General features: G+C 30.0%; 2 protein-coding genes and 6 long non-coding RNA genes across 15 annotated transcripts; 4 read left to right on the top strand and 4 right to left on the bottom strand.

Moving 5' to 3' along the window:
• The first annotated feature begins 4,982 nt into the window (after positions 1-4,982).
• On the top strand, positions 4,983-6,277 carry LOC103840593. The gene is made up of 3 exons (XR_627679.3): positions 4,983-5,679; positions 5,792-5,863; positions 6,033-6,277. It is a non-coding gene; the product is annotated as an uncharacterized LOC103840593 (long non-coding RNA).
• Positions 6,278-6,348: 71 nt separating this feature from the next.
• LOC117127985 lies at positions 6,349-14,656 on the bottom strand. The gene is made up of 5 exons (XR_004451035.1): positions 9,248-14,656; positions 9,000-9,154; positions 8,805-8,907; positions 8,071-8,650; positions 6,349-7,719 (listed from the first exon to the last, which is right to left on the bottom strand). It is a non-coding gene; the product is annotated as an uncharacterized LOC117127985 (long non-coding RNA).
• An 863-nt stretch (positions 14,657-15,519) lies between these two features.
• LOC103840591 (probable cysteine protease RDL4) lies at positions 15,520-18,035 on the bottom strand. The gene is made up of 4 exons (XM_009117089.3): positions 16,732-18,035; positions 16,312-16,547; positions 16,079-16,219; positions 15,520-15,985 (listed from the first exon to the last, which is right to left on the bottom strand). Exons 1-4 carry the CDS (start codon positions 17,249-17,251, stop codon positions 15,743-15,745), a joined length of 1,140 nt encoding a protein of 379 aa, XP_009115337.1. The 5' UTR covers positions 17,252-18,035; the 3' UTR covers positions 15,520-15,742.
• A 25,033-nt stretch (positions 18,036-43,068) lies between these two features.
• LOC117127988 lies at positions 43,069-46,176 on the top strand. Its single transcript, XR_004451044.1, has 2 exons — positions 43,069-44,841; positions 44,928-46,176. It is a non-coding gene; the product is annotated as an uncharacterized LOC117127988 (long non-coding RNA).
• A 1,328-nt stretch (positions 46,177-47,504) lies between these two features.
• Positions 47,505-49,681, bottom strand: LOC117127984. Of its 2 annotated transcripts, XR_004451033.1 has the most exons (5): positions 49,316-49,678; positions 48,712-49,243; positions 48,494-48,606; positions 47,855-48,402; positions 47,505-47,768 (listed from the first exon to the last, which is right to left on the bottom strand). It is a non-coding gene; the product is annotated as an uncharacterized LOC117127984 (long non-coding RNA). The 2 variants fall into 2 exon arrangements; XR_004451032.1 differs by having other exon boundaries at positions 47,505-48,402; positions 49,316-49,681.
• On the top strand, positions 49,644-61,964 carry LOC117127989. Its single transcript, XR_004451045.1, has 3 exons — positions 49,644-49,860; positions 56,016-56,019; positions 59,636-61,964. It is a non-coding gene; the product is annotated as an uncharacterized LOC117127989 (long non-coding RNA).
• LOC117127986 lies at positions 56,459-60,301 on the bottom strand. 7 transcript variants are annotated; one of them, XR_004451036.1, is made up of 7 exons: positions 60,213-60,301; positions 59,301-60,132; positions 58,745-59,090; positions 58,450-58,647; positions 57,736-58,257; positions 57,583-57,644; positions 56,459-57,447 (listed from the first exon to the last, which is right to left on the bottom strand). It is a non-coding gene; the product is annotated as an uncharacterized LOC117127986 (long non-coding RNA). The 7 variants fall into 7 exon arrangements; XR_004451042.1 differs by lacking the exon at positions 60,213-60,301 and having other exon boundaries at positions 57,736-57,812; positions 58,130-58,257; positions 59,301-59,637; XR_004451039.1 differs by lacking the exon at positions 60,213-60,301 and having other exon boundaries at positions 57,736-57,812; positions 58,147-58,257; positions 59,301-59,637.
• A 2,009-nt stretch (positions 61,965-63,973) lies between the features above and the next one.
• LOC103840588 (mediator of RNA polymerase II transcription subunit 25) lies at positions 63,974-69,541 on the top strand. Its single transcript, XM_009117088.3, has 15 exons — positions 63,974-64,456; positions 64,991-65,021; positions 65,259-65,322; positions 65,405-65,535; positions 65,647-65,850; positions 65,943-66,008; positions 66,108-66,327; positions 66,452-66,519; positions 66,764-67,537; positions 67,612-67,665; positions 67,805-67,833; positions 67,969-68,037; positions 68,113-68,197; positions 68,488-68,574; positions 68,764-69,541. Exons 1-15 carry the CDS (start codon positions 64,074-64,076, stop codon positions 69,208-69,210), a joined length of 2,712 nt encoding a protein of 903 aa, XP_009115336.2. The 5' UTR covers positions 63,974-64,073; the 3' UTR covers positions 69,211-69,541.
• Positions 69,542-72,089: the final 2,548 nt, after the last annotated feature.

Here is a 72,089-nt window from a genome sequence, read left to right as displayed (position 1 = left end):
GTAAAGTGAGGTAAGTTAGTCTTCGTTCTTGATTTTCTTTCAGCTCCAGAATTTTATTGAGTTCGTGTTACTATGACATTTTAGTTTTTTCTCTGACTATGGAGGTTTTAGGTTTAGATTATGTATTTTGGTCTAGTTTTTTCTATAATTTTAATAGTAAATAAATATATAGTTTGTAAATGAAATATCAGAAAATAGTAAAAATAATAAAATAATGAAAATAATTTTAGTTGTGAATATATTAAATATTTAAAATATATTTATATTATTTTAATTATTTTTTTATTCATCTTGAATTTTAATGTAATAAAATAGAATATTAGATTTTATGTGATGATGACTAGTGCAAGAAGAATTAAATAGTACACAATTAGAATATGACGGGTTACATTGCAATAACCTAAAATAAAAAAGACCTAAATGTAAAAAAAAAAGAACACATGTCATCAAACTCCATTCCATATGTCAAATGAAGAAAAAAAGTTTACTTTATACATGGGCAAAGTGATTGTTAAATTATTACTACCAAAATTATACCAAAATATAATTGTTCAATGTATATCATTATAATTTAAATAGAAGAGAATAAAAACAATTTGACTCTAAAGTGAAAAATATTTTAAATTTATGGTAATGAATTTGAACGACAATTTGAAGATGAACTAAAACCTAAAATTTTTTAAAGAAAAACAATACAGAACTTATCATAAATATATTTAGAAGACCAAATATTATAAAAAGTTATATATTTTATAATGAATCTAAATATGTAAAAAATACTATATGAGAACATGTGTTTTAATATGGTCCCCATATATTTTATAATGAATCTAAATATGTAAATTTATGACCTGAGATAAGCATAAAGGCAGGCCCGTGCCTCTTATAAGGCAGCTAAAGCATTAGCTTTAGGCCACAATTTTTTTTTAAAAAAAATTAGGCCACATCTTCTATTTTATGTACAGTACTTTTCATTTTATTTAGCTTGATATAAAACCACGAATACTTGTTAACAAATCTTCTTCTTTATTTCTTCCTTCATATTTTTTTTTAAAATTTAATCTTCTTCTTTATTTCTTTACTTAGTATGGAAAAATCTTAAATCTTGTTAACAAGTTGATTAATAATTAGTTATAAAGTGCTTTTGAATTGAATTTTAGAATAACAATGGTTGTTGGCGGGTGGTATTTATGAAATTATTTATGTTCGGAGATCGAACTTCTAAAAATGGCACTACAAGCAGAAGTTAAAAGAGTTGCTGAAATATTGAACTCTATAAAAGTAATGGGAGATTTTATTATAACTCATGGATTGTTTATCAAATATGTTAGCAATTCTTTTTCAAAAAAAAATATATGTTAGCAATTCCAGTTTAGGTTGCTTCTGCAGAATTTGTTTTTAAAGTTGAAGTTGATAAAAATATTTACGATTTACTATATGTCACAAAAGAGACTGAATGGGAACTAGAAGATGTGTTTTTAACAAATAAAATTTTATTAGGGTTACATTTTAAAAAAATGCTTCAGGCCACCAAAATGTTTGGGACGGCACTGCATATAGGTTCGTTCCACATTAACATTTGTAGGACTTTTGATTCAGTGAACCCCAATTAAAGGTTTTCAAACCTGAAATGAAATATTAATATCAAAAATATACTCAAATATTCATAGAAAAAGAACTACATAAATATAAGAATGTCATTTGCATCAAAATCATGAAAATAATATTATTTGATGAATCATGTTCATTATTTTTGATGTCTTGCACTCTCGACGATAACGTTAATACATGTTTAGCAAAGCCTTTTAGATAACCATAGACTGGGATAAATCATTCAGTTACAGAAAAATAACCATAGATATTAAATGCAAAGTCTTTTTCTTTTACCAAAACAATGCAAAGTCTTTTAAGATCATTTCAAAGAAAAATAATTTAAAATTGAATACCTTCTATGCTTGTATCTCTTGAACATTGACCAGATGACACATTCGAGGGATGCTTGAGAATTATTGGCAGAACATTTATTAAAGGAAAAGAGTAAGACATTTGATCGATCTAATTATTAGACCTTGAGATGCCGACATCTATTTGTTATCATTTTTATACAGAGATTTACTATCCCCTATATATTAATTGAGAATCTTTTAAATAGTTATAACCTGAATTTTGTACTAATTAAAAATAGACCCCATCCTATGTGGCAGTTTTTTAAGCCTTCTAAAAGCTGACATGACAGAAGTAGAAAACATTTAGGAATAGCATAGTCTAAAAATAAATTCCCTAGCAAAATACAATTTCGGATGGAGCAAAGACAGTCGCATAGACTCATGATATTGTTCGGATCATATCATATCAGCGGATGATATTATAAAACCATTTTGCATATTATAATTGTCTAATAAAAATATTTTTAAAGATCAGTTAGTGGCCTGAGTAAAGACAGTCGCATAGCGCTGCCTCTAACTTTAGCAAACAAATTTTGAAGATCAGTTAGTGGAATTATAAAACTATTTTGCATATTATTTACACATGAATAAAAATACTAATGCAGCTATACGTACAAGTTTTAAACATGAAAATGAAAAACATCAGTTCCTGTAACAATGGTTGTGGCCTGTTTAAAATCACGTATGGTGTCAAACGTGTCAAATGTCTAATGCAGCTTGATTAACCTACACTTTATATAATCACAGTAGCTGAACATGTTAATTAGTATGCATTGTTGATACACAATTGTCTTGCCTTACAAACCGATTGTTAAACTCAAGAACAGTACTCATTTGTCATTTTGTGGTCGTTTAGTTAAATTAAAAAACCAAATTATGGAACACGGTTTCGCAATGTCTATGTTGGTTCACTGTGGCATCCATTTTCATTGAACCGAAGCATAATCAATAAAAAATCTGTTGGACAATGCAAATTAATGGTGGTGGGTAAGTATGGACATTGAATAACAGGAAAATTGTTAACTTTAATGTAGATTTCCTTAATAAAAATAACAATTAAGAATCACTGTTCGTTTTTGAGGGATGAAATATTTATCGAATTTATTGGCCTTGATAAGCAAAATTGTGTATCTGTTAAAAGAGTTAATTTTGTATTTAATACACGAAAACTTAACAACCAAAGCTTCAATCTAAATTAAATTATTGTAAGATAAGGAAAATACAATTTGCATAAGATAAGATAAGGAAAATACACGAAAACTTTGGCACCAAGGCTTCTGTATTAGTTAATGTCATTTTGTCGCACACGTTAACCTAAAAAAATTCCTTTCTATTTAACTGAAAATCATTTAAAAAATTGTAACATTCAGCTTATACTAATTAAAAAGAGACCTGACTTAGATGTCACTTAATTAAGATGACGATTTAGTTTACATGGCAGCTTAAGAATCAATTGAAAAAATATTGGTCCAAATTTAATTATTAAGAAACATTATATTAATTCAAAATATATGAAGCATGTATTCTTTACTTAAATAAAAGTTACGGAATTACCTAATATGATTAACATATATATGACAATTAATGACTATGAATAATAAAGATTTAATAGCAACTTTTGTATCTTTCTTCATTTTTATATAATTTTATATTATTAAAAAATCAGATTAACCTTATAATAAAAAATAGACTTTTTCATATATGTTATATTTTGAATATTTTAAAATGACTTTAAATTACAAAAATGAGGAAACCTTATATGTTATATTTTAATTTTTTTTTAAACGACTTTAAATTACAAAAAAAAATCTTATATGTTATATTTTTCTTATATGTTGGATTCTTTTCTTATATGTTATATTTTAAATTTTTAAAACGATTTTAAATTAAAAAAATGTAATTTTTCCTTACGCATACGACTAAAAGCATTAAAATGACGTGTATCAATTCGATGGTTGATCTGCAACCTTTCAAAACAATATCCCCTATATATTAATTTAGAATCATTTAAAACATTGTAACATTTAGTTTGTACTAATTAAAAATAGACAATGCTTAGGTGTCACTTAATTAAAATGACAATTTAGCTTACATTGCAGCTTAAGAATCAATTGAAAAAATGTTGGTTCAAATTCAATTACCACGGAACATTTTATTAACCCAAAATATAAGAAGTGTGTATTTTTTCCTTAAATAAAAGCTAAGAAATTACCTAATATGATTAACTTATATATGACAATTGTGATTATGAATAATAAAGATTTGATAACAATTTTTGCATCACTCTTCATTTTTGTTTAATTTTATATTATTAAAAAAATTAAACAATCACATTAACCATATAATAAAAAAATATTTTTTTTCTTATATGATATATTTTAAATTGACTTTAAATTACAAAAATGAGAAAACTTTATATATTATATTTTAAATTTTTTAAAGCGGCTTTAAATTATGAAAATAAGGAAATCTTATATGTTATATTTTTCTTATATGTTATATTTTTAATTTTTTTAAATAACTTTAAATTACAAAAATGTAAGTTTTCCTTAAGCATACGACTAAAAGCATTAAAATGGCATGTATCAATTCGATGGTTGATCTGAAACCTTTCAAAACAATATGGAAGATAAATGTCTAAATAATTCAACTGTGGAAACAATACTGTTCACTTTTTTCAAAAATGTGTTCGGTGAGAAAAACTAAGGTTTTTGTGTCATAATTTGTTTAATTTCCAATCCGATCAATCTATGATATATTAATTATAATTTAATTCCACAATTTTTAATAAAAATTGATCCAGCCCATCGGAAAGGAATTATATAATAACAACAAAAAATATTGTATATGTATAAATAAAATGATCAAATATATGTTTGAGAAAAAAAAGATCAAATATATAAAAAAATTATCGATAATATATTCAAATAAACTCATCCTGCGCAAGGCGCATGTCTTATCCTAGTTACTTATATAGAAGAAGCAAAAGAAGTTAGACCATAATTAACGCTGTTTCTTAACAGGGTTTTTAAAGAAAATGAGTGATTTAATTAAATCAAAAGTAAATAAAAGGGCAATTACCGATCCTTAAATTAGGATTTTCGGAAACGTTTTTAAGTGGAGTTTTTGAACACGTGTCAGCAAACAAAGGGATTCAATTTGTTTTCTCTGTGAGTTCTCCTTCATTCGGCGATCTGAAACTGAAACCGACGATGTCTTCTGTCAGTCTTCTCCGTCAGAGACGATCGACGTCTCTCTCGGTCGTCACGGCGCCTCCTCCGTCTTCTCTCGTCATCTCCGTCCGAAGAGCGATCGAAATCCAATCTAGATTTGACTCTTCTATTACTCCTGAGTTCTTCATTGTTTTTTTTTCTTTCTTTATTTAATTATCATTTTAGTCTCTGCTGAAATTCAACTGATCTTGCTTGTTATTGATCCGTTCATTAGAGGTTTCTATAGGTCCATCAGTGTTATAGCAAAATCTGTCTTGCATATAAAGGCTGGAAACAAAATACCTCTTTTTGGGAATATTTGGTCATATATTCATAGAGCCAAGCATCCTCAAATTATAAACCTTTGATGTTGTTATCAGAATAATTGATCAGCCTGGTTGCAGAGAGGATTTGTTGACTGCTTCCAGCGAGTGCGTTTATCCCTCAAAGGGCATATCATCTTTAGATGTTCCAGTATCTCCTTGCAGGGATGATGAAGGCATCAGAGAAACAAAGTGCAGGTTTTATTTACAACTGATGCCATTTTAGAGTTCCATCTACTTATAAGTGTCGATGTTATCTCTTTGTTTGTCTACGCCCTCATCCTATCTCATCGTTGGTGCTTGATTTCAGGTGTTGTGTTCAATGAGATGAAAGGTGGTCTATTCACAGCCTGATAATATTTTAGGACGAATTGCTTAGCGGGTCAGTTTTGTGTGTTTGTTTACTTTAACTGACAGTTTCTCGAGAACTCTATTTTAAGCTTATGTCTACGTTTGGCTTCATATTAAGAATGGTTCTCAAGCTTCTGTCATCGTGTGTTCTATGTTCCATGTTAAGCTCTGTTTCATGTTTTGTTTCTGTTTGTGAGCAGGTTGTGAAAGAGTGGAGCATTGGGAGCATCCTTGTAACGGACATGAAGCCTTTTGTTTCTAGTCTGGTTGTGAAAGAGTGGAGCATTGGGAGCATCATGAAGCCTTTTTTTTCTAGTCTGGTTGTGTTTGTTCTTATGTGTCACTTGTTTTGTTGTGTCACGGTCATTGTAACGAAACGTAATTCAGAAAGTTGTATAAAGTAGAAGCTTGTTCTTTATTCAGAAAACAATCAAAACTTCCTTCTCTTGTTCTTCATAAACTTCCTTCGCTTGTTCCAAATATTCATCTCATTTCATCTTCTTCTATCTTGCAAACATTTCATCTTCTATTTAATCAAAAATGTTTAAGTTTAATATAAAAATGTTTAATAGTTTTTTTTTTTAAATCCTTACTTAAGAACTTTGCAATGTACCACTTAAATGTTTGAGTTTCTTAACCTTGTTTCTTAATTCACTTTTTGTGCTTAAAAGCATTAAGAAAGTAATAAGAACCCCCTAGTATGGGTTTTTGCAATAATCATGCTCTTAAAGATAATGGGAGATAATTAACGTGTAGTGGAAAACAGTTTTGTTGAAACAATACGAAATAATTCTTTTTTTGATTAATTATTTTCTTTTCAACCGAAAAAACACAATTAATTTTTTAAAAAAATATAAATCGACACATGTCATTCATACAATAGCCAAATCACTTCTGTTTTATATAATATATATATATATATAATAAAAAAGATATATAAATTTTTGAGATACTATGAGTCAGTAAAATAGATAAAAAGATAAATCTATTCTATAAAAACAGTAACATGACCTGTTGATAAATGTTATTTCTAAGCAACTTGTATATATGTAACTACTAGGATCGGCCCGCCCTACGGGCGGGAAATTATAATAAACACTATTTTATATGAATTTATATTAATATTATAAATTAAAAAAATATTATAGAGAAAATGATATTATAAACAAATAAATAATGAATAGAATTTTGAATAATCATTTTTGGTTTGAATTAAAATGACTGTAATCTTCTTTATTCTTTATTTCAGAGAAACATAATTAGAAAAAATAATTTAGAAAATGTAATAATATATATCTTGTTATTATTTTATTTCACTTTGACATAATAAAAGAGAATTAAAGTTTAAATAAATATTAATATATTTAATTCAAGAAGTTTAAAGTTTTTAAAAAATTACAATAATTAATTTTTCATGATAATAAATTAGTCTAACTGCAAGCTAAATCGGTTAAAATGATAAAATAATTAAATGTCAATTTAAAAATACTACATAAATAATAATATCATAAATAATAATTATTTATCTAATTTAAAAGGAAATGATGTTTTAGAATATATTTGTTTCAAATCATAAGTATATCTGGAATGAAATATTAATTATTTTTTAGTGTTTTACTGGTTATGTTTGCAACTTATTATAACTTTTGTTGAAATTTGTTTAATAACAAAATTATTTGTTATAAATTTTTCTCATGCTATTTTAAAATATTGTTTTAAAATAATATTTTATAAATTAATAAAATCATATACTTCTATACCAAATTTCTATTTTAGTTACATACCACTTTCTATTTTTAGGTTAGAATAGAGTCGAAACCTTGAATTTTTTTTCAATTTTGACTTGTCTAACTCTATGTCTAGATACGAAAATGTGCCTTGGATGAGCTGCACAAAAGATAGTGAGTTGCATAATCAGTTAGTTTTTTTTAGTGAAGTTTGTATGTCCTTAAACGTTAGAAAACAAAGAAAGACAGAATCAATTGATTCGGCTTTGGGTCTTTGTTTTGTTATCCTAACATTTGCCTTGCTATAACTATTGAAAACATTTTCATGTAAGAGAGCTTATAAAAAACTTAGGTTCCAAAAGTTAAAGCTAATGCAAATCACCATTGTTATCTCCTCTAGACTATATAATGGCAAAACTTTTCAATGGTAGGTAGAATCGCTAAGTATCAGTAGAAAGAACCGTAGGGCATAAAAGAATTTAACAGTTCAAAAACAAAAGAAACCTCTCACTTCATCAGCTGGTTTGAATCTTTTAATAGTTCTCACCATAAATTTCTTGTAAGCCTCATTCAATTTTTCATAGGCTTTTTGCATTTCTGCACAAAGTTTAACACCTTTGAGTTAGACCATGTGAATCTACAATAAGGACCAAGAATCATTATCTAGATATTCTGAGGTTGATGGTCTCATAGGCGTTTTCACTGTAGACTTAAACATCATGTGCAAAGGATAAGCTATATCCAAACTCAACCATCCTTCCTCGGTAGGTCATCTCAGATACGATCATTTTGTACATTATATTTTATATGGGTGTGATCAAATATACTTTTTATTTGTTTTGACTTTTGAGTTGTTTTTACTCAGAAAATAAAAACGGTAAAACCTTGGAGAGGAGCTTGCACCATCGCCTAACTCGCCATTGATGCACACCAAGAGCTCTATTACTAACTTATTCCACAAAGATCCGATACAAAGACTAATAATAATCACAACTTTGTTCTAAATTCTTGATTCTTCCACTTACTGATGCTCTGTTTCAATCACTTCTCTCTCTATTTCGTCATCCTTTCTTTCCTCCAAGCTACTTCTCCTGGTTTTTCATTTGATCCGTTAATCAAAATTTCAATTTATATAAGCACATCGAAGATAGATCTAAGATAAGATATTGAGGTGAGAGTGAGAAAACAATAATGTCGTACGGAGATGTGGAGAGAGGAGGGAATAAGAACAGAGGAGATAACAACCTATTTTTATGATGAAAGCTCTGGCAGAAATCACTGGACTTCCTATCTGATTACGGCAACCGTTGATTGCGAATCTAGTCGTATTTATTGCTGCTAGGTTCGTCTACGACGAAGAAAAAAAAATCGATGTGTATCAAGATATATGATGTAAATGGTTTTATTTATGAAATTTTGGGGGAGAGTGAATGGTTTTACAACTTTCTCCAAGTCCCGACAATGAATTCAGCTTCATCAACATCTACTCTACGGGCGGCCTCATCATAAATCGATCATCACCACCTTTGTATCTCCGCCTCTCTATAATCCACTTTGCCACCACATCACCCGCCGCCATTTACTCTCCTTGTCGTCTGCATACACAGAAGTATTAGGAGGTAGATTGATTTCTGGAAATCTTATGATAGAAAATATTGGAGTGATGAATTTTCAGGTGTAGAACATACCTTTTATAGTAGGAGATCCTGAGCAAGGGAGTAATGGTCTTAATGCCTGCGTTAAAGTCGGCGATTGGATTTCTCAATGATTACGTAACTCTAGTAGATATTTACTTGCGGTGGATGTACAAACAAAAAACTGAGGCAGAGAGTATCGGGCGGAGAGTCCGATGAGAGAGCTTCTGTGTTTTTATGGGTTTTAATAAAAGCCCAAACAAATTTGAGTAGATCTGAAACCACAAAAGAAACCCACACGTATTGCATAATTTCGTTAATGAAACGATGCGGTTTTCCCTCTTGACACGTGTCGATATGGTATGAAACGAATTTCCTAGCTGGCATCCTATGTGGCATCACCAGGAGGGATACAAAGCCTATTTTATATATAAAGATTTTGAATCGTAAGAGTATATCTATAACTACTTTTGCCTTAGTGGACTACCAAAAATAAAGGCCACAAATTTTACCAAAAAAGATAAAGGCCACAAGTATAATCCCAACTCCCTTTCAATAACCGTTTGATATTATCAACGAATCATTTTTTCTTTTGTGATCTTCTCACATGAATTTTTAATCACCCGTGCTTTTACCTTCAACCATATATTAAATTAAACGTGTCCACTATTGTGTTCACCATTGTGTTTATGGTAATGGGTTCAAATGGATTTTAATAGAAATAAATATCCATATAAACTCATTTAATCGGTTTTAAATAGGTTGTCGATTAAAAAAATATTCATTAAATGTGATTTTACTTAAAATTAGTGAAAACCATATTAACCAAATGTATACATATATTTAACAGAATATATTATAAAGATTTCGGTGCGGATTAGTTTTGATATTGGTTTTTGGATATAACACTTTAACAAACGTTCAAGTATATAAGCAAAGTCTAATAGAGTATGAGAGTTTGATTTTCAGGTCGACTCCGAGTCAGAAGTTTTTGGGTACGAATATTCTTGACTAATTATGTTAAATAACTACTAAGAAAATATAATATGTTGCAAGCTTTAGGAATAAAGTTAAAAGTAATTCCTGAAATGCATAAAGCACAAATGCATAGTTATGCAACTTGACATACTTAATATAGTTACTAAAAATTATATTAAATTAATATTAAACACAAATATTATTACAAAAAATAACACAAATGTAAAATTAATTTTTTCAAAAAGATTTAGAACAAAAAATCTAGTTCCTCTGTAAACTCACTGAAAACGTAAAGAAATGACGAATCAAGACATATAAAGTGAGTTTAATGGAAAAATGTGTCAATCTCGAAGTATGTGATTCAGAAAATACAGAAACAATGACATTAAAGATTAGGAAGATGAAATAGTACTGTCGAATTACCCTTTTAGGAAAACTAGTATAACCACCCCCGTGCTACGCACAAATAGCTTTTGATATGATAAAAGTGAAACAAAAATAAATTAGAAAAAAGCATTAAACTGTATTGAAAATATTTATACACTAGTGTTACCCTCGTGCTACGCACAAATCAAAATAACTGTTTTTAAAATTATTTGATGATAAAACTGCAATTTCAGAATTATAAATCAAAAGATGATTATACTAATTAAATATTCTATAAATATGGATAACAATTGCATAAAATAGTTGCATTCAAATAAAGACTTTGTAAACGGAAAATAGTTCAAAATAGAATATGTAGAAAGTATTTTATGTTTAAAATTTGAGATATATACAACACATAAAATATAGTTTAGAGTGTTATATTTGATTCATTAATTTGTTTTTTGTTGTAAATTTCCATTAAGTTAAGCATATTTATTTTAAATACAACAAATAAATTTATGATAGATTATGACAAAATATAATTGAAAATATAATACTTATTGTTTTTGATATTTTGAGACCTAACATAAAGAGTGAGGTGCAATAGAAAAATCAATTATGAAAATGAATATCCATATTTAAATGCTACAATAAACGCATTTAAGATTTTTCTTCATAATTTTCTCAAACACGTTATATTTTTAATATTTTTAATGGCTTTATTGTTTTCATTTGTCTATTTTTTATTGTAAAATAGCAAAAATTTACTTGGATCTTTGAAGAGAAAAATGTATTTGGGAATGCAAATTATATTTAAAGTATTTTTAAATAAACTGGGATAATACTTTTAAAATACTGATTTTTGGTTATTTTAACATATTTCTGCAAGCTCACGGGTGACGGGTGAACTCATAATTTCAACGTGTTCTCATTTTCTCCATCTGTAGTGTTCTCCATCTGTAGTGAATACTAAATAGTTAACATAATTTTCTTTTTTTTGACTAAATGACTGAAACTATGGACCAAGAGAAACTTTTCAGAAGAGACTATGTTACCTTTCCAGAACAAATTTGCCTTCTTTATACTTCTGATCTTTCTCATGCGCTGATTCCTAACAAACAAAGAAAGAAACAATGTGAAAAAATGAGAAACCTCTCTCAAGAAAACTGGAAGTGAGACTAAAGAGAGATATAAAGAAAGTTACATATTTCCAGCCAAGTTATCTCCGCAACAGCAGCAGAAATATTAGCAACGGTGTGCATACCCTAAAGTATCATCCTTTCCTCTAAAGTTCACTCTGAAAAATCAAAACTTAGCATTGGAATCAGCTCTACAATATATACAACTCTACTGCATTAGAGAAATATAGTTAACATAATTTTTCTAAAGAGAAGTCACAAAACAAATATTAAAACCAATTTATAAGTAAAAAGAAGGTAAATACTTACCTTTGTTGCTGATAAAAAATTATTTCCCATTTAGCTTTGTCTCCTTTTAGAATCTGTGAAACAGAAGTATACACAAGTGTCATTTCTACTCTGATTTATCTTACTGTTTGGGCTCATATATTATCTGACGAATACGGTGGAGTTTGAGCTTTTGAAGAAACTGTGAAAAATGGACAAAAGGAAGAGCAGAAGTTCTTTACTCTTTTGACCGTTTTAACAAGTTTTGGAAATGATATTTAAAGCTGGAAATATACAGAAGAAAACAGTTGATAATGAAACGTGGGTGAAAGTTTCAGAAAATTTAGAAAATTTAGGAATTAGATGGTTGAAATTGCAGAAAAATAGGGGATGGAGAATATTTTTTTAATCGGTTTGTTTTTCTTATTTGTTTTTAGTTTTTTTTTGTAAAATTAATACCATGTGTCAAAATGTTATTGCTCATGTGACTTGTGATTTAGTATATAAATGATATGTTTGATATCCAAACCCAGTAAAAAGATGAATGCTCAATAAAAAAAAAAACACATTTTAGATTACTTTTTTGAATTTGCATTTTTAGATTCTTCTCTATCACCTTCATTTTCCTCTGCATCCAAAACTAACCTAGAGCTTAAAAGATAAGACAATATAGTTGAATATGTTGTTATACGAAAACATATTTGTACAATAGTCAAACCGTAACAAACAGATTTGTTACTGCTCAGTTTATACATAGTAGATTCAGATATACTTACAGTTTTCTAAGTTGCTGACAAAGCATGGGTTTCTTTCTTCTTAAGAATGAAGTTTTGAAACATGAATATTCTTAAATACCACCTTCATCCTGAATCATGCACAAAAATTTAAAAAATCAGAGTGTTAAACTGTAAAGTAGAGAATAATAAATGTGAAAAAAGTGAGACATAAACTTGTGTAGAGTTCTTTGCTACATTCAAAAGTTAAAACACAAAGAGAAAGATGAAGAAGAAACGATGGAGAAAAATAGAGATAGAGATTAAAAGTATTTGCTTAAAAGTGATATAAGAGTTGAAACTGAAAACTAGTATGAGAAAATTTAGGAATAAGAACGTGTTGAACTTTAGGGATAATTATTTATTTTATTTGAATCGAACGTGCTGGTGATCTGAGAAATTCTAGGAATTTAGTTTATTTACAGTTTTAGAAATATTGGGAGTCGAAACATGTATTTTTTTATTGGCACAATTTTTTTTAACAAAAATTTGCCACATGTCAATTTCTGATTTGCTAGGCAACTTGCACTTTAGTATATAAGGGATGTCAAAGTTTGTATTTAAAAGAGGAATACTGTTATTATTATTGGACTAGACATGTGTCCCTTTAACCGGTATGCAAACAGGAATTGATAATGAAATGTTATTAAACCAAAGTGACGTTGATGAAAAGTAAAGATAGGTGATTAAGGGAAAATGCTGTAACATACAGGAACCAAAGAACGTATAAAATGTAGAACATGAAAACTTATATAGATGTAAGTTTTCTTTATGTTTGGTTAGAGGAACAAGAAATAAGACGTAAATAATTCAAAGTATACACACTTTTTTGAAGAAGCCATTTAAGCTTAGCCTCGAGAGATAATGGAGCTATGAAAATGTCAACGATAGCAAAAGACTCAAAAACCAACTGGTATACTAAAACGATTTACAAGTTATTTACCATAGAGGTGAGGTGATATGTATATAGGCTTCTTCTTTCGTTAATTTGAAAAAGAACGTAGCTCAACATATCTGAGGAGAAATCCATAAACAAATATCTAATCCACTGAAGATAGTATTTTAAATTTCAGTTTCTCAAATAATAAATAGAGTATTTTTTTGTAGCTGAAACCATAAACATAGTTGTGAATTTTATTTTGACAAGGGATACCACGAAGGTTAGTTATGGTTTTAGTATTATTGATTCCTCTTTATGGACGTAGACTGAGTAGTTGATTTTTGCTCAAGATCATACATGTTTTCCAGAGAGACAAGTATAGTCCTAGAAGGTTTAGAAATAATTAAGATTTAGTTTATAATATTTATTCACGAGAAAAAGAAGCAAACGGTAGATTATTTTTGTATGAATTTGATAGTAAACCTGAGGGAAATATAGATGGGGATGCAAGCAGTGACAACTGACAACCATGACAATGGTTGATGAGTGATGACTAGTATAAAGAGATCACCAGACGACCTTTTGAAACAAATTGGACCTCAACATCACACTGCTGAATGGAAGATCTTTAATTTCCACCTACCTAAATGGAAAGCTAAAATATTACTATTTAAAAAAAGGCTGTTTATACAATTATAACTTGTAGGGCTGGGACTCTTAACCAGGTCAATTTATGCTGATGGGTAATGTGTTGATTATCTATGACACATTTGCTTTATTGTCCGTTTACAAATGGGTGAATATTTGGTGGATGGGTGGGTCCAAATCTCTAACCATTACAAAACACGGGCGATCCGATTCAATCACTTGTCCCCTCGATGTCAATGTGTCAACACATTACCCATCAGCATAAATTGACCTGGTTAACATTATATTTTTAATTATATAATTAAAAAAAATTATTTGATTAATATGTAATTATGTAATTTATGTTTTTAACTTTTTACTAAAATACTTTTTCAGATAACAATACAATATATATATATATATATTATCTTTTTTTTTTAATTATATTTTTTTATTTTTGATAATTCAATATTTTATTTTTAGTTATATAATTACGAATTTTATTTGATTAATATTTAGTTATATAATTCATGTTTTTAACTTTTTACTAAAAGACTTTTTCAGATAACAATACAATATATACATAAATTATCTCTTTTTAAATTATATTTTTAGATTTTGGATAATTCTTACTATTATTAATTTTAATCAATTATCTAATCAAATAAATGAAAATATCATTTTTTTTAATTTAGTTATACATTTTATTCATTAAGGGTATAAACGTTATTAACCACTCTAACTTTTAATGTGAGAGCTCGATTCCAAATATTTACTTCACAAATAATAGTATAGATTAACTAAATATTTAATATAACATATAAATTAATATTATTAAAATTAAATTCGTTTAAATTATATATAAGATTCAATAAGGGTATTTTTTAAAATTAATAAATTAGTAACTCAACTAAAACTATTAATAAATCAATGACTAAGCTAAACCTAATAAAACATGACAAATAAGCAAAATTGACTAAAATCATGAAAAACCTGACAAATAAGCAAAATCAAAATAGTTATATATTTAATTACATATTTATAGTTATATTATTTAAATTAATAAATTATGGACTCAACTAAAAACTAATAATAAATTAATGACTCAGCTTAAACATAATTAAAACATGACAAATAAGTAAAATTACTTAAAATCATGGAAATCATGACAAATAAGCTAAATCACTTCATAAATAATAGTATAGATAAGCTAAATCACTTCATAAATAATAGTATAGATAGACTATACAATACTGTAAAGGAGGAATATCTTTACTTATAATGCATACCTGGTTGATAAAATAGTACTAATTAAAAGGAAACAAATTTTAAAAACATAAAATATTCATTATCACACGCAAAACGAAATATTCATAAACATGATACAAACTCCAAACATTGACCCCATACAAGTCCAGGATATATTACAAAGGCAAATCCATCGACTCGATTATTTCGAATAAGTTGTTCGCTCACTCGATCCATTGCACGCATAGCATATATTTAGTTTATTTTATTAGGTCATGGACCTTACGTCGGTAGAAATGGAGTTCTTGAGAGGGTAAGAAGCTCGCATTGCGATGCCACATAAGCCTCTTGGGTTGACAATGTTGCGGGCCATCTTCATGTAGCCAGCCTCTCCCCAAGTGTTTCCCCACGAGTTTCTCACGATCCAGTAGTCACGACCGTCTTCGTTTCCATACCCGACCACAACAACTCCATGGTTTAGGTTTGTTCCACACGTTCCATCAAAAACTCCCTTTGAGGTAAAAGAAAGAAAAAATCATTGCATATATATAAGAAACAACTCTAAAACATTTTTAAACGAAACTTGAAGAATTCTTATATTTACCGATTTGTAAAGCTGAAATTCCCGGCTGCTGGAATCAATAATGGCGGTTATAGGCTGGTGAGCAACCGCTTTCCTTAGAGCATGCTCATCGTTTGCAGGCAAATTCTCATACCCATCAATCATAAAATTCTTGTTGTTTTCCTATGCAAGTAGTTTTGACATTAAAATATTTGAAAATTGATGCTTTATTTTTGTTAGACATTATTTCTACATTTAGGACTCTTTGTACCGACCTTGAGGTGGGCATCGCAGACTCCATCAACAGCCTTGTAAGGATAATCCTTGGTGGTACCAAGACCACCATTTTTAACTATGAACTCATAGGCAGTCTCGACTTTGCCTCCTTCGCAACCATTATTGTCTTTGTTACAGTTGATCAAATCTTGCTCAGACAAAGTGACTAACACTCCTGTCACGATCTTGTTTAAGCCTTCCACTGCCCCCACAGTCGAGAAAGCCCAACAACTCCCTTCACAAAAAAAAAAACAAAGCATGCATAGCGTTTGTGATTTTTTTTACTAAAGGTCAACACTTATAGTTGTTATATAGTATCAATTATCAATTTCAACCAAAACTAACGCACGCTTTCAAATCAGGCTTGACCTTATAATTGATAAGACTAACGTTTTGGATATTAAATTCGCAGCACTTACTGCAATGGCCTTGATCTTTAATTTCAGACATAGCACCTTCATTCCTCCAGTCAACGGACTTAGGAAGTACATCACCAGCACTAGTCTTGTATCGGTCGCTACTAGTCATAAACACGTGGTTTCTAGGTGGTTTTGGAGCAGCCCCGTGACAAAGTTCAGTGTACTCATGGAGAGATATATCAGCAAACCGGGTCAAACCAAGTCGATAACTGAGATTTTCTGCGTTCCGGTTAGTGATAAAACGGAGGTTGTCCTTAAAGATTGTTAAACGCCGTTCCTTCTCGGCAACGGAGTTGTACACTTTCCCTTGCTTGGCCATCCATGAGTTGAAGATCAGCATGGCCTCAGCGTCGAAAACGCTGTCGCTGTGGCTGGGACCAGTGGCCACACGGTGGCCAGAACTGCCAACAACATGGTGGTTATAGTCGTATGAAACGACGGACATGTCCATGGCCGTGGCACAAGATGCGATGAGCATTGCTAGTAAGAAGATCCGCATGGCTGATTTAGCACTACCCATCAAAACTAATGAAACTTTAATTTATGTTTGTTTCAACAAGTTTAAAAAAGCTCATAGAAAAAGAGAACAAGATTTTGTGCTGATTAATTTTGCCTACTATATGAGAGTATTTATAGTATTCAGAGCTCAGATAGGTAACACTTGTGTTAAGAATCTCACATCAGAAGAGGTGATATGACATAAGTAGTATATAAAAGATATCTAACAATTTAATCATTTTAGAAATATTATATTGGACCTAACATCTTTTTTGTAAGATTTTAAATTAAATAAACTATTCTTTTATAAAGTTACTATGTGTTTTCTTGCACATGTGCAGAAATAAAGTTTTAAAATTTAAATCATATTTAAAATAAACTTTTGTTAATTTTTGACTTTATTATCTCCTTACAATGTTTAATTTTAAATTGTAAGTTAATTATATGTAAAATTAAAATAAAATAAATCATTTTTCTTTCAATTTTTATTTAATAACATATATGTATATATTAAAAATGATAATCTTAGAAATATTTTTATCTATTTCTTTGGTTAAAAAATATTAAATCAAATTCTATAAAAATTAGATAAAATTTTGTTAGTCATATGATTATCAAAAGTTCAAAACGTAAAACTAAATAATATATCTAAAATTTGTAGATATTAAAAAGATGCTACTGGTAGCGAGATTAGAAAAGGGAAAATTATATGTTTACCACTTTCATGCTACCACTTTTCATTTTTACTACCACTAAAAAGACATTTTCAAAAATATCTTCTTCATTAAGTGGCAAAAGACTATTATATCTTTGTTATTTATATATATAATAAATCATTATTTAAATAAAAAATAAAAAAAATTAAAAAAATAAATTTTTTTTTTATGTTTTCGAATTATACTTTTTCAAATTTGTGGGAACCGAAATTCACATTGTCGATTTCCGTTTAAATGAGGAAACTAGGAAAACCCTAATTTCCCAGATGACCCGGATATCTGTTAATTACCACACGTCAAGCAATCAGAACACGAGAATAACAACGATAAAAGTAAGAAATCGAAAAGAGAGAGCAAAGTAGATCTTTATTCCGAATCTGCGTATGAGCGTTACAACAAGGTATAAGCCTGGGCTCGAGAGCTGTCGGCGAGATTCCTAGTTCTAGCAACCCTAAGACGGCTAAACCTAATTGAGTCGCAGCTCGAAATAACAAAAACGGAAAATTGCCTAAATTGCTCTAAGTGCTAAGTTTGCTCTGAAAAAGTTCTCACTCTTGCTCCTCGCCTAGGACTCCTTATATACTAGCTCCAAGGTCGGTTTACGCTTTTACTCTTCTGCCCTTAAGCCGTCATAGCATAAAAATGGAGATATTCCATTTTTCCCGATCTTCACAATTATCTTCAAAACTTCCGTATTTATCCGCGAAAACTTGACATTTATCCTTCCTCGTGGGCCAAGCGTGAACCATGCTGTGGTTCACGGGCTTTTGGTTAGGAAAAATCGTAGGATGGGCCTCGAGTCGTGTTTTAGATCCCGTTGGGCCGTCTTCCGACTCGACACGTTTACTACGAGTTTTCCACGGTTTCTAATCCGCGAAGTTTGATCGATGAATTAGAATAGCGGGAAACATGGACTGAGCTTGCTACGGTCTTCGGGAGATAGCATTCGAAGGTTTGACGAGAATGCAAGGACTGGTGTCGTATCGATGTTCGGAAAGGTTCAATCGCTACACAGCGACCGAACTTTGGCTCGAGCCCGGTCGCTACGTAGCGACCGAGCGAGACGAGTGCTCGGTCGCTACGTAGCGACCAAACTTTGGCTCGAGCTCGGTCGCTACGTAGCGACCGAGCGGGACGATCGCTCGGTCACTACGTAGCGACCGAGCTTGGCCGAGCTCGGTCGCTACGTAGCGACCGAGCGGGACGATCGCTCGGTCGCTACGTAGCGACCGAGCTTTGGCTCGAGCTCGGTCGCTACGTAGCGACCTGTTTCGAGCTTTCGTCGGACATCTCGATTCTTTCTTCCGTAAAGCTTTTTCGTAAGAAAGAGTCTATTTTCGAAAAGTACTCTTCGGAGAAATTCTTACTTTCTTCCTCGGATGTTTTGGATGTTAAATTTGTCGTAACCGTTTTTGACCCCAACAAAATTCGAACTTTTTTATAATTTTTTTTTTGAATTTTTTTTGAATTATTTTTCAAATTTCTTTTTGAAAATCGAAAATTATGTTTGAAACTAATTTTAAAATTTTTTTTATATTTTTTAAGTATTTATTTGTATATTTATTAGAATCCTAAATTTCGCATTCCAAAAACCCTACTTCACCCCTCAACTCTAAACCCTAAGTCCAGATTAGTTAACCCTAAGGTTATAAGTATTTTTTATCATTCATTAAAAGTGAGGGTAAAAGTGATTAATATAAACATGAAAAGTGGTACTATGAATGTGCTATTTGTGACAATTTCCTTTTATCGTATTAAACTAATTATCAATCATACAACCAATACATTGTATAGCATTTAAATACAATTAAATTTTTAAAAACTTGAAAACTCGATTATTCTTATAGTTAGGTAATTAATAGATCTATGTATAACTTTTAAATATTTTAAAAGTAAAATTTTCTTAAACTTTTGGAGTTTAATAAATAATTTTTTTTTGTATTTGCTAAGGTATATTTACAATAAAGTTAGTGATATATCAAAGGGAAATTTGCCAAATATGACTCAATACTTGATTTTAAATACAAAAGTAAACCGAAATATCAATCAAATGCTAAAGTAACCCAAAAACTTTGTGAAAATACAACCACTCCTTATAACCAAACAAGTCTAATGAGGTTCTGTATGGGGGGGGGGGGGGGGGGGGGGGGGGGGGAGTAAATAAATTCTGATGGACTTTGAGAATTTTGAAATTTTATTGGTTTCCAAAAAACTTAATAGAATTTGTGGTTATTGGTTTAAAAATTTCAAAATCCATTTAAATTCTCTATTATTCAAAAAGTTTAGTTATTATTGATTCTCAAATTCTAACTAAATCTAGTGTTATTGGGAAATGAATTCTATTCATTTTTACTCATAAGACTCAACTTTCAAAATATCCTGAGAAATTGCCACTAATAGCACATTCATAGTACCACTTTTCATGTTTACACTAACCACTTTTACCCTCACTTTTAATGAAGGATAAAAGATAATTATATCCTTAGGGTTAACTAATCTAGACTTAGGGTTTAGAGTTAAGGGTGTGAGGTAAGGTTTTTGGAATGTGAAATTTAGGATTCTAATAAATATATAAATAAATACTTAAAAATATATATAAAATTTTTAAAAAATAGTTTCAAACATAATTTTTGTTTTTCAAAAAGAAATTTGAAAAAAAAAAAATAAAAAAAACAAATTTATAAAAAAGTTCGAATTTGAAAAAGTATAATTCGAAAACATAAAAAAAATTTACCTTTTTTATTTTTATTTTATTTTATTTTTTTTTAATTTTTTTAATTTTTTTTATTTTTTTAATTTTTTTAATTTTTTTAATTTTTTTTAATTTTTTTAATTTTTTTAATTTTTTTAATTTTTTAAATTTTAATTTTTTTTATTTAAATAATAATTTATTATATATATAATAACAACGTCATAAAAGTCTTTTGCCACATAACAAAGAAGATATTTTTGAAAATGTTTCTTTAGTGGTGGTAAAAATGAAAAGTGGTATCATAAAAGTGGTAAACATGTAATTTCCTCAAATATCATATGTATATGTGATTTTCAAAATCCATGTGAAAAAAAACAAAATAGTTAATGTTACCAAATATCTATTGCACATTAGATCCAAACTATATGTCGAAAACTATAATTCATAACATTTCATGTACTTTTGTATTTTTAATATATAATTATTTTATATGGTTTTATGATTTATGAATAAATAATCATATTTATAAATATTAAAAAATTATAAATAAAAAATTTTGAAAATAGTTTCAAAAAGCATTTTCGAATTTCAAAATAAAAAATTGAAAAACAATTCTGAAAAAGTTTGAATTTGAAAAATATAATTCAAAATTTATAAAGAAACTTATTATTTTTCATTTTTATTATTTATATGTCTATAAAGTAGAGAAATTGACACAAATACCGCATTCATAGTACCACTTTTCATGTTTACACTAACCACTTTTACCCTCACTTTTAATGAAGGGTAAAATACAATTATACCCTTAGGGTTAACTAATCTAGACTTAGGGTTTCGAGTTGAGGGGTGGAGTAGGGTTTTTGGAATGTGAAATTTATGATTCTAATAAATATATAAATACTTAAAAATATATAAAAATTTTGAAAAAGTAGTTTCAAACATAATTTTCGTTTTTCAAAAAGAAATTTGAAAAAAAAAATTTAAAAAAAATAAAATTATAAAAAGTTCGAATTTGAAAAGTATATTTCGAAAACATAAAAAAAATTTACATTATTTTTATTTTTTTTTTATTTTTTTCATTTATTTATTTTTATTTATTTTTTTTTTTTTATTTTTTTATTTAAATAATAATTTATTATATATATAAATAACAAGGGCATAAGAGTCTTTTACCACTTAATGAAGAATGTATTTTTGAAAATGTGTCATTAGTGGTGGTAAAAATGAAAAGTGGTACCTTGAAAGTGGTAAACATGTAATTTCCCCTTTTATAAGGCTTAAAATAGTTTTTTGCCTTTTTCATGAAATCTATTTTGGTCATTTTCTTCTTTGGGGACTCTTTTTGTATCAAAAATTGAAAAGAGCTATTTAAGTGAATTGCCCAATTTTATATGTATTACAATTATTATTTTTTAGTTTGAAAGAAAAATAAATAACCATATTATATGATTTAGAAAAAATAAATTATACATTTACTTTACAAAAAGAATGATAGAAAAGAGGTACTACAAATTCATGAAAATCTTTACAAATCTAAAAAGTTATGATCAAATTTCATAAGTCAATGTATATAAATTTTCACAATGCACATGTAACTTTTAAAATCTATCAACTCTTAAAATTTATAAACCCTACACAAATTCATCTCCCAATATACCCCCCTAAGTGTTATGGGAGGCGACTTCCTAGAAGTCTTCTTATATAATTGATCTTAAAAATAATTTATAAATTTTATAAAAAATATTTTGTTTGGAGAAAAATGTGAAATCATGTAATTATAAACATTTGTAAATGATATAAATTAAGATATAGTAAATTTGAATTGTTTTCAGCATAGATGAGTGAATGTTGATTGAGTAATGATATTATTTGGTTTAGGGTTTGGAGCATATGTCTTAGTATTGTTTGTATTTTGGGGTTAGATTTTGGAATATTAACCTTTTTTGAAAAATTAAATTTTACATATATGTGTTTAGTTTTTTGTATATTAAATACTTTAAAAGTTGATTTTAAGTTTAATGAAATGTTTGTTTATGTTAGTTATTTGATTTTAGGATTTAGGTTAGTTAAGTCTTTTTAACAAATAATGCACAAGAAGACTTTCCCACTTCTGGACGAATAGTAAATTTAGGGTTTATAAGACTTCTTGAAAATCCTCTCTTAAAAGACTTCCCTAAAAGTTTTTTGAATCAAAAATATTTAACCTATTTAAAAACTTTTGTCTTATTATATAAAGAAAATTTACACATTATCTCTCTTTCTCTCAAATGGCTGCAACAAAAATATAATGTTTCTTCCTTAGAGATGATTGGAATGAGATGTAGCTTTATGTGTTTGCTGTAGAAATAAAACTGTTGATTTTTTTTTTTTGTTGTGGTTGTAAATAATGTGTATGTAGGATTTTAGCTGTAGATTTGAAAAGATTTAGTGACTTACGTATAAATTTTCAAAAGCAAAACAAAATTGCTATAGATTTATTGATTTCCACAGCTAAAAATAAACAAAAAGGAAAGAAAAATCTATTGTTTTAAAAATTTACAAAGAATGATTGGTAAAGATTTATGCTTTAGAAATAATTTGGATTGCAGAAAGATCATACAGCACTTCTAAAGTCTTTTCGGACGAATAGTAAGTTTAGGTTTAAAAAAATTCTTGAGAAGTCTTCTTATAAGTTGAGAATTCTTCTAAACCGAAAATATTTAGCCTAACTGAAATTTTAGTCTCCTTATATAGAAAAAAATATACATTTTCTCTCTTCCTTTCAAATGTCTGGAATAAAAATGTAATGTTTCTCGTTCTAAAACTCTCCAAACTTTCTCCGATCTCTTTAAACTTGAAAACACCAACACTTTGTATCAATCTTTTTTACCTTTTTGTCTCATGTCTTTCTCACTAATTTATCGTGTTTTTGCAGATTTTTAATTACATGGTTCTCATTTTGCACTCTTTAAAAAATTGATCTATAAATTTAGATGTGTATTTTGTGTGTTCTATAAAAATAGATCTATCTCATTTTCCACTCAAATGAGAACTGGTTGGAAAACAAGTCTCAACATCTTCTGCAGTCATTTTGAATCAACAGCCGAAAAAGATTTTTATGGCATCCACACCTCTTGTTCTATGTTCTTATCTTCTTACATAGCACCAATCTGATCCACTTAAAATTCCATTTAATATATATTTTACAAAATTGGTTATTTACATGGTTTCTACATTTCCTGTATTTATAATAAATATTGATGAATAGACAAAAATATCATACTAATATTTTATTGAACAATATTTTCTATTTCTTAATTAAAACGATGTTTCAAACTAATCAAATAGGGAAAACTTATGTAAGTACTATGTATTAAATGCCCAAAGACATATATAATATAAGGGTTTAGGTTATTGTGGTTTAGGATTAGAGTAATAGAGTTTAGTTTTTGATCTAGATAAAATTTGGATTTTTTTTTGTATTTTACACATTTAGGATATACTAATTTGTATAATTTAGCTATTGGGTGATATTATTTTAGAATATTTTGTAACAATTAAATATCGAATTTTCTGAAGTTTATTAAAGCTATAAGTTTTTGGAGAGTTTTAGTTTTAATTAGTTTGAAAATCAAAAGGTTTCTTTTATGATTGTTTTAATTGTTTTGACAATTCACAAGTTGTAGCTTGACTCTCTCCTGCCTGCGAGTTTGCTGCGAATGCTGCGAGTAAACCTTTGTGTTGCCACTTTGGTAAGGAAAGTCCACTTACCGGGCATAGTACCTCATTAGCAAGACCCCCACTAAGCATCCATGGCTGAATGGTTAAAGCGCCCAACTCATAATTGGGAATTCACTTCAATATCAAATTGAAGATCCGGTATTCAAAAGTCTTTGTCCTAGCACGCAGTATCCAGCTTTATTTAACCTTAAACGGGATCGTAAATGGATACGAGTACCATTCTGATCGTTGCCCTTCAGATTCTCAGATAAAAAAAGAGTTCAAGAACACTTTCTGCACTTTTGAACAATATTTTCAGCCTTTTTCTTTAGGATTTGTTCTTGTTTTCGCCAGGTTTCATTCGATTTCTTGTGGATTCAAAAAGATAATAAATACTGAAAATTAGGATTAGGTAGTTTTCAATAGCATTGTACTGTAATTAAAAGTTATTTAAAAGGTACATTTATATTTATTTAAGTTTTGTTAGAATAGATATAGATTATCAAATATTATTTTGGTTACTGTTGAATTTCTGTTTAAATTTGATATTTCAGATAATTTACTTGAAAAAAAAATTAGTTAGTCTTAAAATTGGCATTATCAATCAAAACTAGGGCTGTTCAATATGGTAAAACCAAACCGTACCGAACCGAACCGAACTAGACAATATGGTTTGGTTTTGGTATATACCATATAAACCGAATAGATATAATTTTATAAAGACCGTAGGATTTGGATATGGTTTGGTTATAACCGATTAAACCGAATAAACCGAACAAAAGCGATTAAAAGTATAAACATGTAAATATGTATCTATTTTATAACAATACATGAAAATATATTTGTTACATAAGTTAAATTTGTGTTAATAACTATTACCATAATTTTATAGTAATAAAAAACCTTAATTTGTAAAACACTTGAACTATAATTAAATAACAATACATCGCAATTCAGACATCTTATTTTCAAAGTCTTTTTTTGATCTTTTTGCTTTATTTTAGTCTTCACTAAATTAATATAAAGATTATAAATTTGATGGACAATAATTAATGGAAAATTTTAATAATTTTTTTCTTATCTGTAAACAAACAGAGTTTCGTGTTCAATTGAAAAAACATGACTTTAATAAACACTAATATGGAAGAGTGGAAAAACTTTTTTTTCATGTTTTTGTTTTGTTTCTTATTTTTATTTTCAAAATTTCAAGCTTTGATTTTAGTTATAGATTTGATTATTTTATTTGATGGTAGAAGCTTTTTTATTTTCTTGTTCATTTATTTGAACATGTAATATATTTTTAATAAATGATTGTGTTGACAATATGACTCTAAAATTCATATAATATGATCTCAAACTAAATAGTTATGTTTTTTGGTATAAAACCGAATAAACCAAAAACTGACGGTATATAAACCGTACCGAACCGAAGTAAATATGGATTTAGAAGGGTAGTTATATTTTACTAACCGAAATATCGAAAACCGAAAAAAATCGAACCTAAACCGAACCGAAATCCGGATTGAACACGATTCAATACTGACATTAAAATGCACGACAGCAGAAAGCGACAGAAAACGACGTTTTACCAAACACAGGAAACGAAGGACAACACGTTTCCCTGCTGTTCTAATTTGAATCATTGGATCGTTTCCATCACGATCCTATTTAAGTTAGCAAATTTGAATTTGGATGGTTTGTAGTGAAATATGATCGTATAACCAAAATTTTCTTATAATTAGCCAAATAACCATAAAAACTAAATGGGTAAAATACATTCTATATTTTTTTGTCAACTGTCCATTTAATTAAACCAATTTGTTATTAGACGAGATTCTCCGAGTAACATCTTTGTCTGTCTATATCTAATTTATACGAAAGAAAGTATAACTTCTAGTTTTTGCCTCTTTCGTTAGTGAATCCGCCTGAATATTTATGCTAGGAAGAATATTAATGATGTTCACGTCCTCGAAATCTTCCTTTAGTATCTGGAAAACATCAATTTCCGACGCAAATGCTAGCCAGTCCATCAGAGTCGTTGTCATGTCTACTAGGTTCGAACAATCCATCTCAAAGCGGATCGAGGTTATCCTTATGTCTTTCATGAATGAAGTATCCCACAGTAAGCCTTAATCTCAACATGTAAGGCTGAGAGGCTTATATCGCACGCCCATAATCTGAAAGATTTAGTACACATTTGATCTAGAATCCACTCTAGGTCATTGACACTGCAATTATCGATCCATGAGGCATCAATTTGACAGGTTGGATTCGAGGTATTCAAGGGGGCACTGTCTCAACCTCTATAGCAGGAAGGTCATCATGATCCTCGTTCGCTTCTCCCGTTACGTTCGCCATTTTCCAACATTCTGCCTCCAGAGACGCATGTTGGAGAGTGCCAATCGGGGATACAACTATCCCATTAAAGAATTTTGCATTCTTCGCTTTCCAGATGTACCAACAGATTCATGGAAAGGTATCAAATTGTGGATCAAATGGAACCAATTATTTTCTCTTCCAAAACAGAAAGTTCATGTTTTGGTATATAGATGTACTCGGGATATAACCCGGAAGGGATATATAGTCTGATAAAGCCCAAACCTGCAAGGCTGGAGGATATTCAAAAAGAAGATGGTTAATCGACTCCATAGGTTAGCACATCTAGGAAAACTCCTATCGGTATCCATGTGTCTATAAGTGAGCCTCTTTATTGTCGCCACACATCACAATATAGCCTACCGCATGAAATACTTCATCTTACTTGCACTACAAGAAAACAGCGGTATTCTGACAGACGTTCCGACGGAAAACGAAATCCTCGGAAAATCCTGAGGAATTTCCGAGGATATTCCAAGGAAACACAAAATTTGGTTTCCTCGGAATTTCCTCGGAATATACCGACGGAATTCCGAGGAAATATCATTTCGTCGGAATATTCTTATGGAATACCGAGGAAAATTGTATTCTTCGGAAAAAACCGATGAATTTCGAGGAAATATTATAGACGTTAGAGAGCCGTTGGAGAGTCGTTGGGGGATTTTAAAAATTCCGAGGAAATTTCGACGAACTAGCCGTTGGCATCGGAATTCTGTCGGAATTTCCTCGGTCTGTCGGCAGGATTTCAACTATAAATACAAGCACCCCTCTTCCTCTTCATTCACTCCATATCTTCATCCTCCCTCTCACTCTCTTTACACACGAATTTGATTCATAAAAAACATGTCTTCTTCAAATTATTTTCGTTCTTGGATCGATCGACCTCATTTGGATCCGAACACGAGATTGCTTACGGAAGAATACCAACGAGGTATAACCGAATTCATGGGGTTAGTTCACCGACAACCGGAAGCAAAAACATATATGTTAAGATGTCCTTGCTCTAATTGTAAAAATAAAAGGGTTATTAAAGAGTGTGATGTTTGGACTCATCTATATTTGAGTGGGTTTACACGAAGTTACAAAATTTGGTATCATCATGGGGAAACTGATTATGAACATGGTAGTACTAGCGAACCTCAGCCAGCGGTTAGATTAGAAGAACCAATTAGAACGGATGTAGATTATGGTGTAGGTACTGAGCATATGGTAAAGGATTATTTTAGAGGGGAAGATTTACCCAATGCAGAAGCTAGGAGATTTTATGATATGTTGGATGCTGGAAAGCAACCATTGTACGAAGGTTGCAGAGATGGTCATTCAGCTTTATCATCTGCTACAAGATTGATGGGCATTAAAACGGATTATAATTTGGCTGAAGACTGTCTGGATGCGATTGCTGATTATGTAAAAGGTATTATACCCGAAGATAATGTAGCTCCTGGCTCATACTACGAGGTTCAGAAACTCGTAGCTGGTCTTGGTTTATCGTATCAGGTAATAGATGTATGCAGAGACAACTGCATGATTTATTGGAGGGCGGATGAACAGCGGATTTCATGCAAATTTTGTGGGAAGCCTCGTTATAAAGATACGAGTGGAAGAGTTCCAGTGCCATATAAAAGGATGTGGTATTTGCGTTTGACGGAAAGGTTGCAGAGGTTGTATCTGTCTGAACGCACAGCGCAACCAATGAGATGGCATGCGGAGCACTCAACAGATGGTGAGATCAGACATCCTTCAGATGCAAAAGCGTGGAAGCATTTCCAATCAAAGTATCCTGACTTTGCGTATGAGAGAAGAAATGTCTACCTTGGATTATGTACTGATGGTTTCAGCCCGTTTGGCAAGAGTGGAAGACAGTATTCTCTATGGCCAGTCATTCTTACACTATACAACCTACCCCCAAACTTGTGCTTGCGACAAGAGTTTTTGTTTCTCTCGATTCTCGTTCCCGGACTAGAGCATCCTAAGAGATCACTTGATGTGTTTCTTCAGCCACTAATATATGAGTTGCAACAACTATGGGCTCAAGGTGCTGAAACATACGATGTTTCGTATAAAAAAAACTTTCAAATGCGGGCAGTACTAATGTGGACAATAAATGATTTTCCAGCATATGGTATGTTATATGGATGGACAACGCATGGAAGGCTATCATGTCCATATTGTCAAGATAACACTGATGCTTTCCAACTAAAACACGGAAGGAAAACGTGTTGGTTTGACTGTCACAGGAGATTTCTACCACCAGATCATCCATATCGTAGAAGTAGGACGCCAGACGTCGGTGGACATGAGCGTTTTCCGGTAGAAGGTGTTGGAGACCTACATAACTGGCACAAAAAAGTATTTTCTGGGATCTGCCATAGTGGAAGGATCATCTACTAAGACATAATTTAGATGTCATGCATATTGAGAAGAACTTTTTTGACAATCTCATGAACACGATCCTTAATGTTCAAGGTAGAACAAAGGATAATTTGAAGTCAAAACTGGATTTAGTCGATATATGTGCTCGTTCAGAACTTCATGTTGATGAGAATGGTAGGGCTCCTTTTCCCATATACCGACTTGATGCAGCGGGAAAGGATGCGTTTTTTGATTGGATTTCAAACGATGTGGAATTTCCAGACGGTTACGCATCTAATTTGCGTAACTGTATCGACATAAAGGAAGGAAAGTTTACTGGCTTGAAAAGCCACGATTGCCATGTAATGATGCAGCGCCTCCTTCCGTTTGCCTTCAAGGAACTATTACCACGAAATGTTCATGAAGCAATTGCAGGGATAAGTGGTTTCTTCCGCGATTTATGCACGAGATCAGTGACTCTTGAAGGTATTGAAAATTTGAAGACTAACATAGCCGTGATTCAGTGCAACCTTGAGAAGATATTTCCTCCCTCATTTTTTTGATGTTATGGGGCATCTTGTTATTCACCTGGTAAGAGAATTGGAACTTGGTGGTCCTGTGCAGTATAGATGGATGTATCTGTATGAGCGGTATATGTTCCATTTGAAGAAGATGGTGAAAAATTTAAGTAGGGTGGAAGGTTCTATAGTCGCACAGATGATCAATGAAGAAACTTCAAACTTTGCCGAGTACTACTTTCCAGCAGAAGTTCAGACCAAAAACAGAAGACCTGCTCGGCATGATGATAGAGGCGAACGGGCAACATATCATGTTACGGTTCCAGACATTTTCATAGACGTTGGACGACTTAGCGGAAAACCAAAGGACCGTCGACTTACTGATCAGGAGCGCAGTCATTTGCAAACATATTTACTCACCAACTGCGAAGATGTTCTTCAATATGAGAGGATTTTCATGGCAGAAAAGCGGTTCGAATATAGATACGCCACAGAGGACGAACTAGAAGAAATGAAGCAGAGAGAATTTGGTGGATGGATGTTTACTTATGTGAGTGCTGGTTTGGCCAGAGGTGGAACATTTGACGATTGGATACGCGAGATGGTCGTTGGACCAAACTTTGTTGTGAAGTCATATCCGAGATTTTGTATTCGAGGATATGCATTCACAACTCATAAGAGGAGATGTTCGAGTACGACTTATGATGCTGGCGTTTGTTCTGCATCAGGAGATGATGTATACTACGGACACATACATGAGATTTTGGAAATCAAGTATTTGGGCATGGTTGGATTGCGCTGTACTGTTTTCTATTGTGATTGGCACGACAACACTCCAGATCGAGGTGTGAGAACAAATGCATTTGGTGTTACATCAGTAAATTCGAGACGGAAGCTGCAATATTATGATCCTTTCATTCTTGCTTCTCAGGCCGATCAGGTTTGTTATATCAAGTACCCCCGGGTAAGGAACAGAGATGATCCATGGGTTACTGTTACAAGACTCAACCCGAGAGGCCGAGTTCAGGGAAGTTCTGAGCTGGAAGACCCACTACAACCAAGCACATCCGGCAACTTAAGTGCAGCAGAAGATTTAGGTGGAGTTGGCCTTGTAGTCGATTTAACCGACTTCGGAGAGGAAGCCGCCGTTCACGTAGAGGATGAACCAGTGATTGGAGAGTTTCACCAAGATCCAGATTCAGATTCATCTGGTGATGATGACTCGGAAACAGACTAGCATCGACCTTTTTTTTTTTTTTAAATATAAATACCGAGGAAATTCCGAGGGCAGATAGGTTTTCCTTGGAATTTCCTCGGAATAGATCTTGTCGATTTAGGAATTTGATTATAGATTCCTTTTCTTTGGAATTTTCCGAGGAAATTCCGACGAAGATAGGATTTTCCTCGGAATTCCCTCGGTATATTCCGAGGAAATTCCGAGGAACTAGGGGTTTTAAACCGAAAACAACGTTTTACGGATTGAATAACACATATATAACCTTCATTAAGTGTCTTATCCAGATTATGAAGTCAAACTTTGGTTTTTTACCCAATAACAAATACTTTTACGATTGCATGAACGAAAAACACACAACGTAAGAGAAACACTTATACACTTTAATAAACGGTAAAGAGAATACTTACAATTATTTTTGAAATTTTGTTAATTCATGGTTTATGATCATCTATACAAAGAATCCTCAATGGTATGCATTATAATTGTATAAGAAATAAAATACGGCGAAAATAATCGATGTTTTGAAACCACAAACCCTGGTTCCTCAGAATATCCTCGGTAATTACCGAGAGAATTCCGAGGAAACCTGATTCCTCGAACTATTTTCATCTAACCGGGTAAACCAAGCCGCCAAATATTTTGCGAAAATTGAATTAATGATTTCCGAGGAAATTCCGACGGAAATATTAAATATTTTCGAGGAAATTCCAATGGATAATTTCCGTCGGACACCTCATTTTATTAGGTCGAGCCCGACCTTCTTCCCCATTTCTCTCCGCCGCACTCTCTCTTCTCTCTCGCGATTTCCGCCGTTTCCTCCCGTTTCTCTCGACGATTTCCGGCGAATCCGCCCTAATCCTCCTCAATTTCAGTCCTTGCATCATGTATGAACCCTATCCCACTCTCTTAGGTTAGATTTGTGTGGTTTTTAAGTAGATTTGATGATTTTGGAATGAGATTTATAGATTTTTGTTAGGGTGAATGGTAGAATTGTGTAAAATCGAGTTTGATTATGTATTTCACTTGATTTGAATTTTTTTTTAGTTTTTATTAATTTTGTGGTTATAAAAATCGAATTTGTAATTATATATATATATATATATTAAAAACGTTTTCTGTATATAAAATATATTTTTTGCATTTTAAAATCATTTATATATTTATTAAACATTTTTAAAATCTATAAAACTTTTTTTGTGATTAAAAATCATATATATAATATTTAAAATCATTTTTTTGTGGTTATAAAATGTTTTATGTATTTTATATATAAAATATAAATTTCTATATTTATTACACATTTTTAATTTTATTAAAACTATTTTTTATGTTTATTAAACATTTTAAATATTATTAAAACTATTTTTTTAATTATTAAACTGTTTTTGGGATTTATTAAAACTATTTTTTAAATTTATAAAATATTTTTTATTTATTAAAACTTTTTTTGTAATTATTAAACTATTTATATTTTTGTGATTAAAAACTATTTTTTATTTAAACTGTTTTTTTTTATTAAAATTATTAGAACTAATTTTTAAATATGTTTTTTTTTTAATTTACAGGTCTTATGATGATCAGACCCGGCCTCGACCGCGTCGTAGCCGGGGTGGTATGGAGAGCCAGTCTCGGGGTTCGTCCAGCCATAATCAGGATTCCGTTTCGCCCCACAGGTCCTACTAGGCCTGGGCGTTTTTAACTCAACCCGAAGTACATACCTAGACCCGAACCGGAAAAACCGAAACCGAATCCGAACTGTTATACAAAAATAACCGAACGGGACTTATGAGTTTAGTACTTTGGTGTTTGGTTATAATCCGAACCGAACCGACATTCGAACTAGGATCCGAAGATATCCGAAATTAGTTAAATATGTTAAAGTTTTTATATATTTAAGATGATTTAGATATTTTAGGATATTCAAAATATTTTTTTAGTTTGTTTTAATTGTTATTTTGAATACTTTTTAGTTAATTTAGATAGTTTAACTCATTTTTAATTAGATTTGTAAATAATTTATATATTTTGAAAAAAAAAATTGTCAATTTTTAAGGTTTAAAAAAAAAGATATTTTTGGACGATTTTAAACATTGGTTACATCCGATCCGAATCGAACCCGAAAGGAACCGAACCGAAATCGATCCGATAATTAGTAAAACCCGAATGGTACTTCTGAGCATAATTCAGAAAATCCGAATTATCCGGACCGAAACCGAACGGTCCACCGAACGCCCAGGCCTAGGTCCTACCATACATCTCCCTCTCCATTACCCGCTCCTGCTGCTCCCGCTCCCGCTCCTGCTGCTCCCGCTCCGGGAGTGATGAGTGTTGCGGAGTTGGTTCGACAGCCCGGTCGTGACCATCTTCCCTATCTCACTGAGTATCCACATGGACATGGTCAAACATGGTAATTAAACTTTTATTTTTTTCCTTAAAATTTGATTCATTATTAATAATTTGTTCTTTTTATTAGGTTCAACCGATCCGGGAACGGGATCAGCGCATGGATCAACCGTATGATGTACTCGGCCCTCGACAAGGGACATCTGACTTTCACTGACTTCCCTCTCGAGAAGCAGCATCTGTGGTTTCGTCAGTTTGTGGTAAGTATTCTAATTTTTTACTTATATTTTTTATTTATTAAAACTATTTTTTGTAATTATTAAACTATTTTCTATATTTATTAAACATTTTAAATATTATTAAAACTATTTTTTGTAATTATTAAACTATTTTTGGGATTTATTAAAACTATTTTTTTAATTATTAAACTATTTTTTATTTATTAAAACTTTTTTTGTAATTATTAAACTATTTATATTTTTGTGCTTAAAAACTATTTTTAAACTATTTCAGCAAGAATTCAACTGGAATTCCGATGATACGCTATCTATCTATCACCATTTCGTCCATAAAGTTATGGACAACTATGGGAAGCAGATGTGCGAGTGGAAGAAGAAGTGGGAAGCAAACAAGGTAGTTTTTAATTTATTAACAATTTTTAATTTATTAAACTATTTTTTTATTTATTAAACTTTTTTTAAAAAAAATTTAAAGGTCCCAAAGTCGATGAACGACACGGTCTGGAAGGACTTGTGTGCGCATTGGGATAAGGAAGAGAAGAAAGAAACTTCTTCCACCAACTCCAACAACCGCAGGAGCGACTGTAAAGGGTAGGACATCTACAAGCATAACTTGGGTGCTCAATCTATTGCCACTCTGGGGGATCGCATGGTAAGTTCAACTACTTTTTCTTCAATTATTCAAGTTTCATAATTTTATTTTTTGTGCATTTCTTCAGATTTCTAATGTTTGTTTAATTTATGTTTTTTTCAAGGCGGAAGAAAATGAGGGCGAGCCGGTTGATGATCTCGCCCTAATGAAAAGGGCGTATACCAACAAGAAGACCGGTCAGATTGATGATGGTCTTGTGAGGGACGTGGTCGACCTGGTCCAAACTCAGGTGTATGACGAAGTGTCTCAGCTTCAAACCGATGATGACGATTCGACGGCTTCGACCAACTTGTCCCGGGTTCGAATCAACGAAATCGTTGAATCGGTAAGTTCTTTTTTTTAAAGTTCAATTTATTTCTTGATTTTTATTTTATCATCTTTTTATATTATTTAAATTTGGTTAATTAATATTTCAGTCGGTTCCAAAGAAGAAGAGACGTTTGGTCGGTTTGGGTCGTCGCTCCCGGTCGGCTGCTCCTTCTTCTGCACCACCGCCCTATGTTGATCCAGAAGTACTTACGGCTCAGCTGAAGGACAAGGATGATCGGATATCTGCGTTGGAGGCTCAGATGGCAGCTCAACAGGCGGGCTATGAGACACAGAAGAGGCTGAACGAGCAAATGATGGAGATGATGAAGAGGATGTACCCGAACGAGGTGTTCCCGAACATTCAAGACCCGTAGTTTTTTTTTTTTTCAAAAACTCGGAATTTTTTATTTAACTTTGAATATTATCTAATATGTTTTCAGTTTTAATTTTAATTTTATATTTTCGAATTTAAATTTCAAAATTTTTAATTTTTTTTAAAAAATAATTTTTTTAAAAAATTTAATTTTTCAAAAATTCCGAGAGAAAGAAGTTCCTCAGAATTTTCGGAGGGACATAAGTTCCTCGGAATTTTCCGAGGGAAAGAAGTTCCTCGGAATTTTCCGAGGGAAAGAAGTTCCTCGGAATTTTCCGAGGGAACGATGTTCCTCGGAATTTTCCGAGGGCCATGTTCCTCGGAAATTCCCGATGAACATTCCGAGGAATGTTTCGTCGAAACTTCCGACGATTGGACCATCGGAATTCCATCGAAATATTCCGAGGAAGGCGTCCCTCGGTATATTCCGAGGAATCTTCCGACGAACTTGGTGTCCTCGGAGTTTCCTCGGAATTTAGTTTCCTCGGAATTCCGTCGGAAATTTCCGTCGGAAATATATGAATTTCCGAGGACTTTTTTCGTCTGTATGTCCTCGGAATATCGTTATTCCGACGACATACCGACGATTTTTTCCCTCAGTATCCCATTGTTTTCTTGTAGTGTTGGGGCCTTAATCTTCCACACATGGCTCTGTAGGCCCGTGATACTTGGTTCTAAAACCCTTTCCTATGTAAGACACAGTTTGGTCAATCGAAGTAGATCATAACCGAATTTGACTGAATATATTCTTGATTTTATATGGTTCCAAACATATCCATCCAAAGCTTAAGAGCAAAAAGGTTTGAGGTCAAGTATCAATGGGATATCTTCCGGGTGGAAGAATTCCCGTAAAAGCTGGATATCCCACTCCTTGGTATTATTCCTATAATAACGGAATGAACAAGGATTTGGGGTAATCTGTAAACAATATGGTCTGCATGTCAAGGTGGTCAAGCAACTAAGTTTGGGACCCAATACTCACTCCAAACCCTCGTATCTCGACCCGTACCAATTGTCTTTCACAAGCCCGACATGAGTAGAGGCTTTTCTGCCATGATACTACGCCATCCAAACAATGGTGAATACATTCTTCGATCTTTCCAAAGAAGAGGTGTGATGTAGTATCTTTATTCAGAACTTGTGCCAGTAAGGAATTTTGAAAATAATTTAGTCTCTATAATTGTTTTGCAAGAAGCACTATGTTAAACTCTTCTCAAAAACCTAACCCCCCCCCCTCCCCATATCCTTAGGGGCGCATATCTGGTCCTTGTTTCAAGCCCCACCTTGGTAGGATCCGCCCTCTTGGTTCTCTATTGATTAAAACTTGGTATGTGACCGACGTGAGAAGCACATAATTAGGTCAATCAATGTGCACTGAAGCTTCATTTCACTCATCATAAGCTTTGCTTTTATCTATTTTAATAATCATAAATTTTGCCATATATCTCAGGTTTGTTCGTAGAGCGTGAAAAATTTCTTGCGCTAGCAGAATGTTATCAGTAAGCAAACGTTTTGCCACAAAGGCATATTACGTCTATGAGATCAACTCGGGATAACCTTCTTGAGTCTCTTGCATAACAGTTTAAATAAAATCTTGTAGCTCACATTGCAGAGGCTGATTTGTCTGAATTCAGTTATCTCACGAGGTTTATTCTTCTTTGGGATGAGACAAATATTCGCATGGTTCAGATTTGGGTCAAAACTTCCCATGGCGAAGAAATCTTTCACAAGTCTAATAATGTCTTGGTGCATCTTACGTCAAAATTTATGATACAGTTTACTAGTCATGCCATCTGGTTCGGTTGCTTTTTCTAAGTTGATATCAAATAGAGCTCTCTTTATCTCCAGTTAAGCTGGTTCCGCTATACATATCAATTGCTATATACTCATATCTACATGTATATGTAATATCGTGTTTTTTTTTGTTTTTTTTTTGTCTTTTTAGCTACAAATATGTTTCATCTCTTTTTTTGTTAGATCTAACACAATTTTGTAAGTAAATAATCATGCTGAAAATATACATACATTTTTCATATATACCATAATTTCTTTCAACGAATATATATTCTCAAAATCATATAATCTATTTAATAAAACTTTTTTAAAACACTAAATAAAACTTCTCTATTCTATATCTTTTTGTATATTATAAAATAATTTATATAATACAAAGCGTTTGGATATATACTATACTATACATTTTTTGACAACATACAAAAGGTTGTTCCATCACTCAAACAAAAAATGGTCTGAGAATCCATACCGGAACAGGACAACCAATAAAAAATAAACTCCTGCGAAAAACTCGTGCAATCATGGCAAGCGAATCAGCTGTCTTGTTTTGTGACATTGGAACATGAATGATCTTTTATTCTTGGAAACGTACTTGAAGCAATGCTATCTCTGATAGTTCCGGTGAAAACCCGGCCATGCTGTTGGATCCTTGATCATCGAAATTAGCTCCTTCCAGTCCGTCCCAAAATGATTGAATGTTGTATGTTCAATCATATTCTTCATGGACCAAATGATAGTATCCAGTTCTAAATGTAAAGAGGACAATCTTCTCTCCTTGTTTCTCAGCGTTATGAGTTGTTCATTTCTGACTTCAGCTATCCGTACCCAACCATATCCACTATACATTTATATAGTATAGTTCATGTTAATTCATATAATACAAAGCGTTCAAAACTGCATGTAAAGGGTTCTATATTTACATGCATATGTTGTCCCTTTTGAAATGTGCACAAATCCATTGTTAAAGCGCCCGCAATGGTGTTATCCAAAGAGAAGTTCTTAGAAAATGTGTATTTTGGGATTCACTAAGAAATAGTCCTTATTTAAGAATTTTAAGGATTGAATCCTTAACTTTTGGTGAGATCTACTGATTATTTAATTATTTTTCCCTAAGGATTCTCTTTTAAGGACTCCTATTGCATATGCTCTTAGAAGCATGTAAGAGCATCATTAGTGGTAGGGATTCTTCCCATATAATATAATCAATAAAATAGTATAATATAAATTTATAATTAAAATTTAAAATCAAATAGAATTTAACCTATGGAATGAAGACAAATGAAATGAGAAGAAGCTCTTCCAGATTTTTAAAAGTCTCTTTCCAAGAAGCGTTCTTCATTCTCTCTCTCTTTACTATTCACTAGATCGTTTCTCCGCGCTACACGCAGATAATATATTTAAATTTGTTACATTCATCATTTTTATTTGTATGAGAATTTTTGTATATTAAATTATATATAACTAATTTTCAAAAAAAATTATATTTTTAGTTTGAAGTAAGTATTTCTATTATATGTAACACAATTAACTAAGAAAATATGAAGAATCAAGTCCGAGATTTTAGAGTTATGTAAAAAAAATAAAATTATGTATAGAACATAAATTATCTTAGTTTAAAGGATTGGAATCTCATCTCGAATAAATTCACAAAAAGAAAAAGTACTCCAATAACCTAGTTAAAATATCAAACCCCTTTTTCCAAAAATAAAAGCGTACTTAATAATATTTTTTTACGTGTAACAGTTGAAAACTGACAATTAAATATCGATCTAGAATATTATTTTAATATATCTAATGGTAAATATTAATTGTAATAAACAAATTTTGAATTTTGTAATATTACATGAATTAGAAGTCTTTAAAATCTAAAATCTATTTTATTAACATAATATATTTTTTATTCATTTATTATTTTGACGTTAAAAAACATTTCTTTAGTTTTACTTGTATATTAATTTTTTAATAATTTAGTTTCTTTTTAAGTAATTTGAAAATTATCAAGAATATAATATATTTTAAATTATTTATTTAAATATATCCAAATATGATGTCTCATTTTTATGTGTGTTTGCGTTGAGCATATTTAGTTTGTAGTTTGTATAATTAATAAGTTACGTGCCGTTATATGGTTTTAATAAATGTGTTGTCATTTCATTTTTATTACTACTAACGTGATTTTTTAGTGATCAGTGATAATGTATTTTTAGTGTTATGATTTATATTTTATCGTGTATTTTCTAACTCTTCATGCTGACACTTTTTTTAGTATTATTTTAATTAGATAATAGGTTTAAAGATGTAAATAAAACTATGTATGTTGTAAATTTAGACTTTTTAGTGTAACTGAGCACTATCAATTATTGAAATTATATTATGATTTTATTTTACTAAATCTTTCTTTCTGTGTATATTTTTTTGTTTTATTTTGTATTTTACAATTTTATTACCATATTCTTTAATTGCAGAGAATTGTTATTTCCAATTTTTGTTTCATATATCTTAAAAGTCTTCGGTTGATTTTTGTTTGGGGTCTTTCTCCAATTACAATGTACAATTCGACCGTTTCTTTTTTTGGGATCAAACTACTAATATCATCAAATAGAAAAACTTAAACTCCAAGAATGGAGTGAATATTTGTGCTAGAGAAAACTGATTTAGCTACTAATATAGTGCGATATTATAATATTAGAAGGTGTGAAAACTCTTCTCTGTTGTCCTAATTAAGTTGTTGTCAATTGATCATATATTTGTGATAACTGGAAATACATCTTTACTAGGTGATAACCGCGCTCTGCGCGGACTGAGTAGATTTAAAGATATTATTAATTTAAATTAATATATATTATAAAGGTACATTGCATAGAAAAATGTAAAAATTCTAAAATAACGGTTTAGATTAAAATACCGATTTCACCAACTAATTAAACCTGATTTTTTTTAACTTGTTTATGTTATAGTTTATTTGTCCTATAGATAGCGAAAAAGAGTCAATAAAAGCCATAAAAGAAATAAAAACTAATATAAAATCAAGTATGAATTAAAGATAAAACAAAACATAAGCAATAGAATAATAAATCCTTCGAGAACACAATATAATAAAAAAAGCAAATTAAAATTGAGAAAAACATTTCCGGTGAATAATGTCTTCAAAACTCCTCATTTGCAATCCTATTAAAAAGTTAAAATCTTAAGGCATATTAATCACATGACTTAAGTGAATTGTAAAAGAAATGCATTACCTCATTCTGACAACATCCACCATCACTCTCCACATGGTCTTAAAGGGCTTCAAGTCGGCAAAACCATAAGACATTATTCAGCCACTGACATTATTCAAAACCATAATCAATTGTTAAAAAAATTATGATGATTGGAAATCATGTAGTAAATTCAGCCAATGTAGTAAAATCGAATTATTGCAAAATTTAATTGCATTTATAGCTAGTTTCTCAATTATTATAAAATTTATGATGATTGGAATTATTATTCAAAATCATAAGCAATTATTATAAAATTTATGATGATTGAAAATCATGTAGTAAATGTAGTCAATGTAGTAAAATCAAATTTAAAAAGAAATGTAATTGCATTTATAGCTATTATTGTATTTACAAAACCGTAAGCAATTATTGTAGATCTATATTCGGTCAATTATATGCATCATATCTATGCGACTTAATGTAAACATTGCTCTTTTCATTTTCATGCAATAAACTACTATATGGTCCGAGCTTATGCATTATATTAAACTAAACATATAAAATATTTTTATTTATTTTTGATTAACATTGAGGTATTTCAAACGTATGCAAAGTTTATCTCCGAATCACAAAGTATGCATATATAACTTCATATATATATTAGCGTTCCAAGTATATATAATTGACCGAAAATGATAGAATGCAATAATAATATCCAACATGAAATATGAAATGCATTGGTATGAAGATATTTTTATAAAATACTAGGCACTACAAGAAAACAGCGGTATTCTGACGGACGTTCCGACGGAAAATGAATTCCTCGGAATATACCGAGGAATTTCCGAGGCAATTCCGAGGAAACACAAAATTTGGCTTCCTCGGAATTTCCTCGGAATATACTGACGGAATTCCGAGGAAAATTCAGTTCGTCGGAATATTCCGACGGAATACCGAGGAAAATTCAGTTCGTCGGAATATTCCGACGGAATACCGAGGAAAATAGTATTCCTAGGAAAAAACCGATGAATTCCGAGGAAATATTATACACGTTAGAGAGCCGTTGGGGGGATTTTAAAAATTCCGAGGAAATTCCGAGGGCAGAAAGGTTTTCCTCGGAATTTCCTCGGAATAGATCTTGTCGATTTAGGGATTTGATTATACATTCCTTTTCCTCGGAATTTCCTCGGAATTTCCTCGGAATTTTCCGAGGAAATTCCGACGACGATAGAGTTTTCCTCGGAATTCCCTCGGAAAATTCCGAGGAAATTCCGAGGAACTTGGGGTTTTAAACCGAAAACAACGTTTTACGGATTGAATAACACGTATATAACCTTCATTAAGTGTCTTAACCAGATTATGAAGTCAAACTTTGGTGTTTTACCCAATAACAAACACTTTTACGATTGCATGAACGAAAACCACACAACATAAGAGAAGCACTTATACACTTTAACAAACGGTAAAGAGAATACTTACAATTATTTTTGAAATTTTGTTATTTCATGGTTTATGATCATCTATACAAAGAATCCTCAATAGTATGCATTATAATTGTATAAGAAATGAAATACGGCGAAAATAATCGATGTTTTGAAACCCCAAACCCTGGTTCCTCGGAATTTTCTCGGTAAATTCCGAGGAAATTCCGAGGAAACCTGGTTCCTCGGAATATTTTCATTTAACCGGGTAAACCAAGCCGCCAAATATTTCGCGAAAATTGAATTAATGATTTCCGAGGAAATTCCGACGGATATAGTAAATATTTCCGAGGAAATTCCGACGGATAATTTCCGTCGGACCCCTCATTTTATTAGGTCGAGCCCGACCTTCTTCCCCATTTCTCTCCGCCGCAATCTCTCTTTCTCCTGCGATTTCGTCGACTCCTCTCTTCTCCCTTGCGATTTGCGGCGCTTTCTCTCTTCTCCCTCGCGATTTCCACCCTAATCCTCATGTATGAACCCTATCCCACTCTTTTAGGTTAGATTTGTATGGTTTTTAAGTAGATTTGATGATTTTGGAATGAGATTTATAGATTTTGTTAGGGTGAATGGTAGATTTATAGATTTTGTTAGGGTGAATGGTAGATTTGATTTGTATCACTTGATTTGAATTTTTTTTTTAGTTTTTATTAATTTTGTGGTTATAAAAATCGAATTTGTAATTATATATATATATTGAAAACGTTTTTTGTATATAAAATCTATTTTTTGCATTTTAAATTCATTTATATATTTATTAAACATTTTTAAAATCTATAAAACTTTTTTAAGATTAAAAATCATATATATAATATTTAAAATCATTTTTTTGTGGTTATAAAACGTTTTATGTATTTTATATAAAAATATAAATTTCTATATTTATTAAACATTTTTAATATTATGAAAACTATTTTTTGTAATTATTTAACATTTTAAATATTTTTAAAACTATTTTTTGTAATTATTAACTGTTTTTGTGATTTATTTAAACTATTTTTTTAATTTTTATACTATTTTATATTTATTAAAACTAATTTTGTATTTATAAAACATTTTTTTTATTATAAACACTATTTTATTATTTTTTGTATTTATAAAAACTATTTTGTATTTATAAAAAGATGATTTCATATTTATAAAAATATTTATATTTATTAAAACTAATTTTGTATTTATAAAACATTTTTTTGATTTATAAACACTATTTTATTATTTTTTGTATTTATAAAAACTATTTTGTATTTATAAAAAGATGATTTCATATTTATAAAAATATTTATATTTATTATAACTAATTTTGTATTTATAAAACATTTTTTTATTTATAAAAACTATTTTAGTTTTTTTTGTATTTATAAAAACTATTTTGTATTTATAAAAAGATGATTTCATATTTATAAAAATATTTATATTTATTATAACTAATTTTGTATTTATAAAACATTTTTTTTATTTATAAAAACTATTTTATTTTTTTTGTATTTTAAATATATTTTCTATTTCAATTTTAATTTTATATTTTCGAATTTCAATTTAAAAAAATAAATTTATATTTTTTTTTTTAATTTTGGAAATATTCCGAGGAAGTGTATCCCTCGGGATATTCCGACGACATCTTCCTCGGAATATTCCGAGGAAATTCCGACGAACATGTGGTCCTCGGAATTTCCTCGGAAATTCGTTTCCTCGGAATTCCGTCGGAAATTTCCGAGGAATTTCTGAGGAAAAATGAAATTCCGAGGAGTTATTTCCGAGGACTTTTTTCGTCGGTATGTCGTCGGAATAGCGTTATTCCGACGACATACCGACGATATTTTCCCTCAGTATGTCGATGTTTTCTTGTAGTGAGGGTTGGCCCGCCCTACGGGCGGAAAGTTAAAAAAAACTATTTTATATGAATGTACATTATGAAGCATTTTTTTAAAAAAAATTGTAGATTGGAAACGATATTATAAACAAAAATAAATAAATAGAATTCATAGATCATGTTGTTATTTTTAATAAATATTTTTAGACTGAATTAAAATGATAGTAAATTTTATTATTCTATGAAGAACAATCTAATATAATAAGATTACTGATGTCCGCATATAATTATACAATGATCATGTCAGAGAGATATGATATTATCTAAGCCAAAACAACCTTTTGTTAGTGTGAGTAGTTTGGTCTATGTATATTTTAATTAAAATGTGATAGTTTTCTCCTAACGAAAGAGTTGTGGACAATTTGCTGGATGTTCTGCTATTTAAGCAGATGCTTGGATAAGGTTCTTTAAGCGAAAGAATCTAAATGTCTTCCCTTAAAGAGGTAAAAAAATTGGCAGAGCAAATTGCACAATTGAAAAGAAGCTAATGAGTTTGAAGATAATATGAACGACCAAGAACATGAAAATGTGTTAATAAAGAACTCACATATGTACGATATGAGAAGGTATAAACTTCGAGAACAATATTGCTGTAGTGTAAAATAAATTTACTATTTGTTTTTAAATAAAATTTATTTTAAATATTTTGAAATATTTCATTTTTAAACTAAAAGTTTAAAAATTTCTTTAAATGCATAAATTATAATAGGTTCAACATTGGTAATTTGTATAATTTTCAACGATATATGTAGATTATGGCATACCAAAAAAAGAAATATAATGATCACTTGATTAGAATGGAAAAAATGGTTAATATATTCGAGTAAAATAATAAGAAGGTGAGATGTGAACAAAATGTTTACAATAGACAGAATTTTATTTTATTTATATAGATATCCTAGCATGTAAAATAATTCAGTTTCACAAAATAGTTATAATGTACTATAATATATTCAAATGTGTATTGTGCAAAAAATGTGTCTGGATTTAAACATTTGTCAAAAGATACCAAATAAAATTATTTACATGTGTCGATGTTAAGATTCTTAATTGTTATTTATTGCATATAAAATAAAACTATATGTCAAAGAAATTGGAATACCTATATCCTTGATTGAATAACCCCTTTTTTTTTTTGATCAACCAAAATACTTAGATTAAGAAGAGGGAAGTAACAGGGAATGGCATACTAATTAAATAACCCCTTATATTCTATCCTTCATAGATTTGAATTATGCTGATTGTCGTGTACTCCATAATTTTTTTTGTTGTTTGTTCTTTTTTTATTCAAAGAAACGAATTAACTTCGCAAATATATATTTACTTGAAGTTTCATTTCAAAATTGAACACATGCGAAGGCTGGACATTTTCTTGTTTATGGGCTTAGATGGGTCCGAAAGAGAATACAAAACTTGAGCATATATTAATATTTTTCACCTTAGGCCCACCAATCTTATTCCTCTTCTTATCTTTTTCTTCTGTTCTCCGTCAAAGACCTGCGGCGACAGCTATTTCGCACCTTCCTTTTCTTAAATCAAAGGTGAATGAGTGAGTTGGTGACCTATACCCCTGGTGTTCTGAAGACTCTAATGGCTCGTGCGCAGCTTCTTCAATTTCTTTCATCTCCAGTTTCTTCATCGAGTACCCGTTTTCTCGAAGCTTCATTTGATTCTCGCTGAAATCTTACCATCGACCAGCTTCCTGCTTTGAATGAACTCGATACCATGGTTAGATAATCGTTCATGTTTCTGTAGTTTCCGGTAAAGACCATTCTCGATCCTTCTAAAGCGTCTTTGTTTCTGTTATATGAAATCATTGATTTAAAATTCCACTACTATTTTTTTAGTAGTTAGTATCCAACTCTGTATAGATCCACGGCGAGTTCATATGAAGGAGAAGAAGGTGAGGTGTCTCGGATGGCCCATAAAATCTAGGGCTTTCCCTTGATAATTCTTTGGCCAGACTTTTTATGTGTTTGAGGCCAACTGAATAGCCCATTTAAAAACAGTGAAACAAACATTTTACAAACCCGTGTTTAGGTGAGCTGACGTGTCACGCTCTGGTTCTTCTAGTTTATGACGTGGCTGCCTATGTGGTGCAACAGGAGGGAGACAAACATTTTTTTTTATATATATAGATGCTATCATGGTGCATATAAAGAGTTAAGATGAGTCCTAAAATAATATACTATAATGTAATGATCAATGGCATTTTTTTGTAATTAGTCTAGTTGAAAAAAGATTTTTAAAATAATGAAGTGAGAGAGCTTGTGGTGATGACACTTAAGAAATGACACACATGTAATAAACACATGAAGCAAAGGTTAGTTTTTACTAATGCTCCTCAAATAATAAAAAAAGAATGTCTTCCTTACATCATCCTTAATTAGTTTACGGTTCAACCATTTCTAATATAATGAGAGTAACATAATATTAGATGTTGATTATCTCCTTCCAATTAGTAATGCATAGAATGAGAGAAATTCAACGTAATACCACTTTAAAATTTTGTCATCATATTTATATAGAGTTAGTTTATAGATTACTTTATTTGTTTCAAAATGTAATCAGTTTAATTAAAATTAATATATAAAAGTTATTACTTTAGAAAATTGTCATTTAATATAAAAATTTAATCAATTACACAGTAATATATACATAATTTAATTGGCCACACAATATCCAATAAATATAAAGTTGCATTGAAATATAAAAACAGTTTATATAATGAAACAAAAAATACTTTTAAACCATTATATTATAAAACAAATAGAATATTCAAATTATATTGAAACATTATAATAGTAAGAATCAGAAAAGCTGAAATCTCAACGTCGAAGCCTTAGACCATCTCCAATGTATTCCTCTATTTTTTCTCTGAAATAGAGGAATTTCATAATAGAGATGGATTTGTCTCCGATATATTTTTCTATTTTCTCTTCTAAATAAGAATATTCTTGATATACTCTTTTCTAAGTTTACAAATAATATTTTTTTATTTGTGAAAGTTGATAACCAGCCCAATTTATTTTAGTATTTTATAAAATTATGATATTATTTACACTAAATATTTCTTTACAAAATACTATGTAAATACAAAATATAATTATATTTATATAAATAATATATTTCACTATAAAAATATTTTTGGTTATAATTTTTTAAGTAAAAAGTTAAAGGATCATTTTGTAAAAACAAATAGAGGAGGTGACATGGTAAAAATATAGTTTCTCAATGGCCGATTATTATCGCCTACGTGGACACTCTATCTGAGCTTTATATCCTCCAGTTTTAGTTAAAATTTGTAATATTTAAAAGTTATGACTTTAGAAAACTGTCATTTACTATATAAATTTAATCAATTACATAGTAATTTACATAATTTAATTGGCCACCCAATATCCAATAAATATAAAATTACATTGAAATATTAAAACAATTTATATAGTGAAACAAAAAATACTTTTAAACAATTATATTATAAAGCAAATGGAATATTCAAATTAATATTAAAACATTAGAATAGTAAGAATCAAAAAAGCTAAAATCTCAACGTCAATCATTTACGTGGCCATGCCTTAGAGCATCTCCAACCCACCTCTATATTTGTCTCTATAATAGCATTTAGAAGTAAAATCACTCTAATCCTACTCTATTTTCTTTTTAAAATAGAGATTGCTATATATTTAGAGGAAGAATTAACATTCCTCTATTATAGAGGCATACTTTTTTATTTGCGAAATGATCTTTTAACTTTTTATTTTAACAATTAAAACCAAAATAAATATATTTAGTGAAAATGTACTATTTATATAAATATATAATCATCTTTTTATTTACATAATAGTTTCTATAAAAATATTCAGTGTAAATAATATCATAGTTTTATGAATGTTATACTAAATTGGGTTGGTTTTCAACTTTCACAAATAAAAGGTACAATTTGTAAAATTAGAAAAGAATATATCATGATATGGATTTGTCTCCAATGTATTCTTCTATTTCTTCCTCTAAAATAGAGGAATTTCATAATAGAGTTTACATGTCTTTCATCAATCCTAAGTTTTATGATGCATTGTAACTCAGTAGTTCAAAAATACTGAGCTATACTTTAGAGCATTATGTATAGTAACTCAAACTGTATTGTTTAATTATATTAAATAATTTTTTTCAAACTTATTTTTTCACTTTTTTATTATGTATTAATATTCGGTTATATTTTTGCATTATTATTTTATTAATTCTCTAAATTTAACTTGGTAAACATAAGATGAAATAAAATTCGGTGAGTTAGTAATTTTTATTTGTATTGGCCTGATGAAACGCGAAAAATGATAACGTAAATTGATTTCTCTTTTTTTGTTCTTATTAATTTTCTCTTTTTATTCATAAATTTTATATATTTTTGGATTATAGTATGTATATTCAATTAATTTAGATGATGACTAAAATTTATTTAAATTCAACCTAATTTAACTAAATTTTCATTTTTTGTATGTTTTTGTTTTCATATTTATTATGCTTAAAATTATGTTTTGATTATATATTAATAATTTATTACGATTTTCAGTATATTTTATATAATTTCTCTCAAGTTAAATTTGGTAAGAGAAAAGAAGAAAATTTTCCAAGATCAGCAAAGATTATATTGAAATGAGCAGTCGATCTTTGTTGTCTTCCCGTGAGATCTTCAGATGCAAAAATAAAAAATGTAACATGAATATAAGCAAAAGCAATACACATATCTACTACATAGCTATAGGGTTAAGCCCACCTTGATTGTAACCGTGGAGAATCTTATATTTTTCTTCAGTCTCACATTTAAGTTTAATCGAAGTCTTTGAGAATTTTTCCTCTAGCATCCTCAACCGGCTCTGTATGTTCTCAGAGATTACGTTCAGACGCACCACAAGCTTATGATCTTTCCTAGCCTCTTCTTCTGCAAACCTAGAAATACTTTTGAGGTCACCCATCTTCCCCAAGTACTCTCCTATATAGTTAGCAGCCCTATAATAATCATCAGTATTGGCAAGCCATGCGTAAAGGCTAGAGTCAGCAGCACCACCACCACTCAGCCAATCTTTTTTACCATGACCATCTTCTTGATAAGCCTTCTTGGACAGCAAAGCATCGTTAAGTCCATTCCAGTCTCTGTTAAACTCAACTATCCCGGTTCCTGAATGACCGAAACAGTCCCACACGGTACGAACTCTAATAGGTTGAATCCTCTTCTGATCAATTCATCCTTAAGCTGTGGTCCGCTCTCCCCAGTACAACACAAACCATCATGTCTCATCTTTGTTGGTATATTAACCAAAATACCTTAACCCCAAACACAGATAAACCTTCTATTAGTAATATGCTAACATGATACTTTGTAATGAAAATAGAGAGATGGGATCTCATTAGTTACCTTTCCAAGACCACACAGGTTTCTCGAATTGATCATCATAAGCTAGAGGAATATCGCCAGTTAATGATGCCAAGGCTTTTGAGCGCTTAGAGACTGTAGCCGTAGAAAATTTTCTAGAAAATATAAAACGGTAGCAATTAATTTACAATGCGAACCAGTACCTTAGGAATTGGGATTGAACAAAGTTGGGATCCCCAACTAATAGTTGGTAACTATACATTCATGTCTCCTCTAAAGTTGATGCCTCCATGAATGGTTATGCACACCACTTGAGAGTATCAGTTGAACTGCACGCTACGTCTTTGTGTCCAAAAAGTCGATGCCATGCTTCCAACAAACTTAATGAAATAATCATGAGTGTTCCTCATCTGCTGAATATCATCTAACTCTGCTCCCTACCACGTCGTACCAACAAACGAAAACAAAATCATTAAACAAAACCAAAATCATCTAACATGATCTAAACTCAAGCTTACTAAATCAATAAACGAAATAAAAATCATCTAAACTCAAGCTTTCTAAATTAATTAATAAAGAAAAAAAAATCTAAACTCAAGTTTTCTTCTGAAAACGTTTTTGGGAGGATGATGGAGTAAAGAACGTCATTGAGTTAAAGATTAATTGAATGAAGAATCTTTTTATAGCTGGATTTCCACTGCTTCGTGTAGAAGATTAATTGAATGAAGAATCTTTGATTGGAGTTGGTTGATGGAGTAAAGAACGTCATCAATAACACTGAATCAACTTGTCCTGTGGGAGATAAATAATTCAGGGTTTATAATACTGATTAGGGGACGAAATTTTTTGGTTAAAATCACAAACCTGTGTCGTCAATAATGAGCATCTCCAGTCCAATAAAGGTCCCTCCTTTTGCTGTGTTTTTTTTACTCATAGAAATGTATGAGTCGAAATTGTAATTCGGATCGAGATGGACGTGGTGGGATGTGGAATACAAAGCAACATGAGAATTTCCGGTTAAAACAGGTGACTTTCAGTTGGGTTTCATTGCCATGGCTTAAGTTTACTGAGAGGAGGTTTTCGAGCTTAGATTTGTAGTAAGCTAAGAAGAAAGAGTTTATAAAAAAATGAAGAGAGGGAGGTGAAAGGAAACGATTAATTACAGAGGGGGATGGGTAACGGAAATGGAAGAAGATGAAACTTAGAAGATGATTGAATGGAATGAGTTAGGAGACCGATGTTTTAGAAGATTAGGATTTCTCAAGTGTTTTTTTACTTGGGCCATATATGAGACCCGATTTTTTTTAAGAATTGGCTAAACATAAATGACATGGCAGAGAGGATTTTTCTTATTGATTAATTTTTTGTGATGACGTGGCACGCTTCCTGCTCACCGTATCCGGCTTTTAGTATGACTAGGGATTAACCCGGGCTACGCCCGGGATTTTTACTTTTTTTCTAATTTAAGTTGTTAAATTATTTATATTTAGGCTATGAAATATATTTATATAAATGTTAAGAATGCATGCCATACTTTAAATTTATTTTTAAATTTTAACACGTTAAATTAACATATTTTTTACTATTTAAATATTTTTTTTGTAATTTTGTTGGCTATCTAATTATCATATTTAGCAAAACTATCTGTTGAGTGTTAGAATAAATGTTTTAGATATTTAATTAAACTCCAGAGTATTTTCGGATCCACCACATGCTCAACAATCGATCGATCCGTAAAAAGATGGTTGATCTCCTTGGCCAGGTAAGTATAATTTTAGCAAAAATATCTTTGATTTTCAAATATTAAGTATATAACTATTCTTTGAATATTTTTTTTTTTTGAATAGTATTTTTTGATTAAAATATTGTATTATAATGTTTATATAAAAATTTTGTGATGTTTGAATTGTGATGTTCGTATACTTAACCTAGATGACATTGATGTTTAACATTATTGTTTTCTGGAAATAGAAAATAATGATATATCAAAACGTATCTAATACTTGTTAAATGATAGTATAATGTAAATTACATCCATCATTTGAAAATAACCTTTTGTTGTTTTTATTTATTTATTTTAATCAGAAATTATTTTTATTTAAAAACATTATTCATATATAATATAATAGTTTAAGTTTGGAAGATTAATCTATATATGTAAATTATGTATATTTTTTTTTAAAAAAATAAAGATATTATATATAGAGTAACTGGATAAAAGCTGAATTTCTTATCTTGAAAATCAAATATTTATATTTTTGTCTTCATGTTATACTTACCAATCCATCATTGATATTTATAACTCAGTATGTTCTAAAAAAAACTTAGTTTTAAGTAATAAACGAATTTAATAAATTAAATTCATCACCTATAATGTTCTGTAAACTATATTTGAAAACTCTCTAAAATTATATTTTAAGCATAATATTAATATTATTTAATTTAAGTTATTTTAAGCATAATATATGCTAAACCAACTTAAATTATATTTACAATAGGACCATCCTAAACCGGTTAATAAACCAAAAATAATACTAAACCAACATAAACCAATACCTGATTCGGCGAGGAAGGAAGTGTTTCGGGATAAACGCTTGAATGGTTATTAATTGTAATGGTTTGATCATGAAAGAGTTAGTATAAGTATTAACAATAAAATTATGGATTAGATTAATTTAAATTTGTAAGAATACTTTTGTGTCTATGAAAAGCAATTCAATTCCCATTAATAAGTTTGGCTTTTGGAAGTTGCGGGTTTTCCAACAATGAATCCACCTAACAAAAAGTTCATTGTTATAAAAAATCTCCTTCAAGGTCATTAAAGGTTTTTGGGACGGCAAGAATTGATGGTGAAACTATTTTTTTGCTCGAGTGCTTTGAAGTTTTCTTTGATTGTGTGAGGTTGATGTTGATGGGATAATCAGTTTTATAGGAACTTTCTTGATGTAAAACTATATATTTTTTTTGTTTAATGTGGTATTTCCATTTTTATATAATATACTACCATTTTAAGATAGATGTACATTTTAGGATAGATGTTTAAATCTTAATGTACTTTTTTTCATTTTTAAATGTTTATCTCCATTTCTTATATTTTTACTTACGTAATATCTATATTTTATATTTTAAAATAGATATTTAAATCTTAATGTACTTTTTCCATTTTTTTTAATTGTGTATTTACTTATATTATATATTTTACATTTTAAGATAGATGTTTAATGTTTAATGAACTTTTTCCATTTTCTTAAAAAATTGTGTATTTACTTATTATTATATATATAATTCATATATTATATATTTACATTATTTACTTATTATTTATTTTCCTGTATATGTATTTCTATTTCCTGTACTTTTTATTTACTTAATATCTCTATTTTACATTTTAAGATAGATGTTTAAATGTTAATTTACGTTTTCCATTTTTTTAAATTGTATATTTCTATTTGTTATACTTTCTATTTACGTAATATCTATATTTTAAATTTTAAGATATATTTTTAAATCTTAATGTAATTTTCCATTTTTTAAATTGGGTATTTACCTATATTATATATTTACTTATTAATTATTTTTATTTATATTGTGTATTTCTATTTCTTATACTTTCTATTTACTAATAATTTTATATTTTAAGATAGATTTACATTTTAAGATAGATGTTTAAATACTAATGTACTTTTTCCACTTTTTTAAATTGTGTATTTCCTTTTCTTATACTTTCTATTTGCGTAATATCTATATTTTATATTTTAAGATAGATGTTTAAATCTTAATATATTTTTTCCATTGTTTTTAAGTTGTGTATTTCTTTTTCTTATACTTTCTATTTACTTAATATCTATATTTTACATTTTAAGATAGATGTTTAATATTTAATGTATTCTTTCCATTTTTTAAAATTGTGCATTTACTTATTATTGTATATATAATTCGTATATTTATATATTTATAATATATACTTATTATTTATTTTTCTATATATTGAGTATTTCTCTTTCTTATACTTTATATTTAGTTAATATCTATATTTTAAGATAGATGTTTAAGTTTTAATGTATTTTTCCATTTTTAATGTAAAACGACAATGTTTAATAGAAGAATTTGGACAAATAGTCAAATAGTTATATTTATGTTTTTTTTCTTTTTTTATAAAATGGTAATGTTACATTATGGAGATAAGCCATTTTTTTAGTGAAAAATGGTAATCTTACATATGTTTAATGTAGATTTCCATTTTTTATGTTGTATGTTTACATATTATTGTTATTTTTAAATGTAAAATGGTAATCTTACATATGTTTAATGTAGTATTTCCATTTTTTATGTTGTATGTTTACATATTATTTTTTAAAAATAAAAATGTAAAATGGTAATCTTACATATGTTTAATGTAGTATTTCTATTTTTTATGTTGTATGTTTACATATATTTATTATTTTCGAAATTATATATAATGTTTTTTGTTTTTTTATAAAACGGTAATGTTACATTATGGAGATAAGCCGTTTTTTTAAGTGAAAAATGGTAATCTTACATATGTTTAATGTAGTTTTTCCATTTTTTATGTTGTATGTTTAGATATTATTTATAATTTTTGAAAATTAGTAAAACTATATTTTATGCCACGTGTCATCTTTCGGAAGTAGTTTTTTTTTGCTGATGTGGACGCTCTATGGAGCCTCAAAAGGTCCCTTTTATTAGTATAGACTAGATCATTTCTCCGCGCTACGCGCGGATAATATATTTAAATTTGTTATATTTATCATTTTTATTTCTATGTAAATTTTTGTATATTAAATTATATATAACTAATTTTTAAATTTGATTTTTTTTATATTATTAGTTTGAAGTAAGTATTTCTACAATATGTAACACAATTAACTAATAAAATATGAAGAATCAAGTCCGACATTTTAAAGTTATGTAAAAAAAAATATAATTATGTATAGAACATAAATTATCTTAGTTTAAAACATCGGAATCTCATCTCAAATAAATTCACGAAAAGAAAAAGTACTCCAATAACCTACTTAAAATATAAAACCCCCTTTTCAAAAAGAAAGTGTACTTAATAATATTTTTTTATGTGTAATAGTTGAAAACTGACAATTGAATATCGATCTAGAATATTATTTTAATATATCTAATGGTAAAATACTAATTGTAATAAACAAATTTTGATTTTTTTAATACTTCATGAATTAGAAGTCTTTAAAATATATAATCTATTTTATTAACATAATCTATTTTTTATTCATTTATTATTTTTACGTTACAAAATATTGCTTTAGTTTTATTTGTATATTATTTTTTTTAATAATTTAGTTTCTTTTTAAGTATTTTAAAATTATCAAGAATATAATATATTTAAAATTATTTATTTAAATATATCCAAATATGATGTCTCATTTTTATGTGTGTTTGCGTTAAGCATATTAAATTTGTAGTTTGTATATTTAATAACACTTTGTGGCGTGTTGTTCTATGGTTTTAATAAATGTGTTGTCATTTCATTTTTATTACTACTAACATGATGTTTTAGTGATCAGTGATAATGTATTTTTAACGTTATGTTTTATATTTTATCGTATATTTTCTAACTCTTTATGTTGGCACTTTTTTGGAATCATTTTAATTAGATAATATGTTTAAAGATGTAAATAAAACTGTGTATGTTGTGAATTTAGACTTTTTAGTGTAGCTGAGCACTATCAATTATGGAAATTATATTATGATTTTATTTTACTAAATTTTTCTTTTATTGTATATTTTTTGTTTTATTTTTTTATTTTTAAAATTTTATTACCTTATTCTTTAATTGTAGATAATTGCTATTTCTAATTTTTGTTTCATATACCTTAAAAGTCTTCGGTTGATTTTTTATTGTTTTCTTTCTTCAATTACAATGTACAGTTCAACCGTTTTTTTTTTGAGATCAAACTACTAATATCATTAGATAGAAAAGCTTAATCTCCAAGAATGGAGTGAGTATTTGTGCTAGAGAAAACTGATTTAGCCACTAATATAGTGAGATATTATAATATTAGAAGGTATGAAAACTCTTCTATGTTGGATATAATTAAGTTGTTGTCAATTGATTATATATTTGTGATAACTGGAAATACATCTTTATGTCTTCTTACATCATCCTTCATTGATTTACGGTTCGACCATTTTTTAATATACTGAAAGTAACATAATATTAAATGTTGATTATCTCCTTCCAATTAGGAATGCACAGAATCAGAGAAATTTAAGGTGATACCACTTTACAAATTTGTCCTCATATCTATATAAAGTTAGTCTATATGTTTCAAAATGTAATCAGTTTTAATTAAAATCTATAATATTTAAAAGTTATTACTTTAGAAAACTGTCATTTAATATATAAATTTAATCAATTACACAATAATTTACATAATTTAATTGGCCACACAATATCAATAAATATAAAGTTACATTGAAATATAAAAACAATTTATATAGTGAAACAAAAAACACTTTTAAACCATTATATTATAAAACAAAAGAAATATTCAAATTATATTGAAGCATTAGAATAATAAGAATTAGAAAAGCTGAAATTTCAACGTCGATCATTTACGTCGGTCATGCCTTAGACCATCTCCAATGTATTCCTCTATTTTTTTTCTCTAAAATAGAGGAATTTCATAATAGAGATGGATTTGTCTCCGATGTATTTTTCTATTTTCTATCCTAAAAAGGAATATTCTTGATATATTCTTCTCTAAGTTTACAAATAATATATTTTATTTGTGAAAGTTGAAACCAGCCCAATTTCTTTTAGTATTTTATAAAATTATGATATTATTTACACTAAATATTTCTTTACAAACTATTATGTAAATAAAAAATATAATTATATTTATATAAATAATATATTTCACTAAAAATATATTTTCGGTTATAATTGCTTAAGTAAAAAGTTAAATGATCATTTTGTAAAAAAAAAATAGAGGAGGTGACATGTCAAAAAATATAGTTTCTCATTGGACGATTATTTTCGCCTACGTGGACACTCTATCTGAGGCTTATTTCCTCCAGTTTTAATTAAAATCTGTAATATTTAAGAGTTATTACTTTAGAAAACTGTGATTTAATATATAAATTTAATCAATTACACAGTAATTTACTTAATTTAATTGGCCAAACAATATCCAATTAATAAAGTTACATTGAAATATAAAAAAAATTATATAGTGAAACAAAAAATAAATTTCCATATCTACGAAAATTCTACATCAGAAAAGGAAGGTAGTATAATTCCTTGAATCGAGATTTTTAAACACAAACATCCAAAATATAATCAAGGTATGACAATGTTTTACTTAAGAATTGAGTTATTGGTATATCAAAAAATTTGAGAAATAATGAATTATTAAACAAAATAATTCAAACTTTTAACATTTGAAAGATAATGAAATATATGAAGTCATAACTCAACTATTTTAATAGTAAAATTTGGGCTACGCAAAATATCCAAACCCAAAGATCCGACTTAAATCAACCCGAAAATCAGGCTTTCGAACTCGATCAGATATGTGATAAATAACCGAATGGGTCTTAAATTGATGTATCTGAAGATCTGGAACCCAATCTGGTCTAAACCAAGAATCAAATGAGTAACCGAAGATATCCAAAATTTATATATATATCTAAAAATATTTGTTACAATTGTACATATAAGTATTTTAATAATTTAATTTAAAATCATAAGTTAATTATATTATTTAATTTCAATATTTTGTGTGTTTTCGGTTAAAATAGGATAGCGTGAATAAAAATGCTCAAAAGTGTATATAATGAATTTTTTTTGGTTATTATTGGTACATTTGGATAGTTTGGATACAAAATACTTGAACTAAATTGGGTAATATGGTTACTTTTAGTACAAATATCTGAACATGTTTAAAATACATTGCTAATTCGGTTATTTTCAGGGTAAAAAACATTTTGTAATTTTGTATAACATTTAATATATTTTAATTTTGTTAAATTATTTATTTTTTACTTCTATGTCAATTTTTATCGTTTTACATTGTATTCAAATTAATTCTAAATTTTAAATAAATAAATTTTATAATATAATAGCTGAATTTATTTGATTGGAAATTGTTTTTTTTAGTTAAACTGAAATGAATATTTTTCTTTTCTTTTCTTTTTAGAAAGTCTCGATCTCACCGTGGAGCTTCGAGTTACGATTTCAGAACCTTGTAGCCAGAGATTACTCAGAAGAAGCATATGACAATGGTTCCATCAAGGTTTTGCCGATGAGTATCTCAACTCGATCTCACCGGAGAATCTTGTTCTTTTAATGTAAAGAACACATACAAAGAAGAAAAGTTGGATTGTATTAGCTTTACTAAGTTTAACACTGATACGTTTGGTATTTGGCACAATAGCAGCACAGAAAGTCATCTGACACTGTAAGAGAACTGACCAATTCCCAATTGTTGATATCTTCAGAGGTCCATGAGCTTTCATAAATGACTGCAGGACGTCATCGAGAAGCCAACTTGATTTGTCATGTGCGATTCCAATTATGTTGAAGATACATTCAACTCCGACCAACAACTCCCATCTGAGCAACTGGCAGAAGCTTAGTAGACGGCTGAACAACTTCACAACCTTAGCCAGAAGGCTTTTCAGCGCTAGTGGCGGGTTACGGGTATATCACGTCTAACAAAGGAAAACCCATCCCTATCATCTTCTTCAAGGTTACTGCCCCTTTAATCTAAATAAGATGAAGAAAATGAACATCTAAGAATGTACATATCCTGCAGGAGTACGTATCAGTGTACCAGTTACATGCCCCAAACTTATGGAGAGTTTTCCCATGTACGATTTTAGAGACAATGATGGTTCTTGAAGTACTCCTTCTCGAGTGTGGTTGGATATCAGGTGGAAGGTCGAGGACGTCAAGTCCTTTTCTACACGCCAGATCACACACAGTTTGTGTTCTATTGTGCCTGCACACAGTTACACCAATTCGTTACAAACAGTGAAAGTCACTGACACATGTCTTTTAGAAATGGTCACTGAAACATCAAAAAATACAGGGTATTGATGCCGTTTCTGGATATGATTTGGGATGATGCTTATACCAGTCTTATAAAAAAAATCGCTTTAAACATGAGTCCTGCTTTAGTTTCCATTTGCTAATCAACTGCAATTGTTCATTATATGGTTAACTGAACAGTTTATATGGTGCAGAGATACAAAGTAAGAGAAATAAAAAAAATTTGATGAATGCTGACCTTACAGATTTTTAAGCTGAGACCAGTTGCCAATACACTCTGAGATGGTTCCCTAGAAGTGATTGTCACTTACCCTTCTGCAGTTGAAAACACAAAAACAGTTTAGGACTATTAAATTTACCTTCTTGGACTACTTATAGGTTTTCTTGACGACCTCGTTGTTAACTGAGGTGAGAATTCATAAGTTTCAAAGAATTTCATACTACAGAAAAAAAAGTATACATAAAAGTCAGGAAGAATTCAACATGAAAACTTAAAAGTTAAAACCCAGAAAAGGTTTAGCTCAAACTTATATTACAACTCTAAAAATTACTCCACTGCATCCAATCAAGAAAAATATTCAAATTTACACACACAGAATTAATATTCTTATGAGGGCTAATATTGATCTCACGGTAGACGGAACTGTACTTGATTCTGACTATGGTCATCCGTGTTGTTTTGGGAGCTCTGACATGATCGGAACACGGGTTATGCTTCAAAACCAACAATCGTTCTGATCTTATATCCATGCCTAACTCCCTGCTTAAATAGAAAGGTGATTATGTGAATGAAAAACAATGCTATGATTTTGCTGTTTTTTAAGAATTAAGCTAACATCAATGAAAGGGTTCAAAAAAAAAAAAAGCTAACATCAATGGATCACGCAAAAAGAATCGAAGGAACTATTTTGAGCAGAGTAAAATAATGAATATGAAGAGAGTAGACACAAACCTTGATTGTTATAATACAGGACGATGGGAGACCTTCCCGTGGAGACAAAAGACTTTCGTGGATTAAGCAGTAGGTACTTGTAAATGGTTATTCTCAAAAGTGTGTTACAGGATCCGACTAAACTATCATATGAAGTAGAACAATCTGGTCGTTGTGCCATCAATACGCCTCAAGCCTCAACTTAATCACTATCAAAGTCTACATAAATCAAGTATATAGTTTTTTTTTTGATCAATTAAGTATTTAGTTTCTACATTAAAACCAGAGAGGAAGGTAAAACCTGGTTACAACTTACATTAGGACGGCACTGGCTTCTTTGGATACCGATGGTGATGAAGGTGGAGCCAATAGGAATTTGAGTTTCCAGACTGTGTTTCACCTCAGTTCCATTTTGGTGAAGCCATCTCGCTGTTAGAAAATCTTGAAGGATTTAACGGTGATGAATCTGATGTAATGGAAGATCAAGAACCCAAAGAATGAGAACTTAACGATTAGGATAAACACGTAGTTTGGAGCTCATGGAGACCAGTTGCAGAAGTCTGGAAAGTTGGATGATGACTTTCTGTTATCCTTGGCTTTTGAAGATGGGAGTTTGCTGATTTCTTCATGATCAGTGTTTGGTTGATGACAGAGATTTAGCGCTGGAAATACAAACCCAAAAATCAACTCGACAGGTTCAATCATCAGTCGATTCAAAATAAATAGAATCACTCAAAAAAAAAATATCAGATCCAATCAATCTTTAAACTACAGCTTAATTTGGTTTTGACCTAAAAACCCAATATCCAAATACACAGAGAGCTTGCATATATATTATAAAACAAATTTAGAGGGGGAGAGATGAGAGCCACCTTGATCCAGAGTTGATGACATTGGCATGACCGGGGAAATATAGATTCTACGTTGTAGTTCTTCTTCTCCTCAGCAAAATTGGATGTGAAGAGGTAGATTATATAGTGATTGCACTAAATGATAAAGCTTTATGAGTCACAATTTTAATGTTACAGAGGAGAAGAGGTGAAACGGTTGGGATTTCTTCGAGGAAAAGGAGGAAGACGAAGTCGTCGAACTAATTTTGGATGTGTGAGGAACATATGACATGGCACAATACAACTCTATGATTGGTCTGAATTATTAATGTGACGTGGATCCCTTCTCCATTGAGAATATCTGGCTTTTAGTATAGTATAGATATCCATTGAAACAAAACGGTTAAAGGGATAAACCAATAACTTTGATTTCATTATAAAATTGATACATGTTTGTAGAATTTTTCAAAAGTACATAAAATATATACCAAAATACAAAATATACTTGAAATACAATATTTGATGATTACATACAGAATAACAAATACTTAATGTAGTTTAGTGCAGAATTTAGATAGGATGAATGTAATAAATTTGCTATTTAAAGTTTTATAGATTAAAATTGACATTTTATGTTAATTTACCTAACATCTTTTTTTCTTTCAAAAAACATACATTTAAACAAAATTAACCCACATTACTTATTTTGATAGTTTGTTGAATTTATAAGATCAAAATTTATAACTTTAGCTTGCCTGTTATATATTAAAAAGAATTGTCTGGCAATAATTAAGTTAAATTTCAGCAAAAAAAAAGATTAAATAAAGTAAATTCATCTTTGGATTCAGAAATTCAAGCTCTGCTGTAAGGAATACTGGAAAAGAAAAATTCAACAAATGAAAAATCAGTCAACAAATCAAAGAAAAACTGTAGAGAATTGAAAACATGCAAAACCTTCTTTGTCAAGGCCAAAACCTTATGCTTCGTATATTCAACTCGAAGATAAATGCCGAGAGTGTAGTTATGGTTGTCCAGGAGAAAAATATTTTATGCTCGATACTCTCTCTAAACCGTGACTATTATCGTACCAGTATCAATTGCTTCCCATAATTCCACCAAATCAATATAAAATCTTGTCGATAAATGATTTTTAAGTACTAATCTAGACGAAGAAAAAAAAATTGTTGCAGAAAGAAAAGAAGATATAAAGAAACACATGTCAAAATTGAAAATTTAAGAGAGATTATAAGATCTTTTTTTGTTGGGGAATATAGAAAAAAGGGGAGATAACAGAGGGTTGAGTACGAAGGTTGTAAGGAGAGGGTGGAGTCTCCTCTGTTTTTGGGGTTATGCGCTCTGTTTCTGTTGTTTCCACGGGGCATTACTCGGTTTGTTGTGTTGGTGTTGGTTGTCTGTAACTCTGTATGGCAACGATGAAATATAAAAGGAACTTTTTTTTTTTTTTTGTAACTGAATATAAAAGGAACTTTGAAGTCAAAAAAAAAACAGAGGGTTATAAAAAAAGGAAAACAGTTTGAAATCGTGGAAATGAGATTTTCTGAACGTGGATGAAATATCAAGATATAATTACTAAAAATTAGGGATGAAAAAGAATTATTTTCAAACACTTTTTTTTTAAAGTGTTTTCCAACTATCAAAATTTGATTAGCCATGTGACTTGTGCTTTAGTATATAAAGGATATACGATTTTGATTTATTTTTTCTTTAAAAAAGAAAATAAATAAAAATAAATATCTAGACCACGTCAGTTTATATGTAAATTATTTTATTTTGTAAAAGTATATATGATTCACATTATAAAAGGATATCCGGAACCGATCCGAACCGGTGTGAACCGGTGTGAACCAAAACTTATTAAATAACTAGGATATATAATTCATTGATCCGAACCCGATCGGATCTTACCTGAACCTGAGCTGAATATCCGAAATCCCAACCTTAATAGCTTATAAATCTAATCCATTAATTAAGTGTCATATTTTTTATCTACTATTGACAAGTAATAGTAAGACCATTTAAATAATTACTTAATGTAAAATATTTAAATATTTATATTAGATCTTAATACTCAATAAGATATTAATAATAAATCAATAAATTTGAATTTTTTCAATTCTAAGAAAATCTGTTGAAACAAATCTAACAAAATCCTACCAAACATTTTAAATATTTTTTAAAAATCATGCATTAATTAATTTTGTAATTAATAATATAATAACTTAATTAGAATTTATCATTAAAAATTATGTTATTTTATAAATTTATGATTATAAATTATCAATACTATTAAAATAGGTGTGCTCTATCAACTAAATATAAAAAAAAATTACATTAAATTGGTAGATTAACCTATTTTTAAAATGCTTTCATTTAACTAATTTTATCATTCATCGATAAAACATCTTAAACTATCTAATATTGTATGCAAAAACTAAAATCATTAACATATGTTAAAATTTTATTTACAACTATATATTATTTTTTGTTTACTTTGGAAAAAAATCAATTATATTATCTAAAAATGATTAAATACAAAATATTATAGTACATAACTAACATTTAGTTCATGTATTATTTACAAAATATGTTACTAGAAATATTTGAAATTTTAATAACTAATTAAAGGTATTAATAAAAATTATTTTCATTATCAATTTAATATTTATTTAAATTAAAACAAAATATCTGGAGAAATGTTTTAAAAAATCTTACCAAAAATTCAAATATATTCTTATAAAATAATGAATTGATTTTGTAGAAAACAAATTCAAAAATCATATAATCTTCCAAACTCAAAAATGGTTGTGTAATTTTTCAAAAAATTGAAAATTAAATATTAAAATCCAAAAATGATAAAGTTTTAAATTTTGTAAGAGATAAAATAATAGATGCTAAAATATAATTTTTTGAAAAGTAACACAAAAATAGGTTGTAAGAATTCAAAGTAATATAATATTTTTGAAATATTAATTTAATAATTAAAAATCAGAAAACTTGATACCATAACATCCAAAAGTATCCTATATTGATAAAATATACTATAATAATCTGAAAAATACCACTATGTATACAATTTACTAAATTAACCGAGTAGATATTATTTAAGCATAAAAATGTATTTACTTATAAAATTTTGCAAAATACAAAAATGATAGATGTTCAACTATATTTTAAGCAACATATATATATATATAAATTATTATAAACAAATATCCATCTAAAGTATAACTAAATAATTTTAAAACGTATTGTAAACAAACTATAGAAATAAAAAAATAAATTAAAGGAGACTATAGAAAGTTGTTTAAAACTTTTATAATGATATCAAAGTTATACATTTATAAAATAAAAAATATCTACACGTATGTGTGGGGCAAAACTCTAAGGACAATTCTCTCAAATAGTATTTTTTAAGTTTTTATCACAAAATAGCTTTCAAAAAAGAAAATAACCAAAATAGTTTTTTTATTTTCAATTTTTTAATATTTTTTTAATTTGAAATCCTATCCTCAAAATATCATCCGTTAGCTCTAAACCTAAGTCTAGATTAGTTAACCATATGATAAAAATATATTTTCTCTTTAATAAAACTTATTTTGGTTATTTTCTGCATTGAAAACTATTTTTGTTACAAAACTAAAAAAAATGCGTAATTTCTCAAACTTAAAGTCTAATCCCCTATATATTAAAAGAGAAGCATTACAACATATTTTTGTAGCCACATCTCATCACCACAATCATTCTTAGAATCCTTAGAAAAATATATTGGTCCATATAAATATATAATAAGTTTTTTATTAAAATAACCATAAATTAATCATAAATGTTCTTCGTTGTTTCCTTAAATAAAAAATCACGGAATTATCTAATGTGGCTAAAGTATATATGACAATTAATAATTTTGAATAATAAAGATTTGACTCTATCATTTTTAATTCATTTTAAAATAAATTAAACAACCACATTAAATATATAATAAAAATTTAGATTTTTTCATATATGTTATATTTTGAATTTTAAAAACGAATATAAATGACTAAAGTTATTAAAAATCTCACACTGAAATTTTTGTGATCCATGGTTTAAAATTTATGTTATAACAACATACAAATGATTACAAAATTACATAAGTAGGAAGTCTCATTTAATAAATATTATATATATGCATATTAATATTTTTTAAAAAATAAGTTATATACCATATAAAATACATAAGTATTTTAATTTTGAATTTGATTTGAAATTTTTTGATAAACATTTTGAACAATTATTGACAACTTAATATTTAGATTTTACACTTTGCATTGAATGTTTTTAAAATTATAAATTACTAAAACTATTAAACATCCCATAAATGTTTTATTGTTATCATTGATTTAAAAAATTTGTTATAAAGAAATACAAACGATCAAAAATAATATGAGTATAAAATAATTTTTTAACAGATGTTAATATTAAAAATGTACTATATATCTATGTTAATATCATTTAAACTTAATTTTATAACATATAAAAAAAGAAAAAGTTTTTGTCTGGATAAATAAAATTTATTTAAGTATTTGTACCAATTTAATTATATACGTAATAGTTACTAAATTTTTAATTACTCAATATATATTTATTATTTTATAATATGTAAAAATATATAATACTAAAAAATAATTTATATATAATATTCATTCCGCGCAAGGAATATTTTAACCTAGTATCTCTTTAAAATTTGGAAAAACAAAAGGAATATTTTATTGGGTGAGACTGAAACCGTCGGGGTTAGCTAGAAAACACACTAAATCAATGATTCAAAAAAAAAAAAAACCAAAAGTAAACTTAATAAAGAAGGTGAACCACAATCTAGTCATAATAATATATATATTTCCTTCCGTAGCCGGAGAAGAAGGAAGGAAACTTTCAAAGGAAGAGGAGCAAAGATCAAATCAAACTTTCCCGAGAAATCTCCGTCCGCGAAAATTTGTTAATGCATCAACAATTCACGGGATAGAGAGAGAGAGAGAGACTGAGTCTTCTCGTATCTTGTTTCGATTCACCTCGCAGCTCTCCAAAGGACTTGCGATTATGTCGTCGGAGTTGAAACAGCTAATCGTCGTTGTTGAAGGCACCGCTGCCTTGGGTCCTTACTGGCAAACCATCGTCTCCGACTATCTCCTCAAAATCATCAGGTTCCTTTCTCTCTCCTCGCTTTTGATTTTAGGGTTTATGAGAAGTTGATACCGTTCGAGTTAGGCCTTAGCGATCTTCAATTGGTAGATCGAGTCTCGTTTATCTTCCCTTGCGAGTAGTTTCAAATGGTTTGCCTCTGTTCATCGCCGACTGAGTGATTACTGTGTCTCGATGAGTTGATCTTGCTGAATTAGAAGATAAGTGCCATGAGCTAGGTTCTTATATGTTTTGTATTGATTTTGTTTGTGAGGAGGGAAGGATATTGTTTTTGATACAAACGATCCATAAGGCAATGTATATTCCTGATGGTTAATTTTGTATTTACTTGTACATTTGTATGGATTGGATTATTCTTATCGGTGGATATTGAGAACATAGGTTACATATTATAGTCACTTTGTTATTGGATAGATAGTTTTTTATTTATTGAGTATGTTGAACCATGTGAAAGAACACTTTTTATCTGAGATTGTGTTGTATGTTAAAATTTTATATCCGTCATCTGTTAATGCTCTCTGTGTGTGTTTGTCCAGGTCTTTCTGTGGCACTGAGTTAAACGGAGAGGTACTGTATCTAACTCATTCTCGTTTTTGAGTGAACTCAAGTTTCATTCTTGAGCGGAATGTGATTCACTGTTACGTATTGCTATTTGTACATTACTAAATACTTCTTTCTATGTGTCGATTGGTAAACAACAGTGTATCTGTCAATCATTGCCATACAAAATTTAAGAGACAGTTGGTTATGTCTGATGACTGATTCGATGGTTGATCAGTCTTTATATATTCACTTAACTTGCAGAGGAACCCTGTTTCTAATGTTGAGCTGTCACTGGTGATCTTCAATTCTCATGGTTCATATTGTGGTATGTATTGCGTTCTATAACTGTGCGCTTTTTCCACGGCCTTGGCTATTCCGTTTAATTCTGATTGTTTCGTTTTTCTTAGCGTGCTTGGTACAACGGAGTGGCTGGACAAAAGATGTTAATATTTTCTTGCGTTGGCTTTCGTCCATACAATTTGCCGGTGGTGGTTTCAATGAGGCTGCCACAGCTGAAGGGCTTGCCGAAGCATTGATGGTGGGAATTTTGATCTTTAGTAATCGTGGCTTCAATGAAAATAATGCTGCTTCCTTCAGCGATATTCAGATCCTAAAACCTCATGATTTTCCTTTGTCTTTCATGATGCAGATGTTTTCTCCTCCTTCAGGTCAAGCACAACCAAGTAATGATCTGAAAAGGCACTGTATCCTAATCACAGCCAGCAACCCTTACTCGTTGCCAACACCTGTATATCGTCCAAAATTGCAAAATCCGGAACGGTATGAAAACGGCCATGCGCAATCTGAAAGTCGTTTATCAGATGCCGAGACAGTGGCATCATATTTTTCTAGGGTATTTTCTTTATGAATTACCCTTGTATTACGACTTGCTACAGTTGCTTTAAAAAAAATTGGGAATCACTAACCTACCATATTGGTGTGCAGTGCTCTGTTTCATTGTCTGTTGTGTGTCCAAAGCAGCTTCCAAAGATAAGAGCACTATACAATGCGGTGAGACTAGCTAGCATAAAATGTTTTTTTTTGTCAGCCAGCTCTCTGAAGTAAGATAATTTTATGAAAAAAATGTTGAGATTTTTCTTTTAAATTCAGGGAAAGCCCAATGCACAAAGTGCGGACTTGTCAATTGACACGGTTAAGAACGCATTCTATCTTGTCCTGATCTCAGAGAACTTTGTGGAGGCACGTGCTGCCTTAAGTCATTCTGCTACAAATTTTCCACAGACCACCCAAAGCCCTGTGAAAGTGGACAGGGCCACTGTTGCTCCATCTCTTCCAGTCACTGGCCAACCTCTACCTCCTGTACCATCAGGTTTTCTTCTGGCCAGGCCCTTCGTTTAGTTGAACTATCTTGCGTTCTCTTTTAATGCGTCTTTCATAGTTTGTCTTGCTTCGTTCTTTCTATGTGAAGTTCATTTTTTTGTGTGTGTTTTCAGCCAATGGACCTATTATGAATCGGCAACCAGTCTCTGTCGGACCAGTTCCTACTGCTACTGTGAAAGTTGTAAGTCTGTTTTGATCTTTTTAGTCAATTGGAGGAGGTTGCTTTATTGGCAACTAATTCCTGTTTATTTAATAAAAGCTATCGCAAATGGATTGTAATTTTATTCTATGCTATTTGATAGGACTTAAGAATGCTTTTTTAGATTATGTTAAATTGATCCAATGTTAAATTCTTTTGAATATCCCATTGAAATATCTGATATATGTAAAGCTTGTTAATTGGATTTCTTGGGATTAAAATTCAGGAGCCTGGCACTATATCTTCTATGGCAGCAGTTCCAACTTTTCCTCATATCCCGTCCGTAGCACGGCCTGCTACACAAGCAATTCCTTCAGTTCAAACATCTTCAGCATCGCCAGTCTCTCAAGAAATGGTCACCAAAGCCGAGAATGCACCAGATATTAAGCCTGTTGTTGGTGGAATGACGCCACAATTGCGTACTGGCCCTCCTGGGGGAGCTAATGTAAATCTGCTGAATAATCTTTCTCAAGTTCGACAAGTCATGAGCTCTGCAGCTCTGGCGGGTGCATCCTCGTCTGGGCAAAGTGCGGTTGCAATGCATATGTCAAATATGATATCAACAGGAATGGCTACATCTCTGCCTCCTTCACAAACTGCGTTTTCATCCGGACAGCAGGGAAATACTTCAATGGCTGGTTCGGGTGCATTAGCGGGGACTGAACAAGCGGGACAAAGCCCGGCTCCTAACAATGCCTTCAGTCCTCAAACAACGTCAAACCTTGGTGTTTCTCAACCAATGCAAGGGATGAACCAAGGAAGTCATTCTGGAGCACAGATGATGCAAAGCGGAATTTCCATGAACCAAAACATGATGAGTCAAGGAAATGTCTCCTCTGGAACAGGTGGAATGATGCCTACTCCAGGAGTTGGCCAACAAACGCAATCAGGAATACAACAGCTTGGTGGTAGTAACAGCTCAGCTCCTAATGTGCAGTTGTCACAGCCATCGTCGGGGGCTATGCAGCCTTCTCAATCCAAATATGTTAAAGTCTGGGAGGTATTGTCAGTTTGCCTTGTCTGAAATAGCGATGGTCTTATGCTAAATTAACTTACATTTTCAAATTCATATAGGGAAATTTATCTGGGCAGAGACAAGGGCAGCCTGTTCTTATCACCAGACTTGAGGTGTGTGTTGAGGGCACCTCCTCTATGGGCTCTTTTCCCCCCAATATATTTTCAGGGATCAATTGCTTAGTGCTTAACCACATCTTCCTTTCTCAGAACTTTGTTGAGTTGTGGTAACATCTTTGTTTATATTTGACAGGGTTACCGAAGTGCTTCTGCGTCTGATTCGTAAGTCAACTAATTTAAATATGGAAACTTGTTTACTTATTAACCCTTTTCAAGCGAATAACAAGTTTCAATTGCAGTCTACTTCTTAAAATATGATTGTAGTTATTAAAATAACTTTTGCTTTCGTGTCCCCAGGTTGGCAGCCAATTGGCCACCGAATATGCAGATCGTTCGGCTCATATCCCAGGATCATATGAATAACAAGTAATACTTTTTTACTATGGCATTTGTGGATATTGTTTTCGTGTCACTAATATTTTTTATCTGCCTTTGTATCAGGCAATATGTTGGCAAAGCTGACTTCCTTGTGTTTCGGGCCATGAGTCAACATGGGTTTTTAGGACAACTTCAGGATAAGAAGCTTGTGAGTTTTGTTGATATTTTAAGCTACTTGTCCGATTTTCCTACTTATTTCACTCGTTTATTCAAATTTAATAACAAAAGGATTTAATAGATATGAGGTCGACATAGGTGTTAAAAATGAAATCCATGCAAAAGCATCTATTAATCTCTTTCTATGCCCTTTTTACTCATTACGAAACCTACACTTGTTGCCTTGTTTTGTTAGCCTAATCATGTTCCATACTTGTAACATCTTCACGCTTAGTTCTTGTGGAGTTGTATAAGATAAATGTGTCTGCCTCTGAAATGCAGTGTGCAGTCATCCAGCTGCCATCACAGACTCTGCTTCTCTCCGTCTCTGACAAGGCCTGCCGCTTAATTGGAATGCTTTTTCCAGGGGTAAGTAAGCACTAATTAAGGTGTCCACAGATGATTTCACTTCACATGTATCAAATTGTTTAGTGGCTCTTGTGTTTTATTTCCAAACTGAATGCTAAAGGAGTCTGTATAATCCATCTTGCACCAGTGGTCTCTAGATATCGGTTTGATTTAAGTTACAGAATCGTTTTTATTTCTGTGATGGTTCAGGATATGGTTGTGTTTAAGCCACAAATTCAAAATCAGCAACAGCAGCAACTCCAACAACAACAACAGATCCAGCAGCAACAGCAGCAGCAGCAAATCCAGCAGCAACAACAACAACAGATCCAGCAGCAACACCATCATCAACAGCAACAGCTGCCACAACTCCAGCAGCAGCAGCAGCATCAAATGTCACAGCTCCAACATCATCAGCAGCAACAGCTGTCACAGCTTCATCATCATCACCAGCAGCAGCAGCAGACGTCACCGCTGAATCAGATGCAGCAACAAACTTCGCCACTGAATCAGATGCAGCAGCAGCAGCAGCCTCAACAGATTGTTGGGTCAGGAGTAATGGGTGGCCAAGCTTTTGGGCAAGCTCCTGGAAGATCACAACAAGGTGCTGGTGGCGGAGGGCAGCCTACCATGCCAGGAGCGGGCTTCATGGGATAAAAGCTCGATATCTCTTCTTCAGTTTTTTTACTTTCTGCTAATTAGTTTCATCATATAAACATAACTTATATCTGTCTTCTTGGCCAACTTGATTAAGACCATTCTTTGGTTCGTGTCATTTGCCTCTGCCTGAAAAATGGCATCCTCATGTGGGTATCTGATCATTAACTAAGCCTTTGTTTTATTGTCTAGAGAAACATATTAATGTGGTTGTCTTTCACTTTCTTCCTAGTTTAGTCCTCAAGCTCTCGGTGTTTATCAGATTGACAAGTTAATAATCGTGATTGGATTTTTTAGTTCGTTTGCATATATATGAGGATACATTTATTCTCTCAGCTTTATTATAAAAAGGTTACATTATTGTCTAACTAGGATTTAAGAATCTCAATACATCTTTTAAAGCATCTTCATTTCAATATGCTTTAGCTTCTAGAGAGTTATAGATCTTATTCCAATTGGCAATTGTAATTGCTCATAAATCACAATTTAGGTAACTCCAAATAAAGTAACAAAACAAAATGCTTCTTGTATTGTAGCCTTATAGTCATCTTCTATTTTTCATATCTTTTAAATAGCTTAATGCATATAATCGATGAATATAAAATTACACCAATGAAAATAAAGAGTTTCAGAGAAGCCGACTTTTTTCATTAAATTCACATTTACAATCTCACATATTCCATTTACAACTAGAGTCTAGATTAGAAATTCAATATCTACTAATAATAGCAATCCCAATTAATTCTAAAGGTTGTGTGTTTTTATAAGAACTAGAGATTTTTTCCGCGCTTCGCGCGGATTGTGTCTTATAAATTTATTTTATTTATAATATTATTTGTCGGTTTTTTTATTTTACATTAACTTCTTATTTTTCCAATGTTATTTTTTCTTAATTTAAATTTATATGTTTATAATTTTTCATTTTTCTTGTTGTAGATGAAGAATTATATTTTTTATTGATGGTTTTTTGTATGTGATATAAACTTTTTGATATTTTAAAATAATGTTATATATAGTACGATTAACACATTAAAGAAGAGAAACATATTCATGCACATTTTACACAGGTTTTAAATGCATAATTTTAAACATTATATATGTATATATTAAAAGTTTGAAACATGTAAATGTTTTCTGAAGCTAAATACTTGTTCTGAGTTTACATAACTTATCGAAAGTTTTATCCTTTTTTAAATTCAAATCACAGAAAAAAATATCAAAAAGTCAGTATAGATGGGTTTTTTGGGCTTTTAAATCAACACTGAAAAATTACATGAATCAGATAACAACCGTTTTATAAACAACTGGATAAAATTTGACCGAGCCAAAGATTTTCACACAATATGTTCTTTCTTCTTCAAATTGCGAAGAGCCTATAGGCACAAGAAAAAAAATCATAATTTTTGTTTTCACTTATATAACATTTTTTCTCCTTTACACACGGAGTTTATTACACTGTTATAAGCAATGAAAAACTCTATTCATATAAGATTCATATCTATGCATTTTGACAAAGAAGAATTTTAGCCATCTTTAGTTTCAGAATGGACCAACTTCAGTCATATACACTATATTTTCTCTATGATTCAAATCTTATGATTTTAATATATGTGCAGATTTTCATATGAAAAAGCACGCACGTCATCTATCATTCAACCTATTACTTTTTTCAAAATAAATACTATAATCCTCATTTGGTTAGCTCCACAAATTAATCTCTTTGGATCAGTTTACTAAAAAATATAGATACTAATGTTAGAAAAGAATATAAACACTATCAACAACAAATATTGGCACAAGTTTAGATTTGCTGCTGAAGTTTGGATTTCTTCTCCGGCTGATCTACACTCTGTTGCAGCCTGGATCAATCAACCTCGCGTCAATGCAGATACGCATGCTACTCCAGTCATCAAGCTCTACTTTCAGTCAGTCATCTACCTGCTGTGGAAAGAGCGTAATGCTCGTGTGTTCACAGCTGTTTCCTCACCTTCATCAGTCATCCTTGCCTCTCTCGACCGTATGATGCGTGACTGTCTCCTCTCTTACCCGGCAAGTTCTTCTTTCTCTTCTTCTCTACTTCTTTTTATCTTTCTTGTATAAGACTTCCTTAAGGCTTTTTTTACCTTGAGTTGTTGTTGGTTGTTTTTGTTTCCTTGCTGTAATAAGTTGTTTAAAAACAATAGTGTAACCTTTCAAAAATTGATAATCTTAGCATCTTACAAAAAAAAACAACAAATATTGATTTATTTATGTGAATATGTATTTTATTTTAAATCATTATAGTGGACGAAGAAAACACCATAATTTGTACAACAAATTTTCTTAGATTCACGTCATGATACTCACAATTTTATCATTTTAATTACATAATTTTACATGAGCTTCTTCACCTTCCCCGATTATTTTTTCTTTATTTATAACTACAATATAAAGTTATAAACTATATATATTATAAATTAATAATTTATTTACCCTTAAAGTTTAACGATTAAAAATAGAACATAATTCAATATAGATATATGATTCTATTAATAAATTAGTAGTTACAAATTTGAAATTTCTAGAAATATCAAAAGTTGTATGTTAGTTAATTATCTTATAAATGACATTTATTTCTAATTCTTTTTGGATGAGAATATTTTGGCTGAGGTGGATAGTCACAAAAGCTTTGAATTTAGTCCCTTTTATATAGTAGGATTTTATTTTTGTCAAAAGTTGTGTTTGTTCATTAAGGTATCTTTTGATTAAAAGTTGTATCTCTTCAATATGAAATATTGTTAAAATTTGTGAATAAATGTTATGTTGTGTCTTTTCATCATAAAATGTGCATTAGTTGATTTTTTTTTTAAAGTTACAGTATATATTACCATTACAAAAGT

The sequence above is a fragment of the Brassica rapa genome, chromosome A09 (assembly GCF_000309985.2).
Source record: "Brassica rapa cultivar Chiifu-401-42 chromosome A09, CAAS_Brap_v3.01, whole genome shotgun sequence".
Taxonomy (NCBI): Eukaryota; Viridiplantae; Streptophyta; class Magnoliopsida; order Brassicales; family Brassicaceae; genus Brassica; species Brassica rapa.
The sequence above is the reverse complement of the archived record's forward strand: the minus strand, read 5'-3'. Positions and strand labels throughout refer to the sequence as shown.

What these genes read in the sequence shown, in the direction of transcription:
- LOC103840591 (XM_009117089.3), bottom strand. Translation starts at nt 17,251, where the DNA reads ATGGGTAGTGCTAAATCAGCCATGCGGATCTTCTTACTAGCAATGCTC. An exon ending in TAAAGATCAAGGCCATTGCA is followed by an intron (nt 16,548 to 16,731) that starts GTAAGTGCTGCG and finishes TTTTTTGTGAAG; the next exon opens with GGAGTTGTTGGGCTTTCTCG. An exon ending in TCTGCGATGCCCACCTCAAG is followed by an intron (nt 16,220 to 16,311) that starts GTCGGTACAAAG and finishes CTACTTGCATAG; the next exon opens with GAAAACAACAAGAATTTTAT.
- LOC103840588 (XM_009117088.3), top strand. Translation starts at nt 64,074, where the DNA reads ATGATTCAAAAAAAAAAAAAACCAAAAGTAAACTTAATAAAGAAGGTG. An exon ending in TATCTCCTCAAAATCATCAG is followed by an intron (nt 64,457 to 64,990) that starts GTTCCTTTCTCT and finishes GTGTTTGTCCAG; the next exon opens with GTCTTTCTGTGGCACTGAGT. An exon ending in GGCTTGCCGAAGCATTGATG is followed by an intron (nt 65,536 to 65,646) that starts GTGGGAATTTTG and finishes TTCATGATGCAG; the next exon opens with ATGTTTTCTCCTCCTTCAGG.